Source organism: Homarus americanus, unplaced genomic scaffold (genome assembly GCF_018991925.1).
Source record: "Homarus americanus isolate GMGI-L3 unplaced genomic scaffold, GMGI_Hamer_2.0 scaffold22250, whole genome shotgun sequence".
NCBI classification, from domain to species: Eukaryota; Metazoa; Arthropoda; class Malacostraca; order Decapoda; family Nephropidae; genus Homarus; species Homarus americanus.
The window spans coordinates 743,036-815,124 of record NW_024741189.1 but is presented as its reverse complement, the minus strand read 5'-3'; positions in this window follow the sequence as shown (position 1 = coordinate 815,124).

Genomic DNA, 72,089 nt, shown 5'->3' with positions numbered 1-72,089 from the left:
CATTGTACGAGTTCGCTACTGGTTGCATAGTTTGAGTACTTTGTTATATCACATTTGCTTAGCCCTGACTTCCATTTATACACCTCTATCATATCGCCCCTCACTCTACGTCTCTCGAGGGCGTGCAGATTAAGATGCTTTAACCTTTTTCTGTACTTAAGGTTCCTAATGCCCGGGATTAGTCTTGTCATTCTCCTCTGAATTCTTTCGAAGGGATCCATGCTGTAATACGATGACCAGAATTGAAGTGCGTAATCCAAGTGAGGTCTCACAAGTGCAAGATATAGTTTTAGGATAACCTCTCTAGTCTTGTAACTAACACTCCTTTGTATGAAGACAAGTACTTTATTAGCCTTGTTTCGAGCAAATACACATTGTTTACTTGGCTTAAGATTCCTACTTATCATTACTCCTAAATCTTTCTCACATTCGGATTTCTCTATACCATCGTTGTTCATCTGATATCTGGTTTCTCCGTTTACATCTCCTAGACTAATTACTTTACATTTGTCCACATTGAATTTCATCTACCATTTTTCAGAACATTCGAATTTTTTTCCTGCAGTTTTGCGGAGTCCTCGTTAGATTTAGTTATATGCTCCATTTTAGTGTCATCAGCAAATTTAGTTATGTTGCTGTCTATGCCAATATCTATGTCGTTTATGTATATAATAAATAATAATGGTCCAAGTACTGAGTCTTGGGGTACTTCACTAGTGACGTTACTCCAATAGGATTTAGTGCCGTTAATGCTCACTCGCTGTTTCTTGTCCTGTAACCACACAAAAATCCATTTTAGAACATCTCCTCCAATGCCATGAGCCTCCACTTTTCGTATTAGTCTTTCGTGTGGGACTCTGTCGAAGACTTTACTAAAGTCAAGATATACGACATCATAGTGCCCCTCGTCCACTGATTCGAAAACAACTGAAATTTTTTTAATATAATAGTCAGACATGATCGCTCGCTTGTGAAGCCATGTGGGGATTCATTGATCAACTTGTGGTTCTCCAGGTGATTTCGAATAGAGTTTGAAATTATTGCTTCCAGTTATTTGCCGACAATTGATGTTAAAATAATTGGACGGTAGTTAGAGGATAGTGATCTATTGTCCTTCTTGAAAATCGGTATTACAATCGCTATCCTCCAGTTTTCTGGTAGTGTAAGAGAGGGGCAACATACCACCATTGGCCACTCATATGTTCTTACTTCTCTCTGTCTTAATTCCTTCAATTGTTCTGTCTGCATATTTCAGTTCATGGTTACTACATAACCTTAGTTCTTTTGGTAGCATGGCGAGGGAAGGCACATGGGTATTGTAATTCTGGTATCAAGGTCACTTGGACAGAAATAAAGGTGGATGCTGAGGTGAAATGAATACCCCTAATATACTCTAAGAAAAGGTTTATTAACATGAAATCAAAGTAGGGAAAAAGATATCATTAGCATACAACTCCAATGTTCAGACCCCTTGGCTTTACTCAACTGCAATTCACTCAGATACTGTACTATTACTTCTCACAACCTTACTGGTGTTACATTACAAGACAAACTCACATCTGATACCTTCACTAGACTGTTGTTAGTACATATCAGATGCACTCACAACACACAACACGTTATTACAGATGCCAACAAATTATACATGGGTTCACTACCCAACATGGGATAATTATATTCCAGAATTATCCCCAAACATATACAACAAACACTGTGGACCATATAACTGTACTGCGTGTCCCAGGGTAGGACACTGGTGTCTCACAACTGACGACCTCTGTTAGTCGATTGTAGTCGGACACGTGGTGACAGTCTAGGGTCCAGCCCCACGAGGCAGACTGGCAGTTTTAATCATGTCGAATCAGCGACATCTGCCACTACAGGTAACTGTTAGGTATCCACCGACTCCGGGTAGTTGGTGGGGTGTTCAAATAACCCACACACTGGATCTGAGACAAAATGGGAGAACGTCGCGGGAGGGCATGGTGATGACTCAATCACAACAATCTTTCTTCTGGCAACGTCAGGCGACATTTACGTTAGTAGTAATTCTTACACTGACTAAATGACAATTACACTGTTACAACATGAACACTGATACTCACAAAATTTACTAAATCAAACTGAAAGACTATATCGGCAGGGAACACATGCTTACATACCTGAGACAAAATGGGAGAACGTCACAGGAGGCTCTCCCTTCACGTCCTGGGTTTTCATACCTGTGAGTTGCCAGAAGTGGCTACTCACGCAATGACATAAATCACAAACAAATCAACTGCTACACATTTAAGGATGACCCTCAGTTGACACGGGTCTGGCGAATTGCTTAAGTTGATTTACATAAACTAATTCAAGATTGAGTTTGCCAGTAGAAAGTGGAATAAACGTATTGACAACTGTGTTCACAAGGCGGGACTTACGGAGGGATCCTTGGTGAAAAACGCATTTCTTCCTAGGGATGTTTTGCGGACGTGAAGTATAATAAGAATCAACAGGTTTAAAACAGACCAGCAGTCAATGTGACCATGACAGTAGTACACCCGTTTTTAATGACATGTTAAACAAATTTGATAGGGGCATACTAAGCTCTTCCTTACATTCCTTTAATACACTGGCAAATAGCTCATCGGGACCTGGTGATTTATTAGGTTTTAGTTTGTATATTTGCACTAACATCATTACTAGTCATTACTATCTCCCTTTATTTTTTCGGTGATGAAAACTGTTGACAAATATTTATTTAGATTATTGCTAATTTTTCCATCGTTATCAGTTAGCTCGCCGGTATCTGACTGTATTGGTCTAATCTTTTCTCGTGTTTTAATTTGATGCACTTGAAAGAATCCCTTGGGGTTTGGCTTCTCCTCCTCTGCTACCTTCAGTTCAGTATTCCTCCTTGCTTTTCTAATATCGGTCTTAACCCTACTGGCCAATACTTTATAATAATCTCGGAGGTAAACTTCACCACGATTTATTCTCCTACCTATAGCCTTCCTTTGTCCAATAATATTCTTTAAAGAATTATTTATCCATTTGGGGTCATTGTTGTTTGATCTGAGTTTTCTGTGTGGTATGTTCTGCCTTCGTGCATTAAGTAACTCATTATTTAAATTGTTGTGGAACTCGTCCACCTTAGATCTCGTGATCAGGTCATCCTCAACCACCTTATTTTATGAGGTTAACATTTTCAGGTCTCCGGGTAAAGTGAGGTCGCCCTGTGTGGGTACACTGTGTGAGGTCATGAAATTCACCCCCAAACGCTATTCCCCTTCTGTTAGCTGCCTTTTCAAACTATCAAAGTTTGCCATTTTGATATCCGGATCTTTATTGGATTTTTCCTTGCATCTGACATCAAGTTCTACTTTGAATCTCACTTCCTTGTGATCGCTGTTAGCTAGTTCGTTCCCTACCTCGACATTACTTAGAGGTTTTCTCTGTTTGACAAAACTAAATCGAGTATATTATTACCCCGGGTGGGTTCGGCGATATGTTGACTTAGGATATAGTCCTGAACTGTTTCAAGAAAATCCTCTCTTCTGAGTTACCCATTAGGTCGGTCCAGTCTATTTGGCTATGTCTAGAAGCCCTGTGCATTTCATCCCAAATAAGTCGCTCAATAACTCTATCAAGATTAGGAGGTCTATATATTACTCCTGTGATAAATTTTTCCTTTGACGTCGGTTAATTCTATCCAAATTGTTTCTGTATTCAGTTCAGTTTTCATTTCCTTATTTATTTCACACCTCATATTATCCCTGACATAGATTGCTAGTCCACCTCCTTTCCTAATCTGCCTATAGGTATGGAATAATTTGTAACCTTTAATTTGGTATTCGACAGGTAACTCACGTGAGTCTAATTTTATCCATGTTTCAGTGAATGCTATTATATCGATTTTTTCGGTACATACCAACGCCCTGATATCATCCACTTTGTTTCTCATACTTCTTCTGTTTGCCGAGTAGACATCTGACTTCTACGTTGAAGTTTTCATGGTAGCTTATACATAAATAACTTTTTTCTTATCTGGGAGTGTATCGTCGCTTATGTCGTGTTACAGTATGGCGGGTATGTATTGAAAGGTGTTATGATGGAGGATGATTGTAGTGGTGGTGGTGGTGATAGTGTGTAGGGGTGATTGTGGAGATAATAATAATAAATAATAATAATAATAAACGGTTTATTGAAAAAGTTTGCAGCCCGAAGGATGAAAATATACATTGGACATAAATGACTTATTACATACACTGGTGGTTTAACAAAAGCCTTCATTAGAGAAAGGTGAAGGAACATATACAGTGAACATAGAGAAGATTAATGTTTACACACGTAGTGGTGGTTGTATGTGGGGGTGGTTGTGGTGGGGGTGATAGTTTGTGGGGTGGTTGTGAAGATTGTAGTGTAGTGTGTGTGGGTGGTTGTGGTGGTGTTGGTTGGTGAGTGTGGTGGTGGTGATGGTGGTGCTGGCGATGGTGGTGATAGTGAGTTTGTTGGTGGTAGTGATGGTGTGTGTTGTGGTGGTGGTGAGGGAGGTGATTGTGGGGGTCGTGATAGTGTATGGGGGTGGTATGGTAAGGGCGGTAATGGGTAGTGTGGTGGTGGTGAATATGGTGGTGGTGGTGAGTGTGATAGTAGTAGTGGCAGCATTTGCAGTGAGTGGAGTGGTGTTAGTTATGATGAATGTGGTGGCGGTGTTGATGATGGCGAGTGTGCCTGTCAGGGGTGTGATGGTGTTGGCTGTGATTACGATAGTAGGGTTAATGGTGAGAGTGGTCGCGGTAATGGAGGTGACGGTGAGTGGTGCTGATAGCAAAAGTGGTGGTGGTAGTTATGGTGAGAGGGGGCTGACAGCGAGAGTAGTTGGGAGGAGTTGGTAGAGGTAATAAAGCCAGGTGGCATTGCATATGGCAGAGTGGCCATAGGTAACAGAGTAGCAAAACAAATAACACGCAAAACAACGAAGTTAAAACGTAAATCCCTTCTCTCTCTCTCTCTCTCTCTCTCTCTCTCTCTCTCTCTCTCTCTCTCTCTCTCTCCAATGACCACAAACAACTACTGCAAAGTCAACGAAAAAATTAATAAAACACAGAAAATGTACACATTAATAAAAAAAAAAAAACCTCCCACACAGAGACACTGAAACGACACTTTCAGACGCTAACACCTGATATATAACGCAGCAACAGCAGACGACCACACCTTTAAGCACCTGTCACGAGGCCTTCTTAACCCCTTGTATCATAGAGACGAGTCTTGCCTGCGTCCCTTGGCCCCTCTCCGGTCCAACACACGCTAGCCAGAACATAGTGAGGGTAAAAGGAAGATTAGTAAGAGGTGAAATTGTAGATAAATTGGAGGTGAGAGACATTTTCGATGAAGATGAACAAGGGGAAGCAAAAGACCGATGGTGAATGTAATTAAAGTGTAATCTGTAAGACTAGAAAGTGAAAGTGGGAAGGCAGGCAGAGAGCGTAACGCCGCCGCCAACGGAAACAACATGAACGTAAAGCGAGAAAAAAAACGAAAACGGGACGTGGGAAGAAGGCCAAGGAAGATTATGATAATAACAATTACCTGTTATTATCCATTGTGGTGTCTCTCTACCCCGAATGCTTCAGTTCCTGCAAGTGGTGATATGAATCAATCCTCCATTTAACACCTGTAATGATGCGAGTTAGTTTCGCGAATTGACGTGATAGCGGACAGCAGCTGTGTAAAGGAGAGAAAGGGTGGGGGGGGGAGTTCCTAACATTAAGAGAGAATTTTCCTCGCAGGCAGACTAGAAACAAAACTATATTGTCGTGGAAATTCAAGACTTCCTGCCCGCCATTTCCCACGACATAGCCTTGGAGAAGAGCGTCTGAGGGGGAGGATGACTAGCCCATGATACTTTCTATTGTGGTTGTTCCACGTGGAGGATCATTCCACTTCTTTTACAAGTTTTCTCTTAAAATTTTCACCTATTAGTACACTGTAACGCTTCTACAACCCCAGGAAGGGAGACAGCGTGGAGGAGATTGCTGTAAATTCTTGTGTACGTTACATAAGAAAATTCGAATTCAATCTTAAGGCTTAAATAGTTACTAGTGTATAATTAAACATGATGAATTTCTCATTATTATGGTGATCTTTGCTGTTGTAATTTAGAAGTCATAACTCTCCTCGGAAGATTTCACCCAATTTAATCTTCATTGTGTTATAAAAGAGAAAATTCACTTTGCATAACAAAATAGATAATTTCTTCTCATATGGTGCAACTTTCGGTAGACTGATGGCGGAGTTTGGTGAGCAAGACGCATTACGGAGAATAAACCTGCAACATAAACCGCTTTTAATTTAGAACAAATGAAATTTATTGATCTCTTGCCCTGCCAGCGACTATTTCCCACCAACTGGTGTTTCAGACTCCTAAGCAGGGAGAGAAATCTGAAGCCAAAAAATTAATAATTAGTAGTTAGTTAAAGGCAACATGAACTTGGTTACACTTACAACTACTGATCTTATATGTTGGCTGGCTTACTTTAATTTTTTTTGCTTTGATAATTATGTTGAATTTCTTACCTATGTGTGTACCTGAAGCTGACATTGTGGTAATCCTTAACAATGAACTCATGAGCCTTTTAACGAGCCAGCATTTATTATTCTTACATTGTCTTACATGTCTCCCAACCGCTTTTTTTAATATATCGTGTTCTGTTTAAATTTTTGGTGTGATTTTTCTTATTTTCTCGCTCACTGTGTTTGTTGTCTTGTTGAGCCTTCTTTCAAAGGATTGTACCCTATGGACTACTACGTAAACTAAATAAACGTTACCTCCATCCTCCCCCAATAGCCATGCCTTCGCCGCCATTTTATTACCTTAAAATTGAATATCCTAATGTATAAGTTGCTATCCTAGCTGTGTTAAGTTAGTTGAGCCGCAGATCTATGCGGCATTCAGTGACTGTTGCCTCATAGTCAATAGCTGCAACTGTTGTCGGCTTTGGGGCCGATGCTCTCGTTCCCCTGAGACAGAGCAAACCAGACCTAAGGAGAGAGAAGGACAGTCGACATCTCATCCAGGCTGTAACATAACTTCAAGGCTGCTGTTTCTGTTCGGATAGCACCTCCGCGAGTCTGGCGCAGAAGCATCTTGCACTTGGTCCCATCCCACCAGAGGTTGTGAACACCAGAGGAGTGAAGCTGCCTTGATCAACGTTCTGAATTCTCTCCCCATATTCCCTTATCTTGTCGTTCTCGCTCCTCCTGTGTGCAGCATCGAGAGCTAAGTTATGGTGACATGCGGCCATGGGATAAAAAATCCTGATGTCGAAAAAGGCTCGCTGTCCCCGCGTCCAGAATCCTCGAGCACTGACGTCAATAAGGGCTTCGTTGGATGTGTTTGAAGTCCTATGTTGGAAATTCTCACCACCCTGACATCACGACAGATTTCCTTCAACATATTTGCTGTGAGATCCCTTACTTCGTCATGCCTCATGCACATGAAGCCTCCTATCTTGCACACCATCAACGTCATAGGAAGAGCCACACGCACATTGGGAGGGCAAACCTTCTACTGGTCTACTGTACCTTAGAGCAATGGCATCTGTAAATTCTTGTTTATTGAGACTGAAACCGTTTACCCTTATCAATAACGTAGTTAACCAGTTCGAGGCGCCCACCTCCTGTGCTATAGCTACATTTTTTTCAAATTCTCTGGTACTTGCAGCATCAGTTTTCTCGTTCTGTCGTAATGGACCGTTGAATCTTGTTTACTTCGCTGGTATCCACCGTCCCTGTTGCGTTCTGAGCTATTATGTGGTCCGTGAGGGCTGCCGTGAGGTTAAATGAGTTTTGATGTTCAGTGGCAACAATCTCCTCTGGATTGGTTAGTCCCATTCCTCCCAATCTCGGCGGCAGTGCAAGGAGTGACCTTTCTGCTGGGGTTAAGTGAGTGTGTTTCACTAATTTGGGAATGAAATTGACGCTGATAGCTTCTTCCAGAGGGTGGAGGAGGGGTCCGATATCAGGGATAGTGCGCATCAGGTAGTTCCAGCGATGCTTGACTCCATGGGTGAATGCCGCAATGCCCGCATGTAGCTCTGTGTTAGCAATGTCAGACAGAGCTTGGATTTCCCTAACCCACTCATTAACCTTTCCCGTTACGTACTTGGTCTTGAAGTCCGCCTTGACGATTACTGCACCTAGGTGTCTTTGGCCATCCTTTGTTATTTTGACCTCACTTCTACCGAACACCTCCATTGTCCTTTCATAATGTTCTTGCTTCACAATGAGGAAGGACTTGCGATCATTTGGGTGGTACCCTATTTGTTGACCATATGATGTTATAAGGTCCCACCACTTTTTTGATGTCCTCCACATTTCCTGCTCCTGTAAGGTCGTTAGCATATTCCACTTGCTTGACCTAGGTTGTTTCAAATTTTATTGTGTGTTGGAGCACGGATAGGCCTATTGCGTACATTGTCATTGCGTTGTCCCCTCAGTTGACTGTAGGATGGTATCACCTCTGAGAGCCTTGATGTTTACTATATAGAGGTCTGATGGATTCCTATAGGTGTTTTCATCATACAACTAAGTACTACTACTACTTATTTATTTATTTATTTTTTTTTTTAAACGTGGCCTCCAGCCTCCCCCAATAGCCACACCTTCGCCACCATTTATTTACCTTAATATTAAATATCCTAATACATAAGAAGCTATCCTATCTGTGTTAAATTAGTTGAGCCGCAGATCTATGCGGCATTCAGTGACTGTAGCCTCATAGTCAATATCTGCAGCAGTTGTCGGAGCAGGGGCAGAAGCTCTCGTTCCCCTGAGGCAGAGCAAAGCCGACCGAAGGAGAGAGAAGGACAGTCGACATCTCATCCAGGCTGTAACATAACTTCTGGGCTGCTGCTTCTGTTCGGAGATCAACTCCGCGAGTCTGGCGTAGAAACATCTTGCACTTGGGCCCATCCCACCAGAGGTTGTGAACACTAGAGGAGTGAAGCTGCCTTGATCAACATTTTGAATTCTCTCCCCATATGCCCTTCTCTTGTCGTTCTCGTTCCTCCTATGTGCAGCATCGAGAGCTAGGTTACGGTGACAAGCGGCCATGGGATCAAAAATCCTGATGTCGAAGAAAGCTCGCTGTCCCCGCGTCCAGAATCCTCGAGCACTGACGTCCACACGGGCTTCGTTAGATGTGTTTGAAGTCCTGTGTTGGAAGATCTCGCCATCCAGTGGAAGGAGGGTCGGTTCTACCATGACGTCCCGGCAGATTTCCTTCAACATATTTGCTGTGAGATCCCTTACCTCGTCATGCCTCATGCATATGAAGCCCCCCTTCTTGCAGACCATGGCGTGATCGCCATCATAGGAAGAGCCACACACGCATTGGGAGGGCAAACCATCTACTGGCCAACCGTACCTTAGAGCAATGGCATCTGTAAATTCTTGTTTGTTAAGGCTGAAACCATTTGCCCTTATTGGTAACGTAGTTAACCAGTTCGAGGCGCCCACCTCCTGCGCTATAGCTACTTTTTTTGTCAAATTTTCTGGAACCTGCAGCAATAGTTGCTGCAACATGTCATTTTGGCAGTGCTGCCGATCTGTTGTAATGGACCTACGGATCTTATTTACTTCGCTGGTGTCCACTTGCCCTGTTGCATTCTGGGCTATTATGTGGTCAGTGAGGGCTGCCGTGAGCTTAAGTGAATTTTGATTTTCAGAGTCAGCAATCTCCTCTGGATTAGTTAGTCCCATCCCTCCCAGTCTTGGTGGAAGTGCAAGAAGTGTTCTTTCTGCTAGGGTTAAGTCGGGGTGTTTCACTAGTTTGGGAATGAACTTGACACTGATTGCTTCTTCCAAAGGGTGGAGGAGGGGTCCGATCTCAGGGATGGTACGCATCAGGTAGTTCCAACGATGCTTGACTCCATGGGTGAATGCTGCAAAGTACTACTACTACTACTACTACTACTACTAGTCAATCTAACACGATGTGTTACTTTATAAAGAATCTCAACTTCGTAATACAGGAGTTAATTAACTGATTAACATGACACAACCTGTAAAACAGCTTTAAAGGCACGACAGTGTAGTTGTGTTTAATCTTGGCACATAAATGGAAGTACCGATCATCTCTACAACAACATCGCCCCACAAATCCATAGCATATTAGGTCAGGCACTGACTGCTGAACATCACCATTAAGTAATTGTTGTGACCTGATAGTGATCTTAGCTGGTCGGAAACACTGAACATGACGCCCCCCCCCAACCCCCCCCCCCACAATCCCCTCCCTCTCTCTCCCCCCCCCTTTCCCCCGCACTGAAGTATTCAAGATTTTTTTTCTCGTTTTCGTAATTCATTTCACCAAGATTTTATACGATAAGGAAATAATGACGCTTATTCCTCGTCTGGTGTTATTAAAAATACATATTTTTTTCTTCTCTGTTTTACCATTCTCCATCTGTCCGTCTGTCTGTCAGTCTTAAAAGAAGTGCACGATTCTCTCTTTGCTTAACCTTAATGGGGTTGGTATTTTTTCTTATCGCCTACACCTCCATCCCCACCATGCCACCACCATCCCCATAACCCCACCACGCCTCCGCATCTACCCTTCATCACCATCCCACCCCCACACGTGTTACTGTAGCGGCAGGGGGTGTACGGGGGCAGGGTGAATGTTGTACCCAAAAAAGTTATTGACATATTTTCTCTTGACATGGCAAATATGTGGTGTTTAGTGAGTACATCTGAAGACCACGGAGGACCCTTGTGTGTGAGGGACGATTGTTGAGTCGTGTGTGTGTGTGTGTGTGTGTGTGTGTGTATTTATACAAACATCGGTTATTGCACAACCTGAATCATGACCCTCTAACCTCTTAACCTCACTCCCAGTAGCCACAAACTTGTTTATTCCACCCCTCGAAGTCACACAAGACACCTGAATGCGAAATCTCCTCGTTGGCACCTTGACCGCGGCACCTAGCCACCCAGTGACCTGCTCCGAGGTCATCAGGTCAACCCGCCTGAGCCACCTGGCCTACCAACAGGCTTCTCTTTCTCTCTGTCTGGCACCGAGCCATCTCCCAGGTCTGGTGGTTCATAGAGAGAAAACTTGTGTCTAGACAATCTCTTGATAAAGTTTGCTTGAATTTCGACTTTTGATTTAAATAGGGTAAACTTCGAAAGTAATTCGATGATGTCTCTCTCTCCCTCTCTGTCTGGCACCATCTCTCTTTCTGCCTGTCTGTTTGTTACTCTTCTCTCTATCTTTCCCTACATTATATAAAAAGTGTCATGTGTAGACTAAAGAGTGTGGGCCATGAGTATATTGTAGGAAATGTATCACGAGCCTTGTTCTTTTCTGTTTTTGCAATAACCCTGTGAAGTACACACACACACACACACACAAAAAAGGCAAGATTACTACAGCTGGCCTCAACCCTCGTAACAGCATTTATAGGTGCAGTACAGTAATTGCATTTAGACAGAGGTAATGATGCGGGCAGTAATGTGTGTCTACAAATATGAGTAATTAACAATAAAGAAAAAGTGCTGTTGTGCGGCTAGAGTTGTCTATTTATTTTAGTGGTTTAACTCATCCTAACTTAAATATACTTAGCTTAACTCAGCTTAAAACAATTTAACCTATCCTAATCCAATCTAACATTTCCCACCTAATTCTAACCTAAACTAAAGAAACCTTTCCTAACCTGCTATACTCTTACTGCCCTACAATACCCTAAGTTAACTCTATCTAACCTAACCTAATCATCAAAACTTAACGTAACTTTACCTAATACATCTTAGACAATTCTAATCTTACCTGACTTAGACTAATTCATCCACATCTAACCTAACCTAACCTAACCATTTTATTATTGATTAGGACAACAGAACGGTACGGTAGTCTCCGTGAGATTTTCACGACATTTTAGCTACCATCTTTGTGCTGACTTAATCGAGCTCAACATCCGGAAGGATGAGTTTTTACTTTTCCTTAGTATCAGGATAAAAGAGTAAGAATTTTAGTCAATGAGTTCAAATATAATAACTCAACAGGTAGTAGTCTAGCATATAATAATTTGACGTGTGATAATTTAGCATGGACGAACCTAGCAAGGAACAGTTAAATGAACAATAATTTAAAATGTACTGTACTTTCACATTAATATACGTCAGCACCAGTTTTGGCTAAGTTGTGTAAAAGGTAAAAAGTACGAACCTTTGAGAAGCGAAACACAGAAATACTGGCGGAGTGAGAGGCTAATGAACAGTGATGCCAGAAAACTCGTACCACAAAGTAAATAAAGAGGAAAACTGTTCCCAGACACACCAGTACATGTACTGTACACCTGGATAACACATAAACACACACACACACACGAGCGCGCGCACGAGAAAAATATACAACAGTGTCACTATAAAATGTAGCTCTCTTTCATCGAGTGCGCGCACTCCAGAACATAAGAATATAAGTATGGAGGAAACTGCAGCGGGCCTATTGGCCCATACTGGGCAGTCTCATTTACACACCAACCCCTATTGCTCAAATATCCATCCATCCTATGTTTGAAGCTATCCATCGTATTCGAGTCAATCATGATGTTTGGTAACGTATTCCATTCATCCACTGCTATATTTCCAAACCAATATTTACCTATTTCGCGCGTCAATCTAAATTCGTTTAATTTAAAACCATTGTTACGGGTTCGCTCCTGGTTGGATAGTTTGAGTACCTTTGTTATGTCCTCTTTGTTTAGTCCTGACTTCCATTTATACACCTCTATCATATCGCCCCTCACTCTACGTCTCTCCAGGGAGTGCAAATTAAGATGCTTTAACCTGTCTTAGTACTCAAGGTTCCTAATGCCCTGGATTATTCTTCTCATTCTCCTCTGAATTCTTTCTTGGGATTCTATATCCATTCTGTAATACGGTGACCAGAATTGAACTGCGTAATCCAAGTGAGGTCTCACAAGCCCAAGATATAGTTTCAGGATGACCTCTCTAGTTTTGTAACTAAGACTGATTTGTATGAACCCAAGTACTTTATTAGCCTTGTTTCGAGCAAATACAAATTGTTTACTTGGCTTAAGATTCCTACTTATCATTACTCCTAAATCCTTCTCACATTCGGATTTCTCTATAACTTCGTTGTTCTTCTGATATCTAGTTTCTCTGTTTACACCTCCTAGACTAAGTACTTTACATTTGTCCACATTGAATCTCATCTGCCATTTTTCAGACCATTCGAAAAATTTGTTTAGATCTTCCTGTAGTTTTGCGGAGTCCTCGTCAGATTTAATTACACGCCCTATTTTAGTGTCATCAGCAAATTTACTTAAGTTGCTGTCTACGCAGATATCTATGTCGTTTATGTATATTATAAATAATAATGGTACAAGTAATGAGCCTTGGGGAATTCCACTAGTGACGTTGCTCCAATCGGATTTAGTGCCGTTAATGCTCACTCGCTTTTTCCTGCCCTGTAACCACGCCCTAATCCATTTTAAAATATCTCCTCCAATGCCATGAGTCATCACTTTTCTTATTAGACTTTCGTGGGGGACTCTGTCAAAGGCTTTGCTAAAGTCGAGATATACCACATCATAATTATGCCCCTCGTCCATTGATTTGAAAACAGATGAAAATCATGTTAATAGATTAGTTGGACATAAACGCCTGTTTGTGAAGCCATGTTGGGAATCATTGATCAACTTGTGCTTCTCCAGGAGATTTCGAATAGAGTTTGAAATAATTGGTTCCAGTAATTTGCCTACAATTGATGTCAGACTAATTGGACAGTAGTTAGAGGATAATGATCTCTCTCCCTTCTTGAAAATCGGTATTACATTTGCTATCCTCCAGGATTCTGGTACTGCACCCGTTTTTAAGGACATGTTAAACAAATTTGCTAAGGGCTTATTAAGCTCTTCCTTATATTCCTTTAAAACTCTGATAAATATCTCATCGGGACCCGGTGACTTATAAGGCTTTAGTTTGTCTATTTACTTACTATCATCGTTACTATAGTCACTACAATCTCGCTTAATTTATTTGCTGCACTCTCTGTGCATAGAGTCGGTGCCTCGGGTATCATGTTTAAATTTTCCGTGGTGAAAACTGTTGACAAATATTATTCACATTATTGCTCATTTCTCCGTCGTTATCAGTTAGCTCGCCGGTATCCGACTGTATTGGTGTAATCTTTTCTCGTGTTTTAGTTTGACGCATTTGATAGAATTCCTTTGGGTTTGACTTCGCCTCCCTTGCTACCTTCAGTTCATTATCCCTCTTTGCTTTTCTTATCTCAGTCTTAACCCTATCGGCCAATACCTTATAATAATCTCGGAGGTAAACTTCATCACGATTTATTCTCATACCTATAGCTTTCCTTTGTCCAATAATGTTCTTTAAATATTTATTTATCCATTTAGGGTCATTGTTGTTTGATCTGAGTTTTATGTATAGTATGTTCTGCCTTTGTGCATTAAGTAACTCATTATTTAAATTGTTGTGGAACTCGTCAACCTCAGATCTCGTTATCAGGTCATCCTCAACAGGTGATGAATCCAGGTAAGGTGAGGTCGCCGTCTGTGGGTACATTGTGTGAGGTCATGTAATGTACCCCCAATCGTGATACCCCTTGTCTCAACTGCCTCTTCAAACTATCAAAATTTGCCCTTCTGAAATCTGGGACCTTTGTGGAATTTTCCTTGCGGCTGCCCTGAAATTCTAACTGGAATCTAATTTCTTTGTGATCTCTGTTAGCAAGTTCGTTCCCTACCTCGATATTACTTATGAGGTTTTCTCTGTTTGACAAAACTAAATCGAGTATATTATTACCCCGGGTGGGTTCGGTTATACATTGGCTTAGGAAACAGTCCTGGATTGTTTCAAGAAAATCCTCTGATTCTGAGTTACCCGGAAGGTCAATCCAATCTACTACACAGACTTTGCTATGTATGGAAGCCCTGTGCATTTCATCCCAAATAAGTCGCTTATTAACTCTATCAAAATTAGTAGGTTTATATATTACTCCTGTGATTATTTTTTCCATGACATCGATTAATTTTATCCAAATTGTTTCTGTATTCCGCTCAGTTTTTATTTCCTTATTCATTTCATACTTCAGATTATCCCTGACATAGATGCTACTCTGCCTCCTTTTCTAATCTGCCTATCGGTATGGAATAATCTGTAACCTGCAATTTGGTATTCGACAGGTAACTCACGTGAGTCTAGTTTTATCCATGTTTCCGTGAATGCTATTATACCGGTTTTTCGGTACATACCAACGCCCTGATTTCATCCATTTTATTTCTTATACTTCTACTGTTTGCATAGTAGGCATTTAGGTTAGTCGTGTTCTGAGTCCTCTCTTTGTCGCATTTAGGTTTTAACTCCTTGCCTAATTTAGTTTTGTCATAATTCCTAGCACCATTTCCCCAGTAACCTTTCACTTTGTTTACCCACTCTCACTGCAGTCTCCTCCATTCCCGTGCTCATATGTTCCCTTAACAGTTTAAAAACTTCGACATCTTTTGAACTGCCCTTTCGAGAGAGCCAGCCAAGGTTGGTACTCCATCCCTATTCAGATACACCCCATCCCTAGCATAAAGGTCCCTTCTGCCGTAGAAGTTGCCCCAGTTGTCAATGAATGGTACTAATTTTGACTTGCAATATCTGTCAAGACGGCCGTTGACACCAACTAACCTTGACAACCATTCACCACGAACTCTTCTTCTTGGCAAGGCACCACATGCTAAAGGGATCCCTCCCCTATCCCTCGACTTCCCAAAAGAAGGGGCCAGCGGCTGCATGGCTAATAGGAGTCTACCCCACGTAGAATCCTCTTGGCCATAAATTACCCGAGCCGTTTGAATAATTAGTACCTCATTGCGATATGATTGAGGTAATTTGACCACGTAATGAAGTGTAAGACCTTTTTCGATAGGTTGCTCTTGTCTAGATTGCTTGGTCGATGATACACAGATGAATACTTATTAGTTACTACTGAATTATATTTTCCAAGTGTTCTGTCAGGTGAGTTATACAGCAAGTATTGGGTACAAGAGAGTGAGTACAAAACAGCTGCATCAGAAATCACGGATACAGTGTAAATAAAGATGTTGTTCATATAAACCGCAATGATTGTTAGATACTTAGAAAATTATTGGTCAAATGCTGGCTAAATTGTTGTGAATGTTTTGGAAAACAGAAAGGAAGTTATTCGTGAAATATATTGCCTTTTCTTTTTATGAGGATTAGCCCACCTAGGCACAGGTCAATGACCCACATCGGGGTCTAGGGGGAGAAAACAAAATACAGAAACTAAAAAAATAAATAAACACTAGTGAGAAACGATATATATATTGTGTTGTCAAAGTAAGAGAAACAATTGAGCCCCTGCAATTGTGAGTACATGAGACATAAAGTCAGTCAGCTCAGCAACCTGGCACTTGCTCACAATTCTTGTGATGCCATACGATAACAGGGTCTACCATTAGAGGTACATTATGCTTCCAATATCTTCCCAGGCGACAGTACTTCCCAGTTTGATAACTGCCTATTGTGACCAAGTCTCAGGTTGCTGATCTGACTTTCTTCCTCATTTACACACAATTGCAGGGTCTCAATTGTTTCTCATACCAGTGACAACACAACATAGATATATTGTTTCTCACTTTTGATCTTTTTTCTTTTCTTTTTTATTTCTTTATGGTTCATTATTATTATTATTATAATTATTTTTATTATTATTATTATTATTATTATTATTATTATTATTATTATTATTATTATTATTATTATTATTATTATTATTATTATTATTATTATTATTATTATTACATCCCCCCCCAGCCCTGATGTGGGTCAGTGACTGCATGGGTGGGCTAATCCCTCTGCAAAAAAAAAAAACATACTGCTTAGGTAAATGATAGCGTTACGATGTAAAGGTACAATTCCATTTCAACTTTGTCGTCGCAAAAGCTTGGATATCATAATGTTAATTAACTATCATACACGGCAGAGGATACGTAACTTCGATGACCATGAATTCAGGGGCGGATCCAGGGTGGGGTTCTTGGGGTACGGACCCCCCCTTTTTCATCAGAAAATTTCAATACTTTTTTCTTTAATGCAGTACAGTATTGTACTCAGGCGTTTTTGTATAGTAAAAAGTAATTACCATTGACCTCAAAATATTTCTTAATATCAAGCGCACACGTCTTCAAAATAAATCTTTGGGGGAGGGTTAGCCCCCCTTCCCCCACACACCAAAGAATCCTCCAACTGGTGGGCTCGCTGTGCTCGCCATGGAATCACAGTAAACTTCTCATGAGTGAACATTATGAATAGCTGCCCGCCTGCCTCACACACTTACACCACATCACGTATGATACGTGACACATTCTTATACTTCGTTAAACAGCCTGACTGATACATGTCTGTTTATAATGACCCTTACAGATAAACACACCCCTATCATTGACAACTTGGTAGCGCTGACGGATAAAGTGTTGATGCTGTTTTACTGTTCTGTTACTTCAAGAAACTAGAAGATTATGTCGTGCTCGTCTAGTAAGTTTTGCACGATCTTATAAGACTATGAAAATGTGCTGACGACACTAAAATAGGGCGTGTAATTAAATCTGACGAGGACTCGGCAAAACTACAGGAAAATCTAAACTAATTATTCACATAGTCTGAAAAATGGCAGATGAAATTTAACGTGGACAAAAGTAAAGTACTTAGCCTAAGAAGATGTAAACAGAAAAAACAGATATCAGATGAACAACGTTGATATAGAGAAACGAACTCAAAGCAATTCGATAAATTTATATTTAGGCACGAGATAGGTAAACATTGGTTTGGAAATAAAGTAGTGGAATGGTGGAAAAAGTTTCCAAACATCATCATTAACATGATGAGTAGCTTCAAATATACCTGTAAGTTGGACGGATATATGAGCGATAGTGGTTGGGTGTAAACGGGACTGCCCAGTATGGGCCAATAGGCCTGCTGCAGTGTCCCCAATTTTTACTTTTTTTATGTTCTTATGTTTGTGGATATCTAGGTAATGGGTCAGGAGGTCTTCGTGAGTGTATGAACAGTTCTTATGTGTTTCGTCAATCCTTATTCTCTTGTGAATTATATATATATATATATATATATATATATATATATATATATATATATATATATATATATATATATATATATATATATATATATATATATATATTCTGCACTTAAGCTTGACTGCGATCCGATATTATGTGATGTGAGTGTTGTGTTGGCAGTGTGAAGTGAGAGCGACGATACTATCTCTTCTATTATGCCTTAGTAACACAAGTGACACAAGTAAAGTGAGGTAAATCAATGGGTGTTTCCTTTGTGGGACGTGAAGCAACAATTACCCCCCTCCCCCCTCCACCCAGCCGACGACTTTCCCCGCCTGGGATCGTCTCACAACAGTTGTCCCCTTCACAGTCTGAACACCCAGGTTACACAGGTAATATCTACCCCAGGGTAAGTTGTTCCTAGGAAAAACTCATACACTTCCGGTTATAATCTGATAACCCGAGTTGCTAAAGTCGAGCATGTATGTTGCCCGGTGAAGTTGCCAGGTAAGATTACCAAGGTTTCCTGACTTGTGTGCTACTTTCCCAAGCTGTTGTGTAGTTTCATTGTCTTTGTTATCCAGCACACTTAGTCATGAGAGTAATAAAAAGAATCTGGATTTTTACTTTCACAATCAGAGTTCCACAACATTATCTTAAGAACTAAAGGTCATAACACGGGTTCAGAGTTGGTGTACATAAGAACATAAGAATTGAGGAAACTGCAGCAGGCCTATTGACCCATACCTGGCAGTCCCATTTACACTCAACCCCTATTGCTCATATATCCATCCAACCTATGTTTGAAGCTATCCAGCGTATTCGAGTTAATGATGATATTTGGTAACTTGTTCCATTCATCCACTAATCTATTTTCAAATCAGTTTTTACCTATTTCGCATCTAAATCTTAATTTGTCTAATTTAAAACCATAATATTATTTGTTTGTGTCTGTGTGTGTGTGTGTGTGAATCAAACAGTACTACCTACCGTCTTCTACAATACTCAGCCTTACTCGTCAGCCATCTCAGCTCCGCACTTAAGTATTTGTAATCTTATGTTACCTCCCACCTCCACCTTGCTTCAAATTATTGTATGTTGTATAAATATGTATATACTGTTAATGTTTAGGTTAAGTATGGTTAAGGGTAAATTATAGAAAGCTGAATATTTTGTTAAGGAATTTATGGTACTTTATTATACACAACAAAAACTTGCATCCTTTGTTGGAGCATGAGGAAAGGATGGAACAGGCCAAGTTGGAGCAGGAGGTTAGACTGAAATAACTACAGGTGAGAGAGACAGAAGTCACCTTAACATCGGAGTTTAAATCAAAAGAAGTGGCATTAAAAGAGAAACTAGCTGCTTTTAACCCTGTTAATGCTTCTTCCCTTGTTCCCGGGTTTGATGAATCCGATATGGACGGGTCATTTAGGACTTTTGAGAAAATAGCCGGGAAGAATGAGTGGCCGAAGGACAAGTGGGTGTCGGTGTTAGTTCCTAAATTATGTGGTAAGGCTCGTAGAGTTTATAACTGTTTAGACCAGATTGATGACTATGATCACGTAAAAAAGAATATCCTCACCTCTTATGCTATCACGCCAGATAGATACCGGCAGAAGTTTCGTAAACTAACCAAACCATTTTCACACACCTTTGTTGAGTTTGCTCAAGAAAAGCTTAGGTTTTTTAAGAAGTGGTTAGAGGCTACAGAGACCTCCACATTTCAGGATTTGTTAAATTTGGTTCTCCTGGAGGAGTGGAAGAGCAAGATACCATTTCAAATCTTGAAGCATGTGGAGGAGCGTAGAGAGGTTAATTTAGGGCGGCGGCTGAGCTGGCTGATGCGTACGCCTTGCTGGTCCTGTCACGGTCGCCATTTGTTACGAGTTGGGGATTTAGAATATAGTTAAAATTCTACCCAAATCCCAACAGGCAACAACAAAAACAATCCGACTATAAAAGGGTAGACAAATGATGCAAGTTTTTGTTGTGTATAATAAAGTACCATAAATTCCTTAACAAAATATTCAGCTTTCTCTAATTTACCCTTAACCATACTTAACCTAAACATTAACAGTATATACATATTTATACAACATACAATAATTTGAAGCAAGGTGGAGGTGGGAGGTAACATAAGATTACAAATACTTAAGTGCGGAGCTGAGATGGCTGACGAGTAAGGCTGAGTATTGTAGAAGACGGTAGGTAGTCACTGTGCCGTAGGTTTCCAGGATAGGTGATCCTGTGGTCACTTCCCAGAGTGAACTGCCCTCTCCTCGAACTGGAGCTGACGAAGAAGACTTTGAGGAGGTGACGCAACAACCAGGATATGGAGAAGGGAAACCCCTGAGTGGTAACTAAGAGTAGTCATACTCGGGTTTCGTTCCTAGATGGCGTTGCTCGTGGTGCTGGGTAGGTAGATCAGGACAATAGATGGCGTGGTTCGTAGTGCTGGGTAGGTAGATCATGACAATTGATGACCGTGTGTGTGTGTTGACCGGAGAGTCAAGACGTATTCAGCCCTGGCAGCTGCAGCTGGCAGGGGCCATACCCCAACACCCTCCCCTCAACCCTTCCTCCCCACTGGGATGTCAACAGAATCCCGCCAAAAGTGACACTTTTGTTTTGGAAAAGAGTGGAATCAGTGTTTAACAGTGATGAAGAGAGAATAGGCCAGTGAAGTCAGCACTAGACAGTGACAGCCGAGAGTGGTGACCAAGTTGACTGACGCACCCACCAGTGAGGGCCACACCAAGACCACCGAGTTACAATGCCTGTGTGCTTTCAAGTGTCGTCGTCACTTCTAGTACCGTGCGGCCAACAGATATCAATATCATCCTTAAAAATAATGCCCGTTTTCCCCCTCAAAGGACATAAGTAAAATAGTGAAGTTAACAATGGATACTAACTTTTATTTACCTCCTAAGTAGACAAGGTTTGACTTTAGATACGATGTATTAGCCCCTATCTCATGGCAATAACAATAATATAAATTTGGGTTAATACATTTAGTTTATATAATACAATCACCCCATTGTAATTTTCCATAAGCCGTGAGTTGCCATGTGCTGTTCACGAGAGGGGAAATTCCTCTATCAGTAGGCTGACCTTGAGAATGTAGGGTTAGCCTGGCCTCTCCTTCAGAGGCAGCTCTCCTCAAAGGCACCTTTCTCCTCACCAGCCAGTCTTCACTTGAGCCTCACGAGAATTGGACCGGTGACTTAACTCAGTCAAACTGAGCCCTGTCCTTAACTAACACTCACAGCTTACAGTGTTAATTTCGGTGCTTTTGCTAATAGACTGTGACCTTTTTAGTTTACCAATAAATGTAGGAGAAAGACCATTTGGGTTTGTAACTTAACCCCTTAACTTAGTTATATATAAGCCAAGTCAAAAGGGAGCTCTACCCAAAGCTTATATAACATTATTTGCTGTTTACAACTACTTAGCTTAATGTTTGAAGTTTTCTTTTCTTAGGTACTTGGTGGCAACTACGTTATAACATAAGAACATAAGAAAATAAGGAGTCTGCAATAGGCCGGTTGACCTGTGCATGGCAGCTCCTGTTAAGAGTTAAAAACAACTCTCTATCGTCCATGAATCAATCTAGCCTTCCTTTAAAACTTTTCAGCGTCCTAGCACTTACTACAAAGTTGCTAAGCTTGTTCAACTCATCTACCACCCTATTTGTGAACCAGTTTCTTCCCATCTCCCTCCTAAACCTATACTTATCCAACTTAATTCTGTTACTATGAGTCCTATCCTGCTCGGATATTATAAGAACTTTATCTATATCTCCTTTATTGATTCCTTTCACCTACTTAAATACTTCTATCATATCTCCCGCATTCTTCGTCTTTCTAGGGAATGCAAGTTTAGTTTCTTTAACCCATCTTGATATATTAATGTTTCTAAGTCCCGGAATCATTTTCGTCATTCTTCGCTGCACCAACTCCAGTGAATTGATATTCTTTCTATAATAAGGGCACCAGAACTGAGCCGCATAATCGAGGTGAGGCCTGACTAGCGCAAGATATAGTTGCAATATGACCTCTGCACTCTTATTACTTACACTTCTAGATATAAAACCTAATACTCTGTTTGCCTTATTTCGAACATTAACGCACTGTTTTCTAGGCCGTAGGTCCGGGCTTACAAGTACCCCTAAGTCTCTTTCACAAGTCGACTTCTCTAGGTTGATGTTGTTAAGGCTGTATACATTGACAGTATTTGTTCTTCCAATATCAAGTACGCTGCACTTGCTGATGTTGAATTTCATTGCCATTTTTCTGACCACTCCTGCAGTTTATTTAAATTCTCCTGTAGTGCATGTGCATCCTGCCTTGAATTAATCTGCCGCCCTATTTTGGTGTCATCCGCAAACTTGCTTATGTCACTGCTGATCCCAGTATCTAGAATCTAGATCGTTTATGTAGATTATGAGCAAGAGTGGGCCCGGTACTGACTCCTGGGGAACCCCACTGGTTACACAGCCCCACTCAGATTTAACACCATTTACACTGACCCTCTCTGTTCTATTGGTGAGCCATGATTTTATCCAATTTAAAACTTTCCCCTCGATACCAGGAGCCTTAACTTTTCTCAGAAGCCTCTGATGCGGTACTCTGTCAAACGCGTTGTTAAAGTCTAAGTAAATAGCATCGTAATTTTCTTCATTATCTACTACCTCGAAGACTTTCCTAAAAAAATTTCAGCAGATTTGTTCGACAGAATTTTCCCTTTGTAAACCCATGTTGAGAGTCGTAGATTAATTTGCTTTTCTCTAAATGCAATCGGATGCTATTTACTATAATTGATTCAAGACACTTCCCACTACTGTCGTCAAACTAATCGGCCTGTAATTTGACGCTGATGCTCTGTCTCCATTTTTGAATATGGGTACTACATTTGCCTGTTTCCACAAGTCTGGCACAACTCCCGTGTCTTATGATTTTGCAAATAAATTTACGAGGGGTCCGCTAATCTGTTCCTTACACTCTTTCAAAACTCGAGGGAAGATTTCATCCGGCCCTGGGGATTTTGTCGTCTTTAATTTATTTATCTTTTGTAAGAACATCTTCTTTTCTGATAGTGATACTCATTTGCAGGTAGTAGGTATTAGGCAGCTACCAAACAGGGCGGTACTACCGCCTGGGAAGATACTGGAAGCATAATGTGTTATCTACGGTAGACCCTGCTGCCACATGGCATCACGAAAATTGTGACCAAGTCCCAGGTTGCTGATCTGACTTTCTGCCTCATTTATACAGAATCGCAGGGTAGAGAAGATACTGTATAGATATGCAAATACCAAGATATGTGAACACGCCTGACGGCAAGACTCTGTTACCATTCATTGTACCATTTATTCACATGTCTGTATTACTACATATTATTATAGCATGTCTGATATCTATGCTTATGTCTAATGCCTATGTCCACTTACTATGTCCCGATATACTATGTCTGTACCGCACTAGTCAAGTAACTAGAAGACCTCATTTATTGTCCTAGTAATGTCTAGCAACTCTCCTTGCCTAGCTAGCTAATTTCCCTCAGATCGGCTCCGGCCTACCTACGGTCCGGGGTCCCTTGTGCTCGCTCCTGTATCGGTCGGCTATCACGCCAAGTCTTGTACACTTATTGAATATACCTACTGCTCGTGCTCTGGAGTTTGAAGAACCTTGTCTAGGATTGCATCCACCACATGGCGCAGTTGAGTAGCTCCAACACGACAGTTGACAAGTTGCAAGAGCCGGCCTCGTCTGTTTCCCGCCCAGAAGATATATTCCACAGTGCCCCTGGATTTAAAGTGCTTTGTGACCTTGTGAAGTGCCCTAAGTGAAGTGCAGTGCCTTTCATGTCTCTTTGCTATGTTTCTGCGGCCCTACAGGTAGCAGAAACGCTTTCAGCCCAGTTTCCAAGACAGCACTTCCGGCATACATCCTCCATCTGCGCCGGCCCGCAGGCCACTGCCTGCGTCCCCCTTCGACTGAGCCAGCACCGCCCTCGCGCGCGGAGGAATACAGGGACCAGCACCACCGCCGCCAGCCGCCTCCTCTCACTTCACAAATATTACAGTCAGTACTCTTTTACTTGCCCGCCAGTTCCTGCACTTAGGCAAGTACATTGACGAAAACATAGCACTTCACCTTATTCTCCTTGTCTTTCCCATCGCAACCATACCAAACACGAGATGTCTGACCACGACGATTTGCCGGGAAATTTAGATGAGGATTATGAGGTAGACGAAGCCTCACACGCCGGGCGCGCCAAATTCAAAGGATGGGAGCCAGGATATACGTCAGTTAATCCACTTCCTACAAGTTTCCCAAGAGAAGGAAGCCCAAAGACGTCAATTAGAGGAGGAAAAACGACGTCAAGAGGAATGGTCAAGACGTCAAGAGGAATTGTCAAGACAGTCAGAGGCATCAGCTTACCGCCTTCAACTTCAACAACAACACCAAGCTGATAACCACAAACTCCTGGGACTATTGGAATTGCTGGCAACGAGGACGACTTCACCAGCTGCCACAACCAATTCGCCAGCTTCAGCCTCTTCATCTATCCTTCAGACAATGCCTCCTCACACGTCACCTATCCCCCTTGGGTATACCTCAGTGCCTTCTCAACCACCTGCTCCAGTCTCAACTCTCGTCGACCTCTCCATGCCTCCTCCACCGCCTGCCGTCTCGAGTACACCCCTGCACAGCAAGTCTTCAGTTCCCAGTCCCCCACCTCTTCAATCTGATGCAACATATCAAGTATACCGTCAATGGCGACGTCGTTTCGAAGACTTTGCTGTTATGTCTGACCTCAACCGAATGCCCCCTCATAAACAACTCATCCAATTAAGATCGCGCATTTCCCTCGATGTTCAACGCCTCCTAGAGCACACGCTAGCCATCCCCCCTGACTCCCCCTGGTCAGTGACAGAGGTTTTAAACGCCTTGCAGAGTCATTTCCGTGGCCTCCGCAATGAAGCTTTGCGTCCTAGGGAACTGCTATCCTGCAAACAAGCTTCTGGGGAATCATTCTCAGACTTCTATGCACGACTTAAGAACCTAGCAGCCGAGGTGGACCTATGTACAGGCGATCCTGTAACCTGTGCTGAGATCCAACTCAAGATGATCTTGCTGATGGGTGTACGTGACGAGGACCTGCTTCAGAAGCTCCTCACCCTCGACGCCGCCTCTTCCCTCACCGACTTCGTCACCTGTTGCAGGTCGTATGAGGCCACAAGAGAGGCTGCCTCAGCTATACACTCATCGCCATCTCAAGTTCATGCCGTCTCCACCTACAAGAGGAATCAACGCCAGATGCAGACGGCGTCCTCTCCACAGCCCCCGTCACAGTCACCAGTTTCTTCTCCCGAATCCTGCAGAAACTGTCAGCGCCAGCATGGTCCAGGAAAGTGCCCTGCGGCTGATAGTACATGTCGAAACTGTGGGTTTCAAGGCCATTGGCCCCGCACAAGTCGATGTCCCGCCAACAAGGTCTCATGCAACGCTTGCAACAAGCAAGGACACTTCGCCAAGTGTTGCAGGTCCACCAAGAAGCCTCCATCTCCAGGTCAAAACGTCTCTTCACAGCCCGACAGAACGTCCACACCACCGTCTCCCAAGAACACCAAAGGATGCCGACGCGTGGATGATGCCTCGAGTGACAGGTCCCCCAAGCCCGTCAATGTTCGTCTGTCCTACGGTACCAACTCTTCCAACCTCCTGATGATACCTGACACGGGCGCGGACATCACGGTGATTGGACCAACACACCTGGACGCCCTCAACATTCCCACAGCCATGAACGACGTGCTCACAGCGGACGGGTCCCCGATGTCTCCACCTTTGGGTTGCTTCAAGGCAACACTACAGCTCGGTCCCAAGTCTTGCCTTGCCACAGTCCACGTCCATGAGGGCATCCAAACCCCTCTCTTGTCATGTGGCCATTGTCAGGACTTGGCCATCGTCTCATCCGAGTTCCCAAAGCCCATCCTCGCCGTGACACACCTCAACAGGTGTGCAGAGATACCTGTTTCAGCCATGACCACACCTGCTGCCGCCCGGGAGTTCTTTCTTCGTCAGTTCAGCGACGTCCTTGTCTCCAAGTCCGACCTCCAGAAGACGCCGCTCAAGAAGATGACAGGCCCCCCGATGAGAATCCACCTCAAGCCTGGCGCGACGCCTTTCGCCATCCATACACCCAGGCCTATCCCCTTTGCCCTACGGGACAAGGTGAAGGCGGAGCTCGATTCTCTGGTGCAGCAGGGGATCATCAGACACGCCGGTGAGGAGCCCTCCGAGTGGTGCCACCCTATGGTCTTGGCACCCAAGCCTGTAGGTGTTCGCATCACAGTGGACCTCACCCATCTCAACTCGCAGGTCTCCCGTCCCGCCCATCCATCGCCTACGCCCATCCAAGCAGTCCGCAGCGTCACCCCGTCTGCAAAGTTCTTTACCACGGCGGATGCACTACATGGGTACTGGCAAGTCGACCTGGCGGAAGAAGATCGCCACCTCACTACATTCATCACGCCCCACGGCCGCTTCCAACACTGCCGCGGACCCATGGGCTTCGCAGCAACGGGGGATGCGTACTGCCTCCGTGGGGATATGGCTCTGCAGGGTGTCACCAACTGCGTGAAGGTCGTAGATGACATCCTGCTCTTCGACGATGATCTCCCGGCCCACTTGAACCGAGTTCATCTGATGCTCACAAGATGTCGTGCCCATGGTATCACCCTGAACAAAGATAAATTTGTGGTCGCCGCCTCCCAAGTTAACTACTGCGGCTACAACATCTCGCCAGAGGGGATCTCAGCTGATGAGGAGAAGGTCAAGGCCATCAGGGACTTCCCTACTCCAGCGAACCTTACCGACCTTCGCTCATTTATGGGCCTGGTAAATCAGCTGGCCGACTTCTCCCCTAAAATCGCCACATCAGCCCAACCTCTACGCCCCCTCATGAGCCCCAAGCGCTCTTTCCTCTAGACTCCTGACCACGACCTAGCGTTCAGGAATGTTAAGAAGGCGTTGCTGTCACCACCAGCCTTGGCACCCTTCGACCCGTCCTTACCAGTGGTCCTCCAGACCGACGCCTCCCGTCTATACGGCCTCGGATATGCCCTCCTTCAAGACCACGGCCAGGGTAGACTGCGCTTAGTTCAGTGTGGCTCCAGGTTTTTGACGGACACGGAGACCAGATCCGCCAACATCAAACTAGAGATGCTGGCAGTCGCCTGGGCTATGACCAAGTGCCGCCTTTACCTGTTCGGCCTTGGGCATTTCACCCTCATGACGGACCATCGCCCTCTCATACCCATCCTCAATCACTACACGTTGGACGCCATCGAAAATCCTCGCCTCCAACGTCTCAAAGAGAAGACCGCCCCTTACGTCTTTACAGCTGTGTGGCGCGCCGGGAAGCTTCTGTGCATACCAGACGCCCTCTCCCGAGCCCCTGTTAGTCGCCCCACACCTGAAGATGAAGTCGACTGTACCACGGCCGCTGCTCAAGTTCGGTCTTTAGTGACACACACAGCCACTTCTCTTGCTGACAAGACGACGACGACGCCCTCCATCGAAGACGATAGGACTCTCCAGGAGCTTCGCATCGCCGCCGCTCAAGACCCGGCATACGTCCAACTCCTCGACTACGTCTCCGCTGGATTCCCCACCAACCGCTACGACATTCACGCCTCCGCCCTCCCCTTCTGGAAGCTAAGGGATAGCCTCTATGCGGACGGAGAGCTGGTGTTGTACGGCCCCAGGATCGTCGTTCCCGCTGCCCTCCGCCGGCGCACCTTATCCCGCCTCCATGACAGCCACCGCGGCGTTGAAGCCACCAGGCGCAGAGCCCGTCAGACCGTCTTCTGGCCTGGTATTGACGCCGATATTAAGAGCACGGTTGAGGCCTGTGAGCCTTGCCAGCAACTCCAGCCCAGCCAGCAACAAGAGCCGTACCTGTGCAATGACCTCCCAAAGCGGCCCTTTGAGTCCGTGTCCGCCGACTTCTTTAATGTGGCCGGAAAGTCTTTCCTGGTGGTCGCCGACAGGCTCTCTGGATGGCCCGTGGTAGTTCCCTGTGGTCGGGACACCACCTCTTCCAGGGTCATCCGGATGTTTTGTTGCTTCTTCCGGGAAGTCGGAGTGCCTCTCCGCCTCCGAACCGACGGTGGGCCCCCGTTCAATAGCCACGAGTTCAAGAGCTTCGCCGAACGCTGGGGCGTCCACCACATCGTCACCTCCCCTCATTACCCGCAGGCGAATGGCCACGCCGAGGCAGCGGTAAAGTCCGTAAAATACCTCATCCTCAAGACAGCACCGACGGGGAACCTGGACTGCGAGGAGTTCGACAGGGGCCTACTGGAACTCCGTAACACCCCTACCCCTGCCGGACGCTCTCCTGCCCAGGTGTTGTATGGCCGCCCCCTTCGTACTTGTGTGCCTGCCCACCCCCAGTCCTTCTTAGATGAATGGCAGATCAAGGCGGACGAGTGTGACCGCCGTGAGGCTGCCCGGATGGCCCAAGTGACAAGCCACTATGACGCCCACGCCCGCCCCCTTCCCAGGTTGACCGTCGGCCAGCAAGTACGAATCCAGGACCCGACGTCACACCGCTGGGACAAGGTCGGGGTCGTCATGGGCCGTGGCGAGTCTCGTTCGTACCAAGTCCGCCTCCCCAGTGGTCGTGTGTGGTGGCGAAACAGACGCCATCTCCGCCCAGTGCCATCCTCTAGTGACGAACCTTCCTCCCCGTCCCCTGTGTCCCCTTGCCCAGACCAGGAACGAAGGTCGTCAGTTGATCCTCCCATTGTCCCTCGCCGCTCCCCCCGACTCATGGAAAAAGAGTCCGTAGCCGCTCGAGATTGCACTACGAGCGTAAAGGGGGAGGGAGGTGTATAGATATGCAAATACCAAGATATGTGAACACGCCTGACGGCAAGACTCTGTTACCATTCATTGTACCATTTATTCACATGTCTGTATTACTACATATTATTATAGCATGTCTGATATCTATGCTTATGTCTAATGCCTATGTCCACTTACTATGTCCCGATATACTATGTCTGTACCGCACTAGTCAAGTAACTAGAAGACCTCATTTATTGTCCTAGTAATGTCTAGCAACTCTCCTTGCCTAGCTAGCTAATTTCCCTCAGATCGGCTCCGGCCTACCTACGGTCCGGGGTCCCTTGTGCTCGCTTCTGTATCGGTCGGCTATCCCGCCGAGTCTTGTACCACTTACTGAATATACCTACTGCTCGTGCTCTGGAGTTTGAAAAACCTTGTCTAGGATTGCATCCACCACAGATACAAGGAGAAAAAATAAAACAATGACTGTGTGGAGTACTTGTGTTGATGGGTTGCTCCCACAGGCGCATAGTGGTCCCAAACCCAGAAAATCTGGCCCAAAACCCCAAATTAGCAAATTTAGTCAAAACTAGTTCTTAAAGAAACAGTTTTGGAGGTTCATAACACCACTATAAAAAATTGGATGTAATGTGTAGTTTCCAGTTTAGAGTGTATTTAAGTAGTTGCACTGAAACTGCAAATGCGTGTTTTGGGCTCCGGATACCTTTGGTAATACTTAAAATATTTTGTATACATTATTTTCAATCAGGTATTGCATGTCGGATATAAAAAATTGCATTAAATGCCATATGTTGCATATTCGTTGCATGTTGCAACTGTATAAAGTTAACTATGAATTTCATCGAGTTCCAATCCGAGATGCGTACCATTGCGTACTGGAATATATATAGATAATAATTCAGTAAAGTACAGATCCCAAAATGTCTCAAATCGGCAAATAATGGATGTTGAAAATATAAATTAGCATTGGTACCGACTTCTCCGGTTTGCATATTGTGCTATAACTGTTTTCTTTTGGCCTGTGTGTTGACATCACTCCAGCTGTCATTCTTACTCACTAATCATTTTGTGGTAGGTTCATAATCTGTAACGTGGATTTTTTTAAAAGAAAAGTATACCAATACTTTCTGAACCTGAAAAAAAACACAATTAAAACGTTATTTCGTTTTTTTTCGTTTTTTTTTTTTGAGAGAGAGAGAGAAGGAAAATCACCCAACGACCCCCTTCAAGCTACGGAGACAATAAGATAATAGTTACCCCTACTTAAATCAACATCATAGAAAATTTTAGAAGGTAAACTTTAATGCAACACTAGGCCACACACAAAATATCAGGCAGCTACAGGAAATTAAAACGTAAAAATGCACATGCACCATTGGCAAAGGAAGTCCACTCTTGATGGAACCTGTGTTGTGTCGATGAATCTTCCTGAAGACGAATGAAGTCAACCTGCATATTGTATATAATACTTTAAGTATAGCGTGAATGTGAGTGTGCATTATTTGTTGTTTGAAAGTGAGCATAAGTTATGAATCTTAAAGATAATTTTATTTTATTTTATTTATTTTCTACTTTTATCCTCTTCGCCACTGATCGGTTCGTTAGTCACTTGGGCGATCGGTCACGTCTCTGTTACGCGCTGTTGGCAAGTACTGGGCATATGCACTGGCTCCTGAATGTATCTGAACCTGCTCCAATACTTGTCAAGTCTGGTCTTGAAAGAGCTCACATTCGGTGCCGTCACAACACTCTCTAGCAGATTGTTCCAAGAGTTCACAACTCTCACTCCGAAAAAGTTACCCCTCACAGTTTTCTGCACTTGCGGCTTCTTCAACCTTCAGCTGTGACCCCTTGTGGGGAAGCGTCCGCCATCTCCAGGTACGGACACCCGACTAAGAGATGTTTATGCACCTAAATTAGGTCCCTCCTTGCCCGTCTGTAGTATAAGCTAGGCAATTGCATGAGTTCTAATCTCTCATGGTAGCTGAGGTGCCGAAGTGCTGAAGATCGTTATGAGGGACGGACCGTCAAGATATCTGAACGACCTTCTTATACGACCTAATAATTTAGTTGCCTGATTCATCTTCTTCTCACAATGGGCCGAGAACTTCAGTTCATTGTCAAAATACACACCTAGGTCCTTTACGCATTCAGGCTCAATTAATACAATTTCTTCATCCCGTTTGGACATATGATACGCCTCCTTACCGTTGGTACGTCCCAGGTGCAGCCTCTTACACTTTGTGACAATGAATCGTAGCAGCCATTTCTTCGACCATTCTTGAAGCTCATAGAGATCCTTCCGCAGCTCTTCACAGTCTGCTGAGTTCTTAATTTCCCGAAATAACTTAGCGTCATCCGCAAATATTTGTATGGAGGAGCGTACAGCTTCTGGCAAATCATTTATGAAGCAAACAAACATCAGCGGACCCAATACACTGCCCTGTGGCACCCCGCTTGTCACGGGCACACATGACGAATTCGTGCCATTAATCACCACACACACTGCTTGCGATCATGGAGAAAGTCTCTGATCCTCTCTAGGACACTTCCCGAATCTCGTACCCTTCCAGTTTAATTTTCAGCTTTTCATGGGGTACGCTGTGGAAAACCTTGGCAAAATCTAGGTATATATTTTCGATATTACCAGCCTGTTCCAGAATTTGGGTCTAAACATCCAGTACCTTGAGTAATTGTGTTAAGCAGGAGCATCCCAGCATAAACCGTGTTTCGTTGTAGATGTTCCATCATGGCATCTCTTATAATGCTCTCGAGTATTTTACATACTATGCTGGTCAGTCTAACCGGTCTACAGTTATTCGTGGAATGAAGATCGCCCTTCTTGAAGACAAGACTCACAGAAGCCATTTTCCAATCAATGGGGAACTTTCGTTCATCCAGGCATTTACAGAACAGGATCTTTAGGAGCTCAGCAAGCTCGTTGCACAACTCTCTTAGCACTCTGGATTGCATCATGTTAGGTAAGGGACTCTTATGAACCTTTAGCTTTGACAATTTATTTCTTATAATCTCATCAGTGAACATAATGTGGGTCAGCGCTGTGTCGAAACCGTCTGTCCTCAAACGCAGGAAGATTGTGCTCGCATCCTGTCATGTGAACACCGAGGAAAAGAAACAGTTCAATGCCTCTGCTTTGTCCTGGTCAGGGTCTGCGTAACTACCATCTTCAAGTCTCGGGTCCGATTCTACTACTCGCGTTTTTAATTTCGACTTTACAGAACGGTAAAACGCCTTTGGGTTTGACTTGACCTCGCTTGCAACCAGCCTCTGGAACTCCTTTTCATCCCTTCTACTGTACACTCTGACTTTGCTTGGATCGTGGATCTTGCATACATCGTCCTGTCCTGCTCATCGTTTGACCTAACCCATGCTTTGAATTTCTGGGTTTTCTTCTTAACTTTGTCGACCGCCGCATGGTTCATGTGTAGTGGTCTCCTTGTATTCTTAGAGGCACTGGGTTTGGTCTTGGGCATATATTTCTCGATCAAATAGTTCACTTTACTGGCTATGATATTCAGCGTAGTTTCTGCGTTGTCATACCTAAGTGACTCAGGCCAGTGGATACCCCTCATCCCGTCGTAATTCCCATAGTAATATTTGCACCTTGGCCTGGTTTTGTCGTGAACCAAGTAACAGTTAAATCTGAAGGACAACATTACGTGGTGGCTGGTGTCAACGGGGGCTAGGTGTTCCAGCTTGACCACCATACCCTTCTCGTTTGTAATAATGAGGACCAGTGGCTTGGGTGTATGCTCCCTTCTGTAATGCGTCAGGTCCTTTATAGGCTGGAACATAAAATTATCTTTCATACTTTCTAAGAAAAAAATGTAACGAGGTTAGTTAAGTCATTTGGCGTGGACTCATTTTTCCAGTCGATGTCGCCGTAGTTAAAGTTCCACACATGATTAGGAGGTGGCTAGGGTTGAGCATCGTTGCGTTGCCTATTATGGCTCTGAAGCTCCTTTGGTTTAGTAAGCTACAGTTTGGGGATCTGTAAATATACCCGCTGATAAGGAAGTCTCTCCCCCTTTAATTTAATTTTACACCACTTGGATTTTTCAAAACTATCCTCTCCCTGTACCCCCACCTGACTGGCTCTAAGGTCTTGCCTAGCGTAGATAATCACACTCTTCTTGCAAGTTATTGAGAAAGGTTCGTAAATAAGTCATATCTGTCAATACTAGACTCACATTCCTCTGGGTCGATTCTCCTGCTCTTGTACAACATTTCTACAACACCCACTATATCGGGTTGATGTATCTTCAGTAGTGTTTCAAACTCCTCTCTCTTATCAAGGAACGTGTCAGTATTAGTGTACTTGACTTTTAAGCCGGAACTTGTTCTCGGTAACATCACTGCTCTTGGTAGTGACTCCAGCCTTCTCCATTCTCAGCAGTTGCAGCATTTGCTAAATACATTGTATGTTGTGGGGTGTGGTCAGATGTCATAGTTCAAGTTGCGCTCTCTTCCTTCCGGGTGAGAGATAGAGCTGGTGGGGGTGTACCGCTGGCCCCTGGCTCTGTGCTGGCACTCTTGCTTCCATTACCCTCCCCCTGGATCCCTGGATATAACCCATGAACACCCGTCCCCGTTCCTCTTCGACTCCTCCTTCCTCTGCTTCAAGCCTTGTAGGAGTTTCTTGTGCTGTTCCCTCTGCATTATCGTGCGATCTGGGTGAATGAATATATTCTGAAGTGTGTGTGTGTGTGTGTGTGTGTGTATGTAATAATAATAATAATAATAATAATAATAATAATTAACGGTTTATTGAAAAAATTCCGCAGTTCGAAGGCTGAAAATATATATTGGCCATAAATGACTTATTACACACATTGACATTGTTGGATTAACAAAAGCCTTCATTAGAGAAACGTAAAGGAACATACAGTGAACATACAGATTACTGTTTACAGTGGAGGTCACATAGATCATGTGCGCTGAGTGTTGAACAGCAAAACCGTAGTGTAGTAACTCCCTCACAGATGGTGTTATGAGGGGCCTGACGTGGTGTAGTAATTCCCTCACAGACGGTGTTATGAGGGGCATCACGTGGTGTAATAATTCCCACACAGATGGTGTTATGAGGGAACTCACGTGGTGTAGTAATTCCCTCACAGATGGTGTTATGAGGGGCATCACGTGGTGTAGGAATTCCCTCACGGATGGTGTTATGAGGGGCCTGACGTGGTGTAGTAATTCCCTCACAGATGGTGATATGAGGGGCACTGTTATGAGTGACGTGGTGTAGTAATTCCCTCACAGATGGTGTTATGAGGGGTCTGACGTGGTGTAGTAATTCCCTCACAGATGGTGTTATGAGGGGCCTGACGTGGTGTAGTAATTCCCTCACAGATGGTGTTATGAGGGGCCTGACGTGGTGTAGTATTTCCCTCACAGATGGTGTTATGAGGGGTCTGACGTGGTGTAGTAATTCCCTCACAGATGGTGTTATGAGGGGTCTGACGTGGTGTAGTATTTCCCTCACAGATGGTGTTATATGAGTGAGGTGTGGTCCCAGACCTTCCTATCGTGGACGGATTAACACATCGCTGCTTGTTGTTGGGTCTCACCGGCAGTTATCAATGGGTAACTGGGACCTCACTGTGTGAAGGTTAACTTGAGTATGACTCAGCTGTTACTGTTGATTTGTTCTCACTGACGTAAGCACTGTTCACCACTGTTCACCTCTGTGTGTGTGTGTGTGTGTGTGTGTGTATGTTTGTGTGTGTGTGTGTGTGTGTGTGTGGGTGTGTGTGTGTGTTTGTGTGTGCGTAATAATAATAATAATAATAATAATAATAATAATAATAAACGGTTTATTGAAAAAGTTTGCAGCCCAAAGGCTGAAAATATACATTGGACATAAATGACTTATTACATACATTGGTGGTTTAACAATAGGTGAAGGAACATACAGTGAACATACAGATTAATGTTTACACACGTAGATCATGTGAGCTGAGGTGCTGAACAGCAGACACGTAGTGTAGTAACTCCCTCACAGATGGCGTTATGAGGGGCAGCACGTGGAGTACTAGTTCCCTCACAGGTGGTATTATGAGGGGCTTGACGTGGTGTAGTAATTCCCTCACAGATGGTGTTACGAGGGGCCTGATGATGTAGTAATTCCCTCACAGGTGGTTTTATGAGGGGCTTGACGTGGTGTAGTAATTCCTTCATAGATGGTGTTATGAGGGGCCTGACGTAGTGTAGTAATTTCCTCACAGATGGTGTTATGAGGGGCCTGACGTGGTGTAGTAATTCCCTCACAGATGGTGGTATGAGGGGCCTGACGTGGTGTAGTAATTCCCTCACAGATGGTGTTATGAGGGGCCTGACGTGGTGTAGTAATTCCCTCACAGATGGTGTTATGAGGGGCCTGACGTGGTGTAGTAATTCCCTCACAGATGGTGTTATGAGGGGTCTGACGTGGTGTAGTAATTCCCTCATAGATGGTGTTATGAGGGGTCTGACGTGGTGTAGTAATTCCCTCACAGATGGTGTTATATAAGTGAGGTGTGGTCCCAGACCTTACTATCGTGGATGGATTAACACATGGCTGCTTGTTGTTGGGTCTCACGGGCAGTTATCATTATGTACCTGGGACCTCACTGTGTGAAGGTTAACTTGGTTACGACTCAGCTGTTACTGTTGATTTGTTCTCACTGATTTAAGCACTGTTCACCACTGTTCACCTCTGTGTGTGTGTGTGTATGTAATAATAAAAATAATAATAATAATAATTGACGGTTTATTGAAAAAGTTCTGCAGCCCGAAGGCTGAAAATATACATTGGACATAAATGACTTATTACATACATTGGTGGTTTAACAAAAACCCTTCATTAGAGAAAGGTAAAGGAACATACAGTGAACATACAGATTATTGTAGGTGTTGAACAGCAAACACGTAGTGTTATGAGGGGCCTCACGTGGTGTAGTAACTCCCTCACAGATGGTGTTATGAGGGACCTGACGTGGTGTAGTAATTCCCTCACAGATGGTGTTATATGAGTGAGGTGTGGTCCCAGGCCTTCCTATCGTAGACGGATTAACACATCGCTGGTTGTTGATGGGTCTCACGGGCCGTTATCACTGGGTACCTGGGACCTCACTGTGTGAAGGTTAACTTGGGTACGACTGTTACTGTTGAGTTGTTCTCACTGACTTAAGCACTTTTCACCACTGTTCACCTCTGTTTAACACTGGTTCCATTCCTTTCCTAAATTAAATTGTAACTTCTGGCGAGAACTTGTTGATATTCCCGTGGGGAGGAGGGCTCAGGGGAGGGAGTTGGTAGGGGCCAACTTAACAATTGACCTGGCTGCTCCAAGAGGAGCGCCAGGTATGTCTTGACCCTTCCGTGGTCAAGGATGTGTGTGTGTGTGTGTGTGTGTGTGTGTGTGTGTGTTGTGTGTGTATAATAATAATAATAATAATAATAATAATAATAATAATAATAATAATAATAATAATAATAATAATAATAATAATAATAATAATAATAATAATAATAATAATAATAAACGGTTTATTGAAAAAGTTTGCAGCCCGAAGGCTGAAAATATACATTGGACATAAATGACTTATTACATACATTGGTGGTTTAACAAAAGCCTTCATTAGAGAAAGGAGAAGGAAAATACAGTGAACATACAGATTAATGTTTACACACGTAGATCATGTGAGCTGAGGTGTTGAACAGCAGAGACGTAGTGTAGTAACTCCCTCACAGATGGCGTTATGAGCGGCATCACGTGGAGGACTAGTTCCTTCACAGGTGGTGTTATGAGGGACTTGACGTGGTGTAGTATTTCCCTCACAGGTAGTGTTACGAGGGGCCTGATGATGTAGTAATTCCCTCACAGGTGGTTTCATGAGGGGCTTGACGTGGTGTAGTAATTCCTTCATAGATGGTGTTACGAGGGGCCTGATGATGTAGTAATTCCCTCACAGATGGTGTTATGAGGGGCCTGTTGTGGTGTAGTAATTCCCTCACAGATGGTGTATGAGGAGCCTGATGTGGTGTAATAATTCTCTCACAGATGGTGTTATGAGGGGCATCACGTGGTGTAATAATTCCCTCACAGATGGTGTTATGAGGGGTGTGTGTGTGTGTGTGTGTAAATATATGCGATTACAAAAGAACGTAGTAATGTATATCATTATTTCTAATTATTAATAAGGTGGCTGTAAAATATTTCGTACATATATATATCGTTTAGTACTAAACTAAATACTGTCAACAAAGTCTGTCTTTAATTTACCTTATTTTGACATTAAATATGTGACAATGAATATACACAAAGCTAACTGATTTGAAATCGTGTTTAAATGTCAGTAGAATATTGTCCAAGATTTCTCGGTTTGGGACCACAGTGAAGCGCTGGGAATGGTGGCTGCAGAGACTTTCTCTGGCCATGAACACACACACACACACACACACACACACACACACACACTCCACCAGCATTTTTGTTTTTAACATTCAGGGCAGCAAGTCCGAAGAGCAATCCCAAACATCGGGTTATTTTTTAGCAACCCGACAAATGGATTCGTCACACTCGATTAGCAGCTTGTACCTTCGGGTTACCATTTAGTTCCCGCAATGCTGCAGCTCGGGAAGGTTAGTAGGCCTGAACAAGATAACGTAAACAAATAATCTTGATCTGTGGCGCCAAATTTGAAACTGAAGCTCGAGTGGTAGTCGTAAAACTTATTATTCAAGAGAGAAGTGCAACTCGCTTGACTGAAACACAAAAGAGAACACTAAAACACATGATAAGGAGCACAAAATTGTACCGTACTGCTTTTCCCTCTTGATGGAGAATATAAATTCACAGAAATGTTTTATATTTTCTATCATTTTATGCTTTAAATGTGCCTTCATTTCTTGTAAAGATTATTATTTCAATCTATTTTGTATAATAATTTGATATATACTGTGATACTGTTCATTTATTGTATACTCCTACTTATTGGTGTAACTGAAGTCATATTCTGTTTTTTTTTGTTTTTTTTTGTAGTGTAGTACCAACAGGGTTGACACGACTTAAATCAAGTGATTAAAACAGTGATTTATCCGGGTTTTAAATCATAATTTTTTAACAAATACAGGACGTCATAAATGCATATTTTCATTATTACTAATATAAATTGTGAACATTAATTTGGGGGTGCTACCATAATATGCGGTCTACCGAGCTGGAGTGTGTCTGCCGGGATATTTACACTGCAGCATTCAATAACCTAACCTAGGTTAGGTTAGGCTAGGTTAGGTTAAGTTAGGCTAGGTTTATGGATGTGATATACGGTATAACTATCCCGGTAGACGAACTCCAGCTCGGTAGACCACCTACAGATCTGAAGATCACCCACAGCTCGGTAGACTGCATACAGTTCGGTAGACCGCATACAGCTCGGTAGGCCACATACAGTTTGGTAAGAACATAAGAACATAAGAATGGAGGAAACTGCAGCGGGCCAATTGACCCATACTGGGCAGTCCCGTTTACACCCAACCCCTATTGCTCATACAAGCATCCAACCTATGTTTGAAGCTATCCAGCGTATTCGAGTTAATGATGATATTTGGAAACTTGTTCCATTCATCCACTACTCTGTTTCCAAACCAGTGTTTACCTATTTCACTCCGAAATCTAAATTTGTCTAATTTAAAACCATTGTTACGAGTTCGCTCCTGGTTGGATAGTTTGAGTACCTTTGTAATGTCCCCTTTGTTTAACCCTGACTTCCATTTATACACCTCTATCATGTCGCCCCTCACTCTACGTCTCTCGAGGGAGTGCAAATTAAGATGCTTTAACCTGTCTCTGTATTCAAGGTTCCTAATGCCCGGGATTAGTCTTATCATTCTCCTCTGGATTCATTCCAAGGATTCTATATCCATTCTGTAATACCGTGACCAGAACTGAACTGCGTAATCCAGGTGAGGTCTCACAAGCGCTACATATAATTTTAAGATGACCTCGCTAGTCTTGTAACTAACACTCCTTTGTATGAATCCAAGTACTTTATTAGCCTTGTTACGAGCAAAAACACATTGTTTACTTGGCTTAGGATTCCTACTTATCATTACTCCTGAATCTCTCTCGCAGTCGGATTCCACAATGGCATCGTTGTTCATCTGGTAACTGGTTTCCCTGTTTACATCTCTTATACTGAATACTTTACATTTGTCCATATTGAATTTCATCTGCCATTTTTCCGACCATTCGAAATTTTTTTTTAGATCTTCCTGTAGTTTTGCAGAGTCCTCGTCAGATTTAATTACACCTCCTATTTTAGTGTCATCAGCAAATTTACTTATGTTACTGTCTATGCCGATATCTATGTCGTTTATGTATATAATAAATAATAATGGTCCAAGAACTGAGCCTTGGGGAACTCCACTAGTGACGTTGCTCCAATGCGATTTAGTGCCGTTTATGCTCACTCGCTGTTTCCATTTAAGGATATTACCTTTGATTCCATGCGCTTCTACCTTTCTAATTAGTTTTTCGTGGGGGGACTGTCGAAGGCTTTGCTAAAGTCGAGATGTAGACCATCTACAGTTCGGTAGACCACCTACAGTTCGGTAGACAACATACAGTTTGGTAGACTGCATACAGCTTGGTAGACCACATGCAGCTCGGTAGACTGCATACAGCTCGGTAGACCGCATACAGCTCAGTAGACCAACTCCAGCTCGGTAGACCACCTACAGTTCGGTAGACAGTATACAGTTTGGTAGACCGCATACTGCACGGTAGACCACATACAGCTTGGTAGACCGCATACTACAGTGTAAATGTCCTGGTAGACTGAATACTATATAGTAATATCCCCTTGAGTCTGATTTTCAACTTCGGAATTTGTTCCCAGACCCGGGAAATTATTTTATTCTGAGTTTTCGGAGTTTTTCCCGGAATTTTCCAGAAAAGTACCACAGAAAATCATTCCCAAACCTGGGATTGAGATAAATTTTCAATTCTGGTTACTGGAAAGTTCCAGAGATATTACTGTAGTAGCACTAATTAGAGATATCCATATAGAACATAAGAAGATACTATAAACTGCATTCCTGCATGTGATTTTAAATGCCACCAATTAGTATTTTCATACATCTAAATCACTTAAAGTTTTCAATTACAGTAATGTGTCTTATATACAGTGTTATGGTAAATAAACTGAAATATATAAACATAATTTATCAATTACAATTTTGCCGGTATATGAAGAAAAAATATTTTTCAAAATTAATTAAGATACAGGTATCCCTCGCTATATGAACGTTTATTCTGCGAAATATTCGCTTCTACAAATATTCAATTCCTTCATTTCTTTCTCCCTATACCAAATTTATATTTCATTACTTTTTTTTAATGATAAAGGTGCTAAATTATCATAATTCGTACCGAATAGCACTGTCATTATTTTTTGCATTTCATTCGTACAGCTAATATTTATCTAATATATAATAAACAATGTACTTTGCCTTCCTAATAACAGCCAGTATTGTACAGTATATACCGGTGCAGTATATGTAAATTTTATGTCAACATATTAACACCTTAATTAGTTTAACATTAATAGTGATTGACTTTGTGTGTGACATTTCATAAAAATTAAGTTTTGCCTAATATGTGATAAACATTGTTTTTGTGTGTATGTCAATACACCCCCCCCCCCAACACAAACACACACACTTACATTTTACAAGCTGCTTCACTATACTATGAGTGTGATAATGACAAGAGTAATAATGACCTGACTATCATCTTCAGCACGAACACAGAGCCATCTTGACCCTGAAACATAAGAGCATAAACCACTTAGTAGAGTTACCATCCACTTCTTCATCTCCCACTGTGACAAGACATCCTCCGAACGTGTCCTTGTGTTATATATAACCACTGGTTTACCTCCTTCGACCCTCCCTCATACTGCCCCGTCATCCTCTCCCTCTCTCTTTTTCCCATCCGGTGACAATCTCTCCTCAACATATTCTGTTGTTGTCCTTCACCACTCGTCTTTCCTATATAATCTTATTTTCTTTGGTTTTTTTAATTGTATTCTCTTGGTCACATGAAAAGTTGAAATACTATAATTCATTCCCTCTTAATACTGAATATTGACTTTCCAGGTATATAATCCTTTGTTTATTTTATTTTATTTTCTCTTATTGTATTAATCCCCCCCTCTCTCTCTCACTTATATATATATATATATATATATATATATATATATATATATATATATATATATATATATATATATATATATATATATATATATATATATATAGAAAATCACTGTAGGTGCGCGTGATCTAGGTGTATGCTGATAACCACAAGGAAAGAAGAAAACACGAAGTTCCCAAGCGCTTTCGTGTAATTCACATCTTCAGGGGTGAGTACAGACTAGAGAGAGTAATACAAATGGTCAAGTGACCCGGCCTTCTCACCTGATCACAAATCTTCTTAATTACAAAATTGTCCAGCTTGTACATGCCGTTACTCAAATTCATGTTGGATGCTTCGGTATGTTTAATAAGACTAGATTCTATGATGTTCCTACTATCAATTGAATTACATGGTAATATTGAGGAGGCATTATCCCAGTCAATGCAATGCTTGTTATCCCTCAAATGAACAGGTGAGAAGGCCGGGTCACTTGACCATCTGACCTGACCACCAACCGTTGTGTGCTATTTAAAGATTAGTAAGGTCATTACCTAATACCTGACCATTGTGGACCTGGTCTCACCCTCCTCTGTATATATACACCTTGGTTTGTATTACTCTCTCTAGTCTGTACTCACCCCTGAAGATGTGAATTACACGAAAGCGCTTGGGAACTTCGTGTTTTCTTCTTTCCTTGTGGTTATCAGCATATATATATATATATATATATATATATATATATATATATATATATATATATATATATATATATATATATATATATATATATATATATATATTGTTATGTCTGTCTGTCTTCATCCGCTGGTCCGTATGTCCTTCCTTCTGTCTGTCTGTCTGTCTGTCTCCAACCTTCCGTCCATCCGTCCGTCAGCCCGTCCGTCCGTCCATTTGTTATCTATCTGTCTGTTATTCTCCACCGTCTGTCTGTCTGTCTGTTTCCATCCGTCCGTCTGTCTGTCCTCATTTTAACCATTAAAGCAATTACTCCTCATGTGCTGAACGCTTTCACTTCCCATTGCATATAACAACATGTAACAAACCAATTAACTCCAGGTTTATATATAGCCAGCCGCTCGAGCATATTCATATCTTGTCTGTCTGTTTGGAACTTCAGTATATGTCTGCCTCGTGTTAATAGTAACGGTAATAATAGTGTCACTACTAATGTTAATCGTCATGAATAAAACTCACAACAATAATAATAATGATGATAATGATAGTAACACTATAACAACAATAACATTAACAACAGCAATAACAATATTTAAAACAACAACGAAAACAACAACAATGATAATAACAACAAAAATAATAATAATGACACCAATAACTGTAAAAACGACAACAATAAATAGTATTACTAATAATGATGATGATGATGATGGTGATGATGATGTCACTTCTACTACTACTACTATTTTTAAATATTAGTACCTTAGTTACCTCCTGCCTCCCTCTCCTCTCACCTTACCTCTTCTATCCTTGCATACTCCCTTACTCCCACTTTCCCTCTCACCTTCCACTTGCCCTTTCCTAATTTTTCTTCCTCCCACCTTCCCTCTCACCAATTCCATTTCCTTCCACCCACCTTGTCCCTACCCCCCTCTTTCCCCTACCTTCCCTCTCACTTTCCGACTCTCCTCCATTCCTTATTCCTACCCACTTTCCCTCTCCCCAACTCTCTCCTTCTTCCACACTCTCTCCCATTGCACCTCCCCTCCTCCCCACCTTCTTTCCACTCCACTTCCCTCATATTCTCCCTCCCTTTTCCTTCCCCTGTCCTTCCCATCTCTCCACTCCTTACTCTCCATCTCTTTCACCACAAAGTCCTCCCCACCAACTGCCTTCCCATCCTTCCCTTCTCTCACTCTCCCCCTCCCTCTCTGTCGACTCCTCCCAAAGGCCATGTTCAAGTTCTACTGGTGGTGGAGTCTATCTTACACGATACTCAAGTTAGCGAGGTGTTGGGGGAGTGAGGGAGGAAGAGGCGGTGGTAGTACCTAAGGTGACAGCTCACGCAAGCATGGAATATGGCTGCAAGACTTTGGTGATGATGGTGATGACTTAATGTCTTCGAACTTGCTATAAACGGTCAGTGCATCATGGTAGGATTGTCTCTAAGAATATATTATTATTATTTTTTTTACATTATACAAACTGTCCAATCTATTTCCATAAATACTAGAAAAACTCCTCAACTCTCAAACACCAACACAGAATTTCCTGACTCACTGTAAGAGAACACAAGAACTCGTCATTGTATACTGTATAGTACATTATCATTTATTAATTTATATTATTTCATCTTTTGGTGGGATTACCGTGTGTCTGTTGATTGTAGAATTTATCGATTTATATTGATTTATTTTTATTTAATTTCACTGCCAGTCTCTGTATAATTATCACGATTCATATATTAATATTTCCAAATATATTTTTCTACGCCAGATGTTCCTTGGGTATATTAGAATTATCTATTCTATATATTTATTCAATAACTTTATCTCGAATAGTTTTCTATCGAATATTTATTCTTGGAGAGAGGATCTTACTGTATACCTCATGATCTATTAACTTATCTATACAATGGATTTATTTTGGCGTGATGAACACTTATCAGTTGTCAATGGAAATTAATTATCTTAGAAAATGTCAAAATCTACATTAACCTGTACTGTAACTGAACTGCTTGGTTTAATTAGGTCAGACGTGGTCCATGTGTGAGGAGTTACTGTACCGGGACATAATACTGCATCTGCTTGTTTATAGGTACAGGTAAATACACCGTCATCACCTCCATGTTATATATCACGATCTCTTGTGCATAATCACTCGTGAGCTGTACATTACATCATGTTCACCGGTATATGACCACACATGTTTGTACATCATGTCATGTTTTCTCGATTTATATGATAACATACTTATAAGTGTTAAAAGCGTCAAATTCACTCACACTTTTCTTTCTCGCTACACACGATGACTCTATCAACTGCACATTACAACATGTTCAGTTAATTGAGCAGACTCACATACAACCTACACGTACAATATACTGTATTGACTTACTGTACAAACTATACAGTGCAACTTATTCAATTACTGTGCACACTCACTACAATCTGCAGGTACAATAAGGTCACATATTTTACAAGACTGTTATTACATGTGAGAGAGCTGATACATTGATCAATATTTGTTCTGACTCATTAACTAAAGAACCGTAAAAAAATAACTAGATTTGATCTAACTTGTAATAAACATAAGATACTGATTGCATTTGCTCATATTTATAACTTGTTCATTATAACAACACAGAATGACTCGAGTTAATGAAAGTCGACAAAATTAGAAAGCTTGAGTTTTTGTTATGTTTTGACACATATCCTTGTTTATGTGTGCAGCTGTTTCATTTATTCCGTATAACTTGGTTTATTTACATATATACCTGTCTACCTATCTATCGATTCATCCACCTTTAGTAACAGTGACCAGTTTCTTAAGTAAATTTCCCTGGCATTTGAGATGTCTCCAAGCGTCCATCGATTCCCTTGACATTTAGAAATGTTTATATGAATATGTCAAACGATACTTTCTCTCTCAGTCTTTGGAACTTGGTCAACCAAAGCCGGAAATATTTGTGAATTTTTAACTGCAAGTGTGTCGCGTTGTATCGTACTGCGTTGCAACGAGACGCAATGTGTTTCGCTGTGTCGGGCTGTTACATTGTTATACTTTGTCGCAATGTGTCGCATGATGTCACAGGGAAACTGTTGTCCACTGACCTTTCTTGCCGCGATAGTGACCTATGCCGACGATGCATCATAAGAATTTGACCCAAAATTTTATCCTGTATTTTTGTCGTATAGTTATTGTTAGTTGGTGACAGAAACTCTCCTCTTTTCTGGCTTTCAGTTGAGTCTCTTGCTGTCAGAAAATTTCCACGTACTGTAAAACTTCATTAATTGTCAAGCGCACACTTATGATATGATTCTGTAATGACCCGTTTGTGATAAACTTTGATTCTAAATTTTTTTTTTATTTACGATACAGTTCTTAGAACTTTGAACTTATAATTTATTGAGCCTATGTTTTATGTCATTGCTATAATATTTATGTATCGGTGTAATAAACAGCTAATGACTATAAGGAGAGGATCTATTAAAATTCGCAAGCTCAGACGGTTTTTAAGAACACACACACACACACACACACACACACACACACACACACACACACGCTCTCAGTTTGGCGGTTCCTTTGAGACTTTAATAAATTGACACCGACTGACTAGAGGCAGGTTGGCGGCTTAATAAAGAGATAAATTACCTTCACCTGACATAGGTGTACTAATGAAAAACGGCTCGCTTATTTGTCATACCACTCGCCAGGAATGTATACAAGTTGGCTGGTCTTGGTATGAGATGAGGCGGCGTGTAGACGTGGGAGTCAGTCATTGTAATAACCGAGAGAAGACGTTAGAACCTGTAAATTAATATGCAGGTGTGGGGGGCTAGCGGGGTGTTGAAGTTGAACATGTTAGGTTATGAGCGTCATAGGTGTGCGGGTGTATGTTTGAGTGCAGCTTCCGGGCATGGATACCGATTTGCTGAGCGTGAGTCACGAGCAAGGACGTGGTAAGAATGCGCTGGGTATGGGATCTGTGCATGACATAACTACTGTCATATGTTGATCGGCACCACAGACAGAGAGACAGAAATATATAATGATAACTAGGAAATATATAGAAGATAGATGACATGAAGATAACATGAGACAAATAGACAAACAGACAGAGATGACAGCTACCTGTTATGGGAAGATATTAAACCTACCTGTCATTAGCAGTGTGCAAGTCACTACCTGTCATGCCCCGGGGAGTCCAAGTTGTGGGTTACCCTCCTTCTCACCCCCTCTGGCGACACTCTCAACCCTCCTCAACAACAGATGGGTTAGGGCTTTCTTTATGATTCGCAAGTTAATTTATTACCGTAAGTACACGTAAAAGAATCGTCTCTAGTTACAGTAGTCTTGATGAAGTTTCGACGTCGTGTTTACCGTTATTGTTGTGCTGTTGGCTAAATTAATCAATTAGATACGATATTACGTCCTAAGGTAAATGGGAAATTAAATCCTTCAACTTTCAGGGAACTTTAATGAGGAAGAAGACATTGGTGACCAAGAACAGGTCATTGGTTGGATTAAGGTGCACTAAAAAATAAATCCCACTCGCTAAATGCATCATTCAGTCAGAACAGAAGAGGCTTATATCAGACTAACTAAATGTAGTCAAAATAAGTAATGATCATCTGGAGTTACGAGAAAGATTTTTCTATTTTTTTTCTATTGCATATTACCTTACTATTATAGTTTCATAATATACAAACGCAGAATAGACTTTATAAACAAATAAACATTTAGGAAATACAAAGATTTGAAAGCGATAATCATATATGAACACCTTTCAGTATAAATGCATATCATCTTGTAGACATAGAAAGTATTGACACAAGTTTATTTTACTTACATCAAATATCATGCATTATAAGAACAACAGCGAGAAAAGAAGACAATAAGACAGTGATGGCAGACTCATGAACAAACACATTAAAATATAATCTGAGCTGTCGCTGTTTTGTTGTTTATATTTTTGCATATCTGTAAGGCAGCAGCACCCCGATTCAGGTTTTTTTTTTATCATTTATTGGGCACACCCCTAAATCCTTGTGTAAGGTAAAGCGCAGAAGCGTTTACAGTGCCCAACAGGGAAGCAAGCTAAGTTCATGCTTGCCTTTATGTCTCATGAGTTAAGGGCGTAGAAGCCTGAAGAGTCAAGGGCATAGAAGCCTGAGGAGTCAATGGTTTATGTCATCAAGTTATTGGGAGCTCCAACAACTTGTCCCTGAATATGAATTCGCAACTTTCGATTTACAACAGGTACCTACTTTACTGCAAGGTGAACAGGGACTAATGGGGGCTAGGAAGTATGTCCAAACAACTTCCACCGGCCCGGGAATCGAATCCGTGACATCTCGCTTGCGAAGGCAAGAGCGGTACCACTCTACCACCAGCATGTTATGCATGAACTTGCATAACAAATGCATTCATAACATTGTTGTCACACATAAAAATAACATGTTAAGATGAAAAACTTTGCCCGGTCCCAAAACACTGGCTTGGCACCACTAGATGCGAGTCCTCGTATTACACATGAATCATCAGGGCAGCATATATAAAGGGTGGCCGGCGGCCGAATTTCATCAAGAGGGAGTGGGCGGTCACTCTACAAGGTGAGGCCTATACATGTATAGGTTTCACACATACTAGAAATTCATATAGTCATGTTTACAATATTTAATGATGTATCAGTAACTACATTGGAGTATTTTGGCTTGGAATGTTGCAATTAACATTAATCATGGAATCACCCGAACAATTTTGTCTGGTCCGGAGCAGCGACTTTGCCCAAGACCTCGACCCTCAGCGTAGATGCCTGTCCGTGTGTCATCATTAGTGACTACTTATTGGTCACTTGCCTTGTTTCCTGTCTACCGCTGCTTTTAGTTTTTAAATTTCACTTTATAATGTATCGGATTATGAGAGTTATTTCTCAGTGGTCACCAATATTACAATTAGTTACGCATATGATTATTTTTTATTTTTAACTTGAATGATAAATATCTATGACGTCCTAATCATGGTGTTTGGCAACTTGGAGCTAATTTCCAACAGATATGGGACTTATTCATTGTCTGTAGTAGTGTCACGATACTTTTAGTTCATCAACACGTGATGTTTATCAATATTCATATTTCATAACTGGGTCGAGAACAGCCCAAGTTTCTCATGCCTCACTCCTAACTTGCCATTGTTATGTGTGCCAAAAATGTTATGAATGAAATTTTGTTATGCAGGTGCATGTCATGTCAAAATTCGTAAAAAAATTCCTTCCTTGCTCGTGTGCTGTGAGTCTCGGAGTATTGTGGTGATGGGGTGTCTGCGTCCGATCACCCAGCCTTATCTCAACCCTGGCCTCCGCGAACATCCAGCCAGGAGAGTGTCGAAACTTTGGATTGTGACTGTACATGCGTCAGAGAGTCTTAGAGCAATTTTAACACCATTTGCTGCCATAAATTGAAATAAACCTGTTACATGGGTTCTAACATTTCCAGCAAGGAAAATAAATAACGTGTAAAGTTTTAAGGTTTTTGGTCTAGAAGTGAATATACTGTATATATATCCATTTGGGCGCCATGAGTAGTGTGGTAGCCGGACCTGAGCTGATGAGGTGGGTGGTAGCATGTCGACCATCGGTGTTTACGATCTCTTTGGCCACTTTTGTGTTAGATACACGACGCGTCTTATCTTTATATTGCTGGAGTGTTGAAGTGAGATGGTGTGAAGGTCTCCGAGTAGATAAAGCGTGTATAACTTTTTAAGTTCTTTGTTTCTCTGTCTTTCCTTGTGTTTAGATCATGATTTATATGGATAGATATATCTTGATAAAATCCCACAGAAAAAAGGGAAACAATGAAACACCTTAGCTTTCGTCTTTATTCAAGACATCTTCAGAGGCATTCAAAATTGAAAGAGAAATAAATGGATCCCCTTCCATTTCTTGATATGCTTATCACTAGAAATGGTCATAACTATAAATTTAAGGTGTACAGAAAGCCTGCACAGGTAGACAGTTTCATATATTTTTTATCGAGTCACCTGGAATCTACCAAAATGTAATTTTTTTTTGCTATGTTTTTGAGATGTTTGCGTATTTGTAACGCTGAATTTATTGATGAAGAACGAAAACACATTCAGTCCATTGCACAAAAACTTGGGCACCCTTCTTTGTTTGTTGATCATTGTTTTAAAAGGGCTAAAAAATTCTTTCATTTTACTCAAACCAGGCAATTTAAGAATATTTTGACTCTACTTTATCGCAATTAATTTGTCCCATTAGTTCAGTCCCTTAAATTATTAAATATCAATGCTCTGGATACCGGTGATGGGGTGTGATCTACCTACTGGAAGTCTGGATATTCAGTGACTCATACGTGGATATTTACCATCTTGTCATAGGTGTAAGAGGGCTGACTTGGCTTCGAAATTTGCCCTGAGACCCTATTATATCTAGCTGCGTTTTCCTATCTCCATTGAGGTAAACAAAATTAAACGTAAGATTATATGAGCATGAGAATAAGGGATTCAGATACTCTGTGACTGTGTATGGAGGAAAAAGTTCTCGTTAACTGATGCGAAGTGACTGTATCTCAGCCAGTTGGAGCATTAGTGAAATTATGGTGGCATTTTCACCATTATGTTAGAGTTAAGCTTAAGTCATCCAGTCAAGAGCGCTTTTACATCATCAATTACGAGGAAATATTCAACGTTAAGACTTTTCTCAGAAGGAGAGAGAGCCCAGGCACGAGGATAAGCCGGCTCTGGCCACAGCTTACCAACACGCTCCATCACTAAGGTCAGCTACTGAGATCAAGTCTATTTTCTTGCCTTCACTGTGTATTGTGATGTTTCAAGTTTGTCCAATGAAGGAGTGTTCAAGGGTAGGAACCGTTAAGAGACTCTCGCCCGTATTATTAAACAACATCTTCCCTTGAAGAGGGTCGTCGTGTTTCAACCCGAGTCTTAAGCTAAATGAGTCCTGAGGGACACCTCAGTACAATACTTAACGGGGTGGTGTGGCGGTAAAATTAACTATTTCCAATATAACAAATAAATTTTATTGGAATTGGTTAATTTTACCGCCACACCACCCCGTTAAGTATTGTACCGAGGTGTCCCTCAGGACCCATTTAGTTTATAACTCGGGTTGAAACACGACTACCTACTTCAAGGGAAGATGTTGTTTAATACAACGGACGTCTATCCCTGCCTCCCTGTTGGATAGTGGGACATAGTGTATTTGAAATGGATAGATAAATGAAACATGTCAACGAGGGTGTAAAATTATAGGATGTTAATGTGTATAAGAGAGCAGTGGAGGCTAGAAACTGGTCAAAGGAGAGAGTAGCCGGGAAGAGAGGCTATAAACGGGTCACGAGTAGCCCTGGGAAGGTTATGTTCAGTTGTGTTCAATATAAGTAACCATGAAAAAAACACACTGAGCAGTCGTGTTCATGTTAAAATATCTATGGCAAAATACCAAACAAGATTAGTCAAATTAAGTAGGCATGAAAAAGTCATGAACAGCAATTATCAGGCGCCGCAGCTTCATCATTTAATCCTTTGAATCCTGGAGGGTTAAATCATCATCGTCAAAGGATTATATCATCGTCGTCAAAGGGTTAAATATAGTCGTCAAAGGGTTAGATCATCGCCCTCAAAGGGGTTAAAGCATCGTCTTCAATAGGTTAAATCTTCGTCTTCAAAGAGTTAAATAGTCATAGGAATTAATATTGGACTCAACGTTCAGTGTGAATATTCGTTACACCTTTCTGTTATTATTACTTGTAGGAGGAAATTTCAAGGCAAACTTGAGTTTCGTAATTGATTGTGTCTTTTGGGTATTAATGCTGATGTAAATTACAGTATAATGCGGGTTTATGTTTAACGGGTTATATTAAGTGTGTAAAGAGGACATTATTTAACAGTGTTTCTATGGCGCTAAGTATTAATGTCACGTAGAAACTCTGAGCTTAAACACATGTAACAAAATTCAAATGTTTTGGGAAATATATAGGAATCAACCCCACGTGAATTTTTATACGGTAGACATACAATAAATGTCTTCTCTCTCTCTCTCTCTCTCTCTCTCTCTCTCTCTCTCTCTCTCTCTCTCTCTCTCTCTCTCTCTCTCTCTCTCTCTCCCTCCCTCTCTCTCCCTGTTAAATATAGTGAAGCTCCAATCAAGTTGAGTACTCACTCTGGGTACAACAGGTAGCTAATTTTAACACGATTCATTGCCACGACTCTGGCTTAATTACAGGCAACACGTCAGCTGTCAGGAGGTGGTGGTGCTCTCGGGGTAAACAATTTTATTATTCTTAAGACTAATTGGCCAGTTTATCACAAAAAAGAGCATCCCCATTAGGATCCTGGAGTTCTGTAAATTGATCAATGAGAGAGAGAGAGAGAGAGAGAGAGAGAGAGAGAGGGGACTACTCTGGTGAGCAAAAAGTTGTTATGGTTTGATCCAGAATTCTAATTTTCCTATCATGCCCAGTTAATGACTTGCCCTCGTACCCGACTCTCTCAACAACACACCTTAGACAATAGCTCAGGTCAAGGTCTGAGAATTAAAACAAACGCCCATCCTAACCTCTATATACGAATAGTCAGTCACACATATTATGTCATCTTTCCATAGTCTATAGTTATCAATGAAGCATATCGCCGTCATCCACGATACACTGAAGTGATATATCCAGGTGTGTGAGGCTCTGTTGTTGTAAGAATAGAACAGTATTGAGAGAGAGAGAGAGAGAGAGAGAGAGTATATGTTTACTATATATCTTTTGACACACACACACACACACACACACACATTTCTATGAAAGGTTTACACTTGTTATTTGAGGATTAATGAAGTGTAAATTATGTTAATGATAAAGTACTCGGGTGTTTTGAAGGACACCTGGTGATAGTCATAGATATGCTTATTGACCACAAAAATTTACAAAATACAAATATATGAACATAAAACATTAAATAAGAACTATTTAAGCTTTATGGTCGCTTTGTGAATGTCATTTGATACGTGACAAGGAAGCGATAGTTATTATTTCATTGCTCATTATCTCATTAATTTGGGTGATGCAAATTATATAATGAATATCTCTATTTCGTCATCATTTATATACTTATTACTGTTTATATATTTGAGAGAGGTTAATGCAAAGAGAATTAGAGCCCTCACGGCGTGACACATAATGGAGACCTCAACACCAGGCTCCACTTGGCTGAACACATATTATGAGATGTATAAATGCCGATAGTGGCTCCTGGCGTACAATTAAACCTTTAAGAAAATGACTTGAAAGGAAACAGATGCTTTAGTGGTCATCATAAACGACGGTGAAACTCGAGACTAAACCAGCACCACCACCAACTATTACTACTACTATGACTACTTTTTTTTTCAGTGGCCTCCAGCCTACCTCAATAGCACACCTTCGCCGCCATTTCATTACCTTAAAATTAACTATCCTACTACATAAGTAGCTACCCTGGCTGTGTTGAGTTAGTTGAGCCGCAGATCTATGCTGCATTCAGTGACTGTTGCCTCAAAGTCAATATCTGCGACTGTTGTCGGCTTTGGGGCCGATGCTCTCGTTCCCCTAAGGCACAGCAATGCAGACCTAAGCAGAGAGAAGGACATTTTACATCTCAACCAGGCTGCTACTTCTGTTCAGATAACACCTCCGCGAGTCTGGCGTAGAAGCATCTTGCACTTGATCCCATCCCGCGTTTAAAGGTTAATCAGACTCTTCATGTTAAACTCGAACTTTATATAATTCGGTCAAACCAGTTGAATACAATTCATTTTTGTATTTCAAATAAATCATACATAGGCAATCATACATAAATGTTTAATCCAATATATATTCACATAACAATCATAGCTATGTAATTAGTCTAATCTTAACACTTATAATGAGCACTTAATTTGTCATATCTCTATGTTGTCACAATGATAACCGATGCAATGGACACAGTCTACCTGTGTAAACTTAAGTACAGGTTAAACCTACGTGTTGAAAGTCTCAACAGAACAGGTTAGGTGTTGACTCTACGATGGAGATAGCTACTCTGGCAGTACCCTGCCAGGAGTCACATGACAGCCCTTGCTGGTCACATTTGCTGCATCAGGAGTTTATACACAAACAAGCTCCCCTTACACACTCCAATCTCCTCTAGGTCTCTCATCTCCAACATCTCAATATTCTATATACTGTATACGGGCAGGCACACCCAACAAACATGACATGACTTACAGCCTAACATAATGTTTGTTTATGTGTCATCCTACTCATTACTGCTTGCGATAACACTCCCCATATACCCTAATCTTGTCGTTCTTGTTCCTCCTGTGTGCAGCATCGAGTGCTAGGTTGCGGTGACATGCGGCCATGGGATAAAAAATCCTGATGCCAAAAAGGCTTGCTGTCCCCGCGTCCAGAATCCTCGACCACTGACGTCCCACACGGGCTTCGTTGGGTGTGTTTGAAGTCCTGTGACGGAGGTTCTCACCGTCCAATCGAAGGAGGGGCGGTTCTACCATGAGATCGCGGCAGATTTCCTCATCAAATTTGCTGTTAGATGCCTTACTTCGTCATGCCTCATGCATACGATGCCCCCTTTCTTGCACGGTCGATGTCATAGGATGAATCGCACACGCACTGGGAGGGCAAACCTTCTACTGGTCTACCGTACCTTAGAGAAATGGCATCTGTGAATTCTTCTTTTCTTTAGGATGAAGCCTTTTGCCTTTATCGGTAACGTTGTTAACCAGTTTGAGGCGCCCACCTCCTGCGCTGTAGCTACTTTTCTTTTTGCGTTCTCTGGCACTTGTTGCAACAGTTGTTGCAGTTTATCACTTTGGGTGTGCTGCCGCTTTGTCGTAATGGATCGTCGAACCTTGTTTAATTAGTTGGTATCCACCTGATTTGCTGCTTTCTGATCAACTATGTGCTCAGTGAGAGCTGCCGTAAGCTTGACAGAGTTCTGGTGTTCTGTACGGACAAGCTCCACTGGATTAGTCAATCCCATTACTCCTAGTCTCAGAGTGACCTTTCTGCTGGAGTTAAATGAGGGTTTTTCACTAGTGTTGGGATAAAAGCGACATTGATGATTCCAGAGAGTGGAGGAGGATAGTGTGCATCAGGTAATTTCAGCGATGCTCGATTCCATAGGTGAATGCCGCAAAACTGCACGTGCCTCTATTTTAGCAATATCAGACAGAGCATTGATTTCCTTAACCCACTCATTCACCTTTCCCGTTACTTACGCGGTCTTGAAGTCCTTCGTGCCAATTCCCGCACCTAGATGTCTTTGGCCATCCTTTGTTATTTTGACCTCACTTTCACCGAACACCTCCATTGCCCGCTCATAGTGTTCTGGCTTCACAATAAGAACATAAGAACATAAGAATGGAGGAAACTGCAGCGGGCCTATTGGCCCATATTGGGCAGTCCCGCTTACACCCAATCCCTATTGCTCATAAGAACATAAGAACATAAGAATGGAGGAAACTGCAGAGGCCTATTGACCCATACTGGGCAGTCCCGTGTATACACAACCCCTATTGCTCATATAAGCATCCAACCTATGTTTGAAGCTATTCAGCGTATTCGAGTTAATGATGATATTTGGTAACTTGTTCCACTCATCCACTACTCTGTTTCCAAACCAGTGTTTACCAATTTCACGCCGAAATGTAAATTTGTCTAATTTAAAACCATTGTTACAGGTTCGCTCCTGGTTGGATAGTTTGAGTACCTTTGTAATGTCCCCTTTGTTTAACCCTGACTTCCATTTATGCACCTCTATCATGTCGCCCCTCACTCTACGTCTCTCGGGGGGAGTGCAAATTAAGATGCTTTAACCTGTCTCTGTATTCAAGGTTCCTAATGCCCGGGATAAGTCTTGTCATTCTCCTCTGGATTCTTTCCAATGATTCTATATCCATTCTGTAATACGGTGACCAGAACTGAACTGCATAATCCAGGTGAGGTCTCACAAGCGCTAGATATAATTTTAAGATGACCTCGCTAGTCTTGTAACTTACACTCCTTTGTATGAACCCAAGTACTTTATTAGCCTTGTTACGAGCAAAAACACATTGTTTACTTGGCTTAAGATTCCTACTTATCATTACTCCTAAATCTCTCTCGCAGTTGGATTCCACAATGGCATCGTTGTTCATCTGGTGGAAGGACAATGAGGAAGGACTTGCTGGCGTTTGGATGCTGGCGTTTGGATGCTGCCGTATTTGTGGAGCTTGTGATGTTACCAGGTCAAACCACTTTTTGATGTCCTCTACTTTTCCTGCTCCTGTTAGGTCATCAGCATATGCCACTTGCTTGACCTCGGTTGTTTCATATTTTATTGTATGTTGGAAAACAGACAGGCCTAGTGCGTACATTGCCATGGAGACAGGGTCCCCCTGCGTTGTTCCCTCAGTTGACTGTATGGTGGTATCTCCTCTTAGAGCCTTGAAGCTTGTTATAAAGAGATCTGATGGGTTCCTATAGATGTTTTCAAGATACATTGCAAAGCTTGGACACTTGATCTTGATGCTGTGCAGTGTAGCCTTCGGTTGAGTATATTGAATGTGTTGGAAGCGTCGACCAGAAGTATTGCATCACAATCACGCTGCTCAAATACCTTTCTCATGATGTGAATGGCAGCTTCCCCTCCAGCCTGGTGGCCAGCACATACTTGCAGGTTCCCTGCACCTGCCCTGACATCATCATTTACCACCTCCATTATGCATTTTCCAATGATCCGTCTCAGCACTTTCCCCACTCCTATAGGCTTACATCCTGGATTTTTATCCAGGGGAACGAGGTGGCAGGCCACCAGAGCATGGAGGGTTGCTAGCTTTCTTGCAAGGGCGGCGATGGAATTGGAGAGATCACTTGCTACGGCAGAAAACTTGTTAGTGCTGCGGATGACTCCGATTTTTTTATTCCAGGCCTGAGGGGCCAGCCCCTCTCTGAGTTTTCAGTGCTTTTTTTCCACACCATTCCTTCTGTTATTTTCCCGAATATTGACAGCATTAGGAGGGATATAGGCTCTCTGAAACCTGATGCCTTTCTCTTCACGTGCAGGGGGATGTTTTCCTCAGTTGTTGCAATGTCTCTCTGTTTATTGGCAGAACACCACTGGAAAATTCCTCTGTGAGAGATCTTACCGCCAAGGACACTTTTCCCTCACGCATCTTGTTACCAAATTTTCTGGCAACATCGTCAGTGTTTTGCTTTCCGTCTCCTATGAATTTTAGACTCTCCTGCAGTGTTCTTGCTTCGTGTAGGAGATCATCAAGGGCCCCTTCAGCCACATTGCCAATCTCCTAATTGCTGCCACGTTTTCTTTGTACTTAGACCTTGCGTGTGTCCGCTGACAGAATACATGGGGTATTATGGCCCAAATTTGAAGAGCTAATGGGGCCAGGGGGCTATCATGACTGTAATCGATTATGAGGCAAGTCATCTCCCGGATCATTTCCTTGGTGGCCGCGCAATTCGGTGGTTCAAAGAGGTTAGCAGGCGACCACCTGACCACTTCTGAGTGCACTTCTTTGACCTATTTCACCGTATCGTCCTCCGACAAGCCTTTCCAATTTGTTGATTGTACGTCATTCGCCTCATGAACAGTATTTTCCGACTGAGTGGGTTCACTACTATCGTCTGAAATGTCGTTATCGGGTGATGGATCTCTGCCATATTGATTTTCACAGCTGGTCCCTTTCCTACAACCCACATATCGTGTGTTACTTCTCACACAAATACAGGGTGTGCATTTCTGATTCCGGCCTGAGCACTGACAAGCACATTTCCCAGCCACGATGTCGACCTGGGAAGAAGAGAGCAGTGGGAGAGGTAGATGGTCGTGGTTTGGGAGGGGAGGGGGAAGGGTCAGTTTTGGTGTACTGACAGATGGGCCAGGCAGGGCCATGCGGGGCAGGGCTGGGCACGGGGCGACCGTTACCACCCTTGACCTGCTCGGGTTACACACCACGGCCTACGTGCCACTAACCAACACCAGCGCCACCTGCCAAACAGTCCCTGGCTCTGCAATAAATATCACCAATATCCACTCTGGTGGCCCATAGGTGGGTGACACTGTGATCACTACACGCACTACACATTCACAAGTAATAACACCTGTAGTTCTGGCTGGTTGTCCCTGTCAAGACCCCGGTTTTTGAAGAAAAACCCGGAACTATCACGACCCCCATCCTCCCTCAACCACATAACACCTACTACTACTACTGCTGCTTTTTTATTCTTGTTTTTAATGTGGCCTCTATTCTCCCCCAATAGCCACACCTTCGCCGCCATTTTATTACTTTAAAATTAAATATCCTAATACATAAGTAGCTATCCTTGCTGTGTTGAGTTAGTTGAGCTGCAGATCTATGCGGCATTCAGTGACTGTTGCCTCATAATCAATAACTGCAACTTTTGTCGGCTTTGAGGCCGATGCTCTCGTTCCCCTGAGACAGAGCAAAGCAAACCTAGGAGACAGAAGCACAGCCGACATCTCATTCAGGTTGTAACATAACTTCTGGGCTGCTGCTTCTGTTTGGATAGCACCTCCGCGAGTCTGGCGTAGAAGCCTCTTGGACTTGGTCCCATCCACCAGAGGTTGTGAACACCAGAGGAATGAAGCTGCCTTGATCAACGTTCTGAAATCTCTCCCCGTATGTCCTTATCTTGTCGTTCTCGTTCCTCCTCTGTCCAGCATTGAGATCTAAGTTACAGTGACATGCGGCCATGGGATCAAAAATCCTGATGTCGAAGAAGGCTCGCTGTCTTTGCGTCCAGAATCCTCGAGCACTGACTTCAACATGGGCTTCATTGGATGTGTTTGAAGTCCTATGTTGGAAATTCTCACTTTCCAATGGAAGGAGAGTTGGTTCTACCCTGACATCATGACAGATTTCCTTCAACATATTTGCTGTGAGATCCCTTACTTCGTCATGTCTCATGCACATGAAGCCCCCTTTCTTGCACAGCATGGCGTGATCGATGTCATAGGAAGAGCCACACACGCATTGGGAGGGCAAACCTTCTACTGGCCTACCTTACCTGAGAGCAATGGCATCTGTAATTTCTTGTTTATTGAGACTAAAACCATTTGCCCTTATCGGAAACGTAATAAACCAGTTCAAGGAGCCCACCTCCTGCGCTCTAGTTACTTTTTTTCAAATTCTCTGGTACTTGCAGGATCAGTTGCTGCAACTTATCACTTTGGCCGTGCTGTCCTTTTGTCTTAATGGACCTTCGAATCTTGTTTACTTCACTGGTATCCACCTCACCTGTTGCGATCTGAGCTATTATGTGGTCAGTGAGGGCTGCCATGATTTTAACTGAGTTTTGATGTTCGGTGGCAGCAATCTCCTCTGGATTGGTCAATCCATTCCTCCCAGTCTCGGTGGTAGTGCAAGGAGTGATTTTTCTGCTGGGGTTAGTGAAAGAGTTTCACGAATTTGGGAATGAAATTGACGCTGATAGCTTCTTCCAGAGGGTGGAGGAGGGGTCCGATACAGGGATAGTACGCGTCAGGTAGTTCCAGCGATGCTTGACTCTATGGGTGAATGCTGCAAAAGCTGCATGTGGCTCTGTGTTAGCAATATCAGACAGAGCTTGGATTTCCCTAACCCACTTATTCACCTTTCCTGTTACGTACTCGGTTTTGAAGTCCATCGTGCCGATTACTGCGCCTAGGTGTTTTTGGCCATCCTTTGTTATTTTGGCCTCACTTCCACGGAATACCTCCATTCCCCGTCAATAATGTTCTGGCTTAACAATGAGGAAGGACTTGCTGGCGTTTGGGTGGTACCCTATTTGTGGACCTCGTGATGTTACCAGGTCCCACCACTTTTTGATGTCCTCCACATTTCCTGCTCCTGTAAGGTCGTCAGCATATGCCACTTGCTTGACCTCGGTTGTTTAAAATTTTATTGTGTGTTGGAGCACGATAGGCCTATTGCGTACATTGCCGTTGCGACAGGGTCCCCCTGAATTGTTCCCTCAGTTGACTGTATGATGGTATCACCTTTTAGAGCCTTGTTGTTTACTATATAGAGGTCTGACGGATTCCTATAGTTGTTTTCAAAATACATTGCAAAGCTTGGACACTTGATCTTGATGTTGTGCAGTGCTGACTTGTGGTTAAGTATGTTGACTGCGTTTGAAGCGTCCACCAGGAGAACGGCCTCACAATCACACTGCTCAAATATCGTTCTCATTGCGTAAATGGTAGCTTCCCCTCCAGCCTGGTGGCCAGCACAAACTTGCAGGTTCCCTGCTGCTGCCCAGACATCATCCTTTACCACCTGCATTATGCTTTTTCCGATGATCCGTCTCAGCACTTCCCCCACCCCTATAGGCCTACTACTACTATAAATATTACTACCACTAACACTACCATTACTACTTTGCTGTCACTCGGAATCAAGTATGACAATCATCTAGCTATGATACAATGATATGAGTTATTAACGATATCACCGAGGTTGGTGAATTCTGAGGTGACTAAAGCGGTCGATACGGGACTAGCGGGGTCGATCACAGATGTTGATGTGTGGGGGGCTACATCTAGTGTGGGAGGGGCGGCGGCAGCGTCTTTCCGGCGTTGGCGCTTGTCTGCCTTGTTAGTAAGTCGGGCTAACTCGAAGGTATTGACACCTTCTTGTGTGGTTATCGTCCAAGCGTTACGGTATGGAGTAATCGTCTCACAGGTGAGGGGGTCGATTTGGCACTTTTTCAGGTTTGTCTTAAGACTCTCCTTGTATCTTTTCAGTTGCCCGCCGGCGTTACGTTTACTATTCTTTAGGTGACTGTTAAGTAGCTGCTTTGGCAGTCTACTGTCGTCCATGCTGGTAACATGGCCAGTCCAGCGTAGTTGTTCATGCATAATGGTAGCCCCGATGGTTCTGCAGTTGTTGTCAGCAAGAATACTGGCATTTATTCTCTTATATACCCAGCGAACTCGGAGGATGGAATATAGACTAAGTTGGTGAAAGTTTTCAAGTGCCTTGAGGTGCCTCCTGTATGTGACAGATGTTTCTCTGCCATATAGCAGGGTGAGGAGGACCACTGCTTGGTATACGTGAAACTTTTGTAGATAATTTTAGCTCCCTACAGCTGAAGACACGGTTTCGGAGTTTGCCAAAGGCTTGTGATGCACATCTGATCCGATGCTGAATCTCTTTATAGATGTCCGCAGTGGTGGGCAGGTGGGAGCCGGGATACCGAAAGTGGGTAACATTAGAGAGGGTATTGCCGTTAAGCTGGATGGTCAGTGGAGGTGTGTCTGAACCAGGGGCAAGCTGAAAGAGAATCTGGGTCTTACGTACATTCACCTCAAGGACGAAGTGTGCATGCGCATCTGCGTAGGTGTTCAGGATCTCCTGTAGACGTTCAGTGTGAGCGACAAGGGTGAGGTCGTCTGCACTCTGACGCTCAGTAATGGAAGCTGCTGACACCTTTGTTCCTGTCTGGAGTCGTTTTATGTTGAAAAGACCCTTCATCCGGTACTCGATGTTCACCGCGCTGGCTAAATTGGCACTGGCACGAGTAAGGAAGACAGCCAAGAAAATGGAAAAGAGAGTTGGTGCCAGTACACACCCTTGTTTAACCCCTGTTGGATGGGGAAGAATTCAGACTGGGTTCCATTGTGCAGGAAACTGACGTTTATGCCATCGTGGAGTTGCCTCATAATAGCGACGAATTTTGGTGGGCACCCGAAATGGATGAGGGTTCACCAGAGGGCTTCCCTGTTGACCGTGTCGAAGGCCTTAGTTAGGTCGATGAAAGCCATGTACAGGTCACGACGCTGTTCATTGTACTTTTTCTGTATATGACAGGCAGCAAAGATCATGCCAGTTCTGACGTTCGTCTTGATACCTCCAAAATGTGCTATTCTACTGAAGGTATACACAAACACTTGTTATCTTAAAAGTAGGTTCTATCCTCGTACGGGAGATATATATACAAGGGGACCCAGAAGCTCGCGTCTGCACCACAAGGACTCTGTCTTCACTCTCTCTATGTATTACTGCGCGCTGCATGTACAGATGCCAGCATTCACAAGCTGAATACATACAATGTAAATATGATAATTTATATACATATCATGGTGCATAATAAATGGGAATATTACATAGAATTAATACATGTTCTGTAATACTTTACTATACATAATTAATAAGAGTAATATAATAATACACAGCTTAAGGTACTACTTGGGGTCCATATCATACACCAGTGGTGCCACGTGATGGTCTAAAGCCACATTGAGATTCCGGGAGGAAGTTTTCCGCCCCAGGAAGATGTCTGTTCAGGAGGACTTGGGCGATAATTTTGCCAGTTACGGATAACAGCGAGATCCCACGGTAGTTGCCATAGTCTGACCGGTTTCCTTTGTTTTTATAATATTGACGATGGAGGAGCTTGGGGGATTTCCTCTTTTTCCCATATATTCTCCAGGATAGAGTGGAGACGGCTTGTAAGCAGAGTTCCTCTTGCTTTATTAACCTGGGCTTGGATTCCATCAGGCCCTGAAGTTTTGTTATTTTTCATTTGTTTGATGGTAGTAGCTACCTTATCCAGGGATGGAGGATAGCTGAGGTGGGTCAGCTCTGGATGCTGAGGGACCTGCTGGGTAGTCAGAACAATTCACATCGGTGTTTCGGTTGAGCAGTGAATGGTAATGCTCTTTCCAGCGATGAAGGAGTCTTTCATCGTCTTTAATTATGGAGCTACCGGTGGATGAGCGAAGGGAGGCTGCGCCACTAATGATTGGCCCATAAAATGTTTTAATGGAATTGAAAAATTCGCGCATCTTATGCTGATCTGGAAATTTTTGTGTTTCACATGATTTATTTTTAAACCAGTCGTTCTTTAGATTTCGAAGTTCCCGCTGGGTTGTGTACTGGCAGGAGAAGAATTGTGCAAATTGCATCCGTGTTCGCCACGAGGACTAGCCAGCGGCGGCAGCTGAAAGTGAGAGGGAGCAAGCAGTGCTTCTACCTGAACACTAACATAATGCTGCCACACTAGACGCATTTTACTACCCTGTGTGCGAACACGCGCACACACTCCACCACCACCACCACCACGGCCTTCATAAAAACTAGTCAACTATAGGTTACGTCACTCACTACCACTCTCGTCTCGACCCTTCCCTTACCTGGTATTGGTAAGGGAGAGGGAGAGGGATGGGTACGGGAGGGATGGGATAGGGATGGAGAGAACGATGGGTAGGGGAGGGAGTAGGAATGGAGGAAAGGGTTTAATGGAGAAACACGCCTACAATTTAACCTTAAACCCCATCGGTATATATTTAAAAGGAGCAGCACTTACACTATGGTAGAAACTCAGTGAGACATGAGTCACAAACAACAGACCTCTCTCTAAAGAACACACACACACACACACACACACACACACACACACACACACCCTGACCTCATCTGCAAATTTGGTAAGAAGCTTCTGCACCATCCTCGACACCGCCTCCTACTACCACCTGAGATCCCTAGTCCTAGAATTACTGTTCGACACCACAACCGCATCCAGCCCATACGTGCAAGAACTGATCGCTATAAGAACAGCCCAGTCCCAACCATTGTAAAAATTATCAATAACTTGTAATAAACCAGTGTATTCACTCCCAGTAAATACTACTTCTTGCACTGTCACCATGTTGAAATGCCCTGTAGTTTGAGCTTTTCCCCATCTAGTTATTATATATCTTATTTATATCACTTATGTTATTTGTATATTATTTGTTATTCGAAACCCATTCCCCAATTATGTAACTGTATATTTTCAGCCTTCTGGCTGCCAAGCTCTTTCAATAAACCGTTAATTATTATTATTATTATTATTATTAACACACACACACACACACACACACACACACACACACACACACACACACACACACACACACACACACACACACACACACAAAGATAATGTTTAATGTGTATACTTAAGCACCATAAAAAATAATGCAACAAAATCAATTGTAAGAAAAGAAAAAAAACAATACCTCATACACGTATATACTCACCATCTATCTTCTATTTCTTCTATCTAATTCTGCCTCCTTCACCCTCTCTGTATAAAAAGGCGAGGGAGAACGTGGGAAAATGAGTTGAAAAGAGGATAGAATAGGCTGCTCACCTACTCCCCACATCACAAATGAGTGTGATGAAAGAATAATGTTGAAGGCCACACAAAGTTCTTTTCGTAGATGATGAATCATATATTTAAGTTTGTGATGAGAGTTTAGCAGAAATTGCGAATAATGTTGTGTGTGGGTTGCAAGCTCAATGTGTCCGGGTTGTTACTGGTTGTGTGGGAGGGTGTTAAGAAGTCAGCCACGTGCTTGGCTGATTTAATTAAGTGTAGTGCATAACAATAGAGAGTTATTGTTTTTCTTATGTATTTATCTTTCTTTATATCTTTCTTTCTTGTGTTATTTCCTTGTTTCACTCTCTTATTCTTTTTTATTTATCTTATTTCTTTCTTTCTTTCCTCTCGCAATCATGATCGTTCTTTCTTTTCCGGGCGTAACACAACCAGACTCATTCGTAGTTTTTATCTATATTTAGTCAGTGGGCAAGCAAGCCCCTCCTCTCTCTCTCTCTCTCTCTCTAAAAATAACCAAAATACCTATTTGGCAGGGTTTTGGCTCATAAATTTGTAGTTCGTCTGAGATTCATGAAACTTGATTTAAACATACAGTATTTTGATACGACACTAAAAAAATAATGGAAAATTCTTTGAAGTTTATGCCCTTTTTGCCATTTTACAGGTGACAAAATTTACCAATAATACAAAATTTGGGGTTTTAGGTCTACCATCTCGCTCATCTTCCATCTGTTTACCTGGGACTCAATTAATAGATCCATTGCTATAGCCCTCAACCAGGTATATAGATAAATTTCGATTTATTGTCTACATGCCCACTTTTCAGTGGGCAAAGGTCACCAATAAGTCATTTTCTTCTTTCGGTTGGTAAGATGGACGAACAGATAAGCTGTAATGCATTCCCTTGTGTTGTTGTCTTTGTCATATCAGGATCAATATTGTTTGTATTTTGTTGTATATGATTTAATGAAAGGAACCGCTGCTGTCTACTTTGCGATTTATCACTAACGAGATGAACACTTGTTGCTTTGCTTTGTTATTGTAATTGTTTCAACGCTAACAATGTAAACCAACATTGTCTTGTCCTTGTTGTATTTATTTCAACGCCGAAAAGATACACCAGAGTTGTTTCTCCTTGTCTATCAATATACTGTAGGTTTGCATTTCGTTTCAACGCTCACAAGATCAACTGAACCAGTGTACACCATGCTCTTCAACTAGAAAGGTGTACTGTATGATAGTTGCTTGTATTTTGTTGCACTCTACCTTGCACTCTCTATTCAACTTTCTATTGCAATATCCATTGATTTATTTTAATATTGACACCATCTCTCACAAGGTAGTGCAGGTCGCAGCACTGTATTGTACGTGTGAGACAGAGAGGTACAGTTACAAGTGGAATTCACATGTTAAGTTTTTGCCGAGTTAAGCTGATAGTGATTATGGTCTGCAATTTTACGGGTTTATTGTCAGTGGCTAGTAACCAATTGGATGATAATTTAGATCTTAACTTTCTGGTTTTTAATTTTGTGGATTTAACGAGCATATCTTCCTGCGGGTGCTTTACGACTCAAGGAGTATGTATATAAACTGTATACAAGTTTTGTGTGAAAGTATTTATAACCTGTAATCATCACTAGGAATTGCAATAAGTTGCCATAAGAAGTTGTAAGTAATATGTGCAGGTATTCGTGCAGGTTGTATATTGTAATTACCTGTGTGGCCATGACCTGCAGTGACTGTTGTGACCTACAGTAAGGAAATCAGAAAAAGGTTGTAAATGAACTCTGGACTTCTGCTTTCTTCTTCTAATATTTTTCTTCTGTGTTTGAGGCTTAAAACTACCTGTTTGATTGTTACTGGCTTAAATATTCTTCCATCATCTGACGCCAAAGATAAGCTGAGATAAAACCAGGACATAAGTAATGGTGTTTTTTACTTTATTTATCACGTGGTTGCTTATTAAGTAATATACACCTATTTAGAATGCTAATTACATAGTCCTGTCTTCTGTACAATATAAATAAGTTGATCGAGCCACAAGCTGTATCACATCTCATTAATTATTGTGTGTGGGGGGGGGTGTGGGTGTGTGTGTGTGGGTGTGTGTGTATGTGTGTGTGTGTTTATATTTATGTGTGTGTTATTTCGTGTGGATGTGTATGTTTCTATGTATTTATTGGGGTGTGTAAACATTATTAAATTCATTTTAATGATCGCAAAATCTTCTTGAGTTCCATACACATACAAAACAAGGACCACTTTTACTCTACCTCCCCCGTGAGATCTTCCTCCGTCACAACACGAATCAAGGAAAAAAGTCACAAGAAAAAATAAAGATAAAATCACAGAACCTAACCTAACCTAACCTAATCTATTTTATTACTTCAATGTTAATGGTACATAAATATATTGTGACTTCTTACCTGTGACTTTATTTCCGTTCACCCACAACCCCTGTCAGTTCTCACTCCCACGGTCGAGACTAACTCATGTCATCCTCCTACTCTCCATGGCAAGTTTTTCGATTGTTTAAACAGGAATTCTAATGGAAAGAACGACTGAACTTTGTACAAGAGAAAGTTGCATTAGTTATATAAACAACGGGAACCAGAGTAAAGGGTTAAAACTAAAGTACAGTACAGTACACCTCGTTCACTTGTACTTCTTAAGGGTGAGGCCGATCACCCCGTCCCCCTGTATATCATATCGTACCTCGGAACCTATAATTTTGCCTTCTGCGACTATTACTTAGACTCCGTCCTCAGGTGTAGACGATCGAAGAGGATCTGCGAACACTAGGTAAAGAAAACGAAGGAAGAAGAGGAATATAAAAGTTGATGAAAAAATAAACGAGAAAATTCAAGAGGACGCCTGAAACAACAGTTAAGATGTTGGATGAACTGGGACTTACTACGATTGGCGTCTATTATTACTGTGATATATTAGGACTGGGACCTATTAAGAATGAGGCCTTTTAGGACTAGTCTATTTGAGCTGGATCTCATGATGACCTACACCTGTAATTATTAAAGGTTCACAGGTGGTGAGTGTATGAGATAGTTTACCCTCCAGGCATCAGCCTCATTTTCTGTGTATTGTCCAATCAACGAACTGTTGCGTAAAGTAGGAGGGATTTAAGGATGAAGAATGAGAGAGAGAGAGAGAGGAGATATGACAACTTAGACGACTGGTGTGAGAAGGTTGCCGGACAGGTGATATGGGTGACGTCGCCGGGTTTATGTATGGTGTTTTAAATGATGATGACGCAAGTTAGTTTTAATCAGTAAAATCACACAAACTTTATAGTTGGGACTTATTAATAAATTTATTCTGTAAAATTAGCACATAAATTTACAATTGGTTTATCATGGATATAATTAATGGAGGTATATAGTTCAGCATAGACAAAGCAGGTGAACAGTGCCCATAGATCGTGTTGGTATACAATTTCCAATGTGTGTGTGTGTGTGTGTGTGTGTGTGTGTGTGTGTGTGTGTGTGTGCGTTTGGGATGTGTGTATGTGTGTTTATTTGCATGTACGATAGAGAAGAACTGAACTTTAATAAGGATTCACCCACTTACGACCATCGTATGTGTAGATTACGAGTCTAAGAAAACATCACGACTATTTTTAAATCCTTCAGTCACATTTCTTATTTTTCGTGCCAGATATATTTTCCCTGCCACAGCCACAGGGTGACCTTGTGACCGTGAACAGAAAGTAACGGAGTTGCCTAACCACAGTTTCCCTCGTTACTGCTTCCTTCCTTTACCTGATTTCAAGTGAACATAATACACTAATAAAATCATAAGCAGAATTTTAAAATTTACCAAAGAACAAGAACATTCCACTGGTTAATAAGATAACAGCAAATAACAAGAACATTCACAGACTAATGAAATATAACAGAGAACCAGAACATAGCCCGTGGCTATGACGTTTATATAACTGTATTCAATATATTTTCCACGACACAGAATAAAGAACCTTTTTTATGTAGAAACATTTATAAAACCCGTAAAAACGTTTAATGATGATGGCCTTATTTCGACACATACCTTACACTGGTTCATCTTGTAATCCACTGTTATTGGGTTTTTCTTTTCATTTTTACATTTGATGGAGACACGCTTGGCAATCTTCACTATTGACGGTAACAGTGTTAAACAAGGTGTGGGTGTTTAGTACTGCATGGATAAGATCGATAACCACTTATGTTTAGCTCTGTACCGTAATAGTATATGGGTGTCTGCCCTTTACGTGCCTGAGAAGACATGAAGGGGCAGGTAATCCCGTACAGTCTCAGCTGATGTGAGACGATATTCGATGTACAGATTCTTTTCTGGATTTAACACATGGTAACACCTAGTCATCTTAATCTAGTTATTACTAGTATAAGTCACCCGTAAACTATGCAGTATGTAGAAAATACAGTTCTCTTGTTTTGGAAATTAAAATCTCACTTTTTCTCATAATACTAACACCCTTGCAGTATCCCGGCAGTATCTTTAGCTCCATAGTCTTGGCCCTTGACGGATCTTGACCATTAACCACAGACACCCCACGAATGACCCTCGCAACTTAATCTGAAAGTATGAAAGAAGAGAGTTTGAGAATAAATGAGTGAGAAAAGATAAGATTATAGAGAAATTTAAGCAATATATATTTAGTAATGGCTGTTGAGTGGGGGAAACGTGTTGGTGTGTGGATGGATAGGTTGTGAGAGATATAACTTGGGAGTAACAGTAAATAGATAGATTGTCCCTCACCAACAAGGTCACATGACAGCAATACCTCACCCACTAAGGCCATTATTGGTCAATGTTGATCCAACGAGGTGACCTGCTTTCCCTCCCAAGTTTCCCTCATGCACACTGACAAGCCAAGGTCAGGTCACAAGCCCCTAGAGACTCTGACCTCTTATAAGTTCTCACCACAGGTGGCCACATAGACTGGTTTGAAAGCTTTGGGTTTAGGTCAATGTTGATGCTGGTGACTGAAGTCCTCCTTGATGTGACCCCTTTAATGTGACAATTAAAGGTCCTAAGGTGACTTGTTGTCTCCACCTTCGTTTTTGTTATGATCTTGTTGGACAGTAATATAAATTGTTATTATTATTATTATTATTATTATTATTATTATTATTATTATTATTATTATTATTATTATTATTATTATTATTATTATTATTATTATTATTATTGTTATTATTATCATTATTATTATTGTTATTATTATTTTCAAACATCATCATTATTAGATCACATCATATATCATATCAGTAGTAGTAATAATATAGTTGTAATTGTTGTAATTATTACTTTGTCTATTATTATCACAGTGTTGAATTATTATTGTATTTTTCATTTTGTTTTATGTGGCAGCCATTACATTAAATGCATAAAAAATTTCCTTAATTTAACTCTGTTCGTGAAATATTTTTGAAGACAATCTTCTCGTCTGTTATTACTCTCGTTCAAGTTCTTAATTCCAGTTATTTATGCAACAAAAAAAGCACAAGCCTTAACATGTAACGTTGGAAAACAAATTGTATCGCACGGAAACACACACACACACACACACGCACACACACACACACACAGCATTATTCTACTTCTTATGTGTGGTTTTTGTCTGTGTATTGTACCGATAATGTAAATATTATTTAGTATTCCTATCTTATTTAAGTGGTTCGCTGTCCAATTTTTCTTAATTTCACGCAAGGTTGCCCTCCAATGATAACCAAGTATGATCCATCACCAATTGACTTTCACCTCCCGTGTTGTGTATCTTAGAAAAAAAATATCTTCTCCTAATAGACCAAGTATTTGTCATCCATCACGTGGCCTGAAGATACTGATTTTTTTTCTGATCATAAAAAAATAATTTAAGGTTATGTAACGTTGAGTTTTTATAACCGTAAACATGTTGTGTGCTGGCGGTATTCGAAGCACTTTGAAAACACTGAATTGAGATACAAATAACTGAGTTCTTTAAAATACTTGATAAGAGCCACAGTTCCTTGGAAGTGCTTTTAAAATACCTAATAGGGATAATCTTAAATTGAAACACTTTTAAACACTTGATGAGGATGAAACTTTCAAGCACATTAAAACTTCTGTGGTGTGCAGAATGTTATTCAGCACTTTAAAGAAGGAATGATGCTACGAAGGGCATTTAAGCCACTTGAAAAGTTGATTTATAATTCTAACCTGTCTAATTCATTTAATTATAATGAAAATTATCCACAACACCTTAAAACTCTTCACGGGCGGATACTGTGAAGCATGTTTCAAAAACTAATATGGATAGAAAATATTTCCAAGTTGTAGCGAATATTTCAGTAAATGACGAAGTATTATTTGTTTGTAATTATCAAATTGCTTTAGTGAACTAATATTACCTTCTAGTAACTAACAAACTGCAATATGCTGATCTGTTTATATATTAGTGACTAACAGAATAATGTCTACTAACTAATGGTATGCTAATGAATAACCAAGTCATGATGGGAATCTCCCTTAGAGTCCCGGAGGGTTAAATCATCGTTCTCAAAGAGTTACACCATTAGCATCAATTGGTTAAACTATCATCATCATAGGTTTAATCCATCGCCGTCAAAGGCTTTTACCATCGTCCTCAAAAGGTTAAACCATCGTCATCAAAGGGTTAAAACATTTTTGCCAAAGGGTTAAGCTCACATAGGTAAATTAGATGTTATTTTCTGGTGGAGAGTAGCGGAGAAGAGAGAGGCTCTTGTCTCACTAATTAAAAACAGTCGTATGTTACTCATATTTAGTTTAAGAATATTGCTGTTAAGTTGATGATTGTTGTAAGTACATGGAGTATTTCACCAAACACTAATCGCCGTAGTATATATTTACTAGTAAATAAATATTGTTTAAGTCATTTAGTAATCTGAGACGATGTGTGTGTGTGAGTGTAGCGCGGCCGGTGAAGCAACAATTCTCGTCATCTGTATAATTGCCCAAATTAATTGTCGGTTTTTGTTCCACCAGGTGAGTGTTACTCTCTCGCCTGCTTATCAACACTCAAGATCCAGATTAACGAAGAATCTGTAAGTTTGTTTTGTTCTCTAACTGGTATTAAGAAATGTGTCTCGTTAAGGCAAAATTTCAGTATAATTTTGTTCCTTGTACTTTCATTCAGGGTGAAATCTCATCTTATAACTTGTACTAAATGAGTATTTCTAGTTAATGTAGAGTTATTCTATTTTTTGATGTGATTTTTGTGTTTTAGCTAAATCGGGTAATTCAGTGTGTTTTGACGTCTACAGTTACGAGATAAACACTCTTAATCCCAGAATGGTCCACTGCAATCTTTTCATTTCCCTATAAACATTTGCATATTTTCTAGACTCATATAATGTCCTTACATTCCATGCTCCTATGTTTATATTATGTTTGCTCATTTTTAAACTTACTTTCGTGTTTAATGTCCAAGGCTTTGTTTTGCTCGGACAGTACTTGCTAGCCCTCGGTGGCACACAATCCTTATCATTGTATAGCTCTTCTACGTAGTCTGCCCATCTCTCTTTTACTTCTGCCTCAAACAGGATCTTATTGTCTTTGCTTTTAATAACCCCACCCTTTTTATATCCTCATTTTTGGTGATTTTTTTTAATATTTCTGTATATTTCACTATAATTATGCATTCTGTCATCATCTTCAGTCTCCTTGCATTTCCTTTCTAGATCATCTTTCTTGGACGGTCAGTATTCCCTTAGAATTTCTTCGTCTATTTTCTTTAAAATTTCATTTGTCATCCACTTGCTCTTAGCCTCGTTCCTCCTATGTTCAATAAGTTTTTCCCCAGTCTTTTACATTACTTCTCTGTAGTTAATAAATTGTTGCTGTCCTTGTTCATCAGTCACCCTCTGGCATGACTGAAAATCTATTTTCGGTTTCAATTTCATATTCTTTCCCTGCCCTTGTTTTGAGCTTACCTAAATCCCATTTTATTTTGTCCCAAGTATTTAATTGTAAATTTTGAAGTTTTAGCCTCACTAAACTCATTTCTGGGACGTGGTCTGACCCACAATCTGCCCCTGGATAGGTCTTGGTTTGGGTTATTTAATTTTTAAATTTTCCTGAGTTAAAATGTAATCTAATTGATTCCTGATTATGTTGTTTACGTTGTCCTGGGGTGAGACCCATGTATAGATGCCTGGGTGTTGTTCAAACCCTGTAATTGCAATTATCATCTTGTTTTTCTTACAAGAGACAATAAATATTTCTCCTCTCTCATTTAAATTACCCAACCCATGTGGTCCTACTTCTGGTGCTTCTTTACCTTTCCCAACGTTTGCTTTAAAATCACCCATTAGAATCAGACATTCAATAAACTTTTTGGTGTCTTTTTTTTCTTTACATCTGCATAACAAATAGTTGTTGTATAAACCTGTAATATTATCAAGTCCACGGGTTTAACAAATGCAAAATTATACAGCTTGTGGGGTTGATCAGCTTCCAGCAGAATTATGCAACAAATGGGTGAGACTGGGATAAAATGTTTGACTTAAATATGTAATTCAGTCTACTGTGCAGCGATGGAGGCCTTCCCAAGGAATTAAAAAATAAATCAATATTTGTGTTATTACCCATAAAGCCAGGAGCCTTAGAGTGCACCCAGTTTTGAACAATAAGCTTAATAAGTCATATCTGCAAAGTTTTATTAAACATAATTTTAATTAGAATAAAGTTTAGAATAGAAAGCGAATTATCTGAAGAGCAAAATGGTTTTAGAAAGGGAAAGAACTAGAAGGCTATATTTGGTTTGAGAATTTTGAGTGAAAGGGCTTTAAAGGTCCAAAGAAATTTGTATATCTGCTTTGTTGATTTTGGAAACGCTTTTGATAAGGTAAAGCACAATAAACTTATAAAGATCTTGGAATAAATAGGCATTAATGTACGAGATATTAGAATTTTAAAGAATCTTTAGTGGCTACAGGAGGCTTAATGTTAGTAAATAGGCAGACGATAT